The sequence below is a fragment of the Perognathus longimembris genome, chromosome 17 (assembly GCF_023159225.1).
Source record: "Perognathus longimembris pacificus isolate PPM17 chromosome 17, ASM2315922v1, whole genome shotgun sequence".
Taxonomy (NCBI): Eukaryota; Metazoa; Chordata; class Mammalia; order Rodentia; family Heteromyidae; genus Perognathus; species Perognathus longimembris.
The window spans coordinates 55,489,788-55,552,190 of NC_063177.1; the positions used below are offsets into that span (position 1 = coordinate 55,489,788).

Here is a 62,403-nt window from a genome sequence, read left to right on the forward strand (position 1 = left end):
CCCCCCGTGCGGGGGGGCCCCCCCCAGAGCTGAGAGAGGAAGGAAGCCGCCCGGCCAGGAAGATGCTGGGCCCCTGACAGGAAGCCGCCTGGCCCGGGAGGGGAGGCCGCGCTCTGCCCTTGCGCTTCCCGTTGTCAGGGCTGGCAGCAGGCTGGGGACTCGCGCCAGCACCTCTGCCCCAGGTGAACGGGGAGCAGCTGGGACCCCCCAGCCCAGGGCCTGGGGCAGGACAGGTGGGCGGGCTGCGGCCCCCCACGCCCACGCAGGCCTCGGGGCCAGCCGGGCTCCTTCCCCGGCTCTGCCACACCCACGGCCTCCTCCGGCCCCAGACCCCAGGAAGGCGCGCCGCCCGGCCTGGCCCTGCGCCTGCTCTGGGGACGGGCTGGAGGACACGGGGTCCCCCCTGCCCCGCGGACTGGGCGGCCTCAGGCCGGTCAGGGCTGCTCCGAGCCTCTGGAGGGTTGGTCAGCTCCACAGCACCTGTGAGCTTCTGAGACCCAGAGCTGCCTCCTCGCCCCCCCAAGCCCCGGGCCTCGGCCTCCCATTCCTCCGTGGCGGGATCGGGAGCACTGGGGGAGTGCAGCCAGGGATCCCCTGCTCGGGGGGGCGGGGACGCCCCTCGGGGGGGGCTGCAGCCCTGGCTCCGTCCTTTCCCCCCTCTACTTGGCAAGGTCCTGGTAGAGTGGGGGGACTCACTCCAGTGCCTGTAGCGCAGGCCCCCCAGAGGAGGGGGCGGGCAAGTCCCACAGTCCCCGAGGGGAGGTAGAGCCCGGGTCCCCTGCAGGGAGAGGCGGGGCTGGCCAGCTGCGCAGTGTCCACTGCTGTGGTCAGCGTCGGGGCCCAGAGCCCGCCGTCCTTCCATCCGGGCTTGGTCTGCTGTATCCTTGGGCGTGTGGTGGGGGGTTAGACGTCCTGGAAGGAAGGCGAGACCAGCCGAAGGGTGGGGTGCGATCCTCCCGCGCCCGCCCCCAGCGGTCATCAGCAGGCCCAGAATTCAGAATTCAGATGGGACTCGTGCGTGCGTGTGTGCGTGTGTGTGTGTGTGTGTGTGTGTGTGTGTGTCCTGGGGCTTGAACTCAGGACCGGGGTGCTGACCCTGAGCTTTTGTGCTCAAAGCTAGCTCTCTACCCGTTGAGCCACAGCGCCGCCTCGGCTTTTTGGTGGTTAATTGGGGCTCACAGTCTTGTGGACGTCCCTGCCCGACTGGCTTCGGATCTCAGCCTCCTAGGCAGCGGGGCTTACGGGGGTGGGCCGCCGGTGCCTGGCTGGCGGTGGCCCTTCTGAGGGGAGTAGAGCCGGCCGTCCTGGCCCCTAGCTCCGCCATCACGCCAAGCGAGCAGCGCATCCAGAGGAGGGCGGCTGCTGGTTCGGGGCCCCGGCCAGGCCCCCCGCCACGTGGGCACGCTCAGGAGCGAGCCGGGAAGAGACCCGGGAGGGAGGCCAGATGGTCGGGCATGTGTGGCCTTGGCAGGCAGAACCGGCCTGGGGCTACCCCAGCCCGGGGCTCGGGGGGCAGGCACGGGGGGCCCCCCCTCGCCCCGCCCAGACGCTGGCCCCGCGCCACGCCTCCTGCTTCCTGGAGGCCTGGGAGGCTTCCTGTAGGGTGCTGACGGTCTCACACGTCAAAGGAGGATGAAGGCCAAGCCCCTGTGGCAGGCCCTCCTGGGCCCCCGGGACCTGGGGGCCGGCTGGGGAGACGGACTGGAGACCCCCAGCCCGGTCTGCGCCAGGCCGGTGGGGCAGTGCACCGAGGCGGCGGGGGGAGGGAGGGGGGAGGGAGGCCCCAGGGAGCACGGCTGCATCTCCCCCCCCCTCCTGAGAGCTGTCACCCTGAGTCACACAGGGCTCTGCAGGGCTGAGGAGCACCAGGGAGCCCGGGTGCCTGCAGTTCTAGGGTCCCGGGTCAGTCGGGGGGCCCAGCTCTGGTCTCCCCAGCTGTCAGCTTCGGGCCAGCCCCGCCCACCCTGCCTCCTGCCCCTCTGGAGTTTGCTGGAATGAAGCCCTGTGAGGCGGCGGGTGAGACCTGGGCTGCCCTGGGGCCGGGATGCGCTCTCTTCCGCCCTTCCCCGGGCCCCGCCCTCGCCCCGCCGGCCGTGCCCGCCAGCCACGGCTCAGGGAGCCACGCGGCCCCAAGGACAGCCACGGGCCCCGCCGCACACCACGCTGCACAGCGGGGCCACCTCTCGCCACGTCTCAGCTCCTGAGGCCTCTCTGGACGTGGCCGTCACGTGGCCTCTCCGGGCCGTGGGTTCTGTAGCCCTGTGACAGGGAAAGGGGGGAGGACCAAGGGAGGCTGGGTGCGTCCTGGGGTCCATTCGGGGCGTTGCTGTGGAGAGCAGGGCGAGCCCCTCTTCAAGCCCTGAAGACCTGCACCTGCACTCAGTCACGAAGCTTCCGCTCTGCTGTTTGCAGTCAGAAATAGTTTTCCAAGTCCATACAAGCAAAATGAATGCTTGTCTGCTGGTTTTTCTACCTGAAGCCCTTTCTAGAAAGATCCTGACACATTCGGTGTATCCCTTGTTGCTTTCTCTCCCTTTATTTAAGATTACTGAGGGGATTACTGGGAATGTGGCCTAGTGGTAGAGCGCTCACCTCCTATACATGAGGCCCTGGGTTCGATTCCCCAGCACCACATATACAGAAAACGGCCAGAAGTGGCGCTGTGGCTCAAGGGGTAGAGTGCTGGCCTTGAGCAAAAAGAAGCCAGGGACAGTGCTCAGGCCCCGAGTTCAAGCCCAGGACTGGCAAGAAAATAAAAAAGAAAGATTACGGAAGCTCCCAAGAGTGTGCAGACACCACAACACTGCCCTCAATGCTCCCCCCCCAACGTCTCAGAGCAGCGAGTGCGACGCACGCCTGCAATCCCGGCGACTCAGAGGACACGGGGGCGGGGGGCGCTGGGAGCCACGCGTCAGAGCCAGCCCGGGCAGGAGAGGCTTCAAGACTCTGTCTCCCATTAACCAGCGAAACGCTAAACCAGAAGTGTGACTCAAGTGGTAGATCGCTAGCCACGAGCAAGCAAACGGAATGAGAGAGCAAAGCCCTGAGTTCAAGCCCCAGTACCAGCATAAAATAGGTAGATGGACGGAGGGAGGGATGGACAGACGGATGGACCGACGCACGGACAGATGGACGGATGAAGGACCTCATAGACCACTGAGCCCAGACAGGAAAAGTGCTGCTGGCACAGCGCTGTCAGGTTCCATACACCAGTGTGCAAACTCCTAGCCAGCTCTAAACCTTCCCCTCCCCCCCCGTCCCCCGTCCCCCGCGGCAGGGACGCCCCGTGGAAGTTCTCCCCTCGGTCAGCTTTCATCCAGAGCGGCCTCCCGGGCCCCTGTCCCTCGGCCCCTACCTGGTTTCCCTGGGAGCCCCCCCGGGGGGCGGGGGGCCCTGTGGCTCCCACAGACGGCCTCCTCTTCCAGGGGGCTCTTCCCCAGCCCCGCCCCCCCAGGCCTGAGCAGCTGGGGCTCCGTGCCCCCCGGCAGTTGTCCGCTCACAGATCTGCGGGTCCATCTGTAGACCTGGGGGTCCCCGAGGGCGCACCCTCGGGTTTCTGTTTCACCTCCGAGCAGGCCGGGGGCTGGCTCCGCGCAGAAGAGACCATGACAGCTGGAGAGGCAGGAGGAGGGAGCGAGCCGGGGGCGTGGGCTCCGGCTCAGGTCACAGGGGGGCCAGGAGGCCCAGGTGGGGTCAGGGGGCAGGTGAGACCGGCCCCCCCCCCCGTCCCTCTGTCGCCGGCAGAGCCGGGGGTCCTCTGGGTGGGCGGGTGGGTGGCTCGGGGCCCTGCCGCCTCCGGGGAGACTCGGCTCAGCGGTCCCCGGCGGGGCTCTGGGTCACACACACAGGGCGTGGACACCCCAAGGGCAGGCCTGAGGCTGGCGTGTGGAAGGGCCGTGGCCGGGCAGAAGGACAGGAGGAAGGCCGCGGCGGCGGTCACTGTGGGGCGGGGCCGCCCCCTCTCATCTCCTGCCTCGGGGCCTCTCGTTGGCCCCACCTGCCCAGAAGTCGCCCCAGGCCCGCCTTCCATTCAGGGCAGCCCGTCCAGCCCCTCCTCTGGAATCCATGAGGGTGCTGAGGAGCCCATTCCGTGTGGCCGGGGCAGAGGTGGGGGAGAGCGGGAGGGGGGCGTGTTCCCCAGCTGACACGCCAACCGAGGGAAGGGCAGTGGGGATCTGAGATCTGACAGCGGGGGCGCCCTGAGCCAGGCCCGGCCGGGCTCCGGAGCCGAGGGGTGAGGCAGGGGCCCCCAGAGGCAGCCCGCCCCCCTCCAGAGCCTGTCTTGCTTGGAAGCCAAGGCAGTGGTGGCCCAGGGCCCCAGGCTGGTCTAGGGCTGGAGGAGGGACCTGCTGGGAGGGACGATGACGTCAAGTCATCTGCAAATACTGTTTGCTCGAGGGTCAGACCGAGTGAGCTTCAGCCCTGCTGTGTGGCCCTGGCTGGGTGGCCGACCCTCTCTGTGTCTCCGGTCTTTATCTGCGATGCTATTTCCATGGCAACACAGCTACGGGGCGCCACAGGGCTACTGTTGTAAGTGCGGCACATGCAGGTACTGGACGGGGCGGCTTTCCGCTCCTTCCCACCCTGTGTCCCTGGGGCCGAGGGACAAAGAAGTTCGGGAAACCTCTGGAACAGCACACCTCTACCGTAGCTGAGGAAATACCCTGACCCAGCCCGAGGCCCTCCCTGCCCACAGGAAGCCACGCCCTCTCTGGCCTCTCTGGCCACTCCCCGTGACCCCTCACTCCGCCTCCTTGAGTGTGTCCCAGCTCCCCCGGCCAGTGTGGAGCTGCCGGGTCCCAGGGTCAGGAGGCTGCCCCAGAACACCATGTGCCAGTGCCCGAGCTCCAGCGAGGCAGCCCCCAACCCCCCTCCAGCCTGCTCGAATCCCTGGCTCCCAGGGAGATTCAGGGGGGACCAGCAAGGCCAGCTTTGTGAACCGTGGGCAGAGTGGCCTATAAGGAGGCCATCTTGGGGCCTAGAAGCCCTCATTATGGATATAATCATCCATTCATTCACCCATCCAACCTCCCCCCACCCACTCACTCACCTACCCATCCACAAACCCACCTACTGCCTACCCACCAACTCATGTGTCCATCCATCCAAACATCTACCCATCCATCCACCCCCAACCATCCATCCATCCAAACATCTACCCACCCATCCACCCACCAACTCATCTGTCCATCCATCCAAACATCTACCCACCCATCCACCCACCCATCCATCTAACTAAGCATGGAGCCACCCAGTCAGCCACCCATCTGTCCATCCTTCAGCCAGTACCTCATGGGAGTGCCCCACCCATGCCTGGCCCACAGCCCAGACCAGGTCCTCTCAGGCAGCTGTCAGATTGCCTGTGTGTGCCAGAACCATTTGAGGTCCTGGGTGGTCCCCCCCCCCCCGCCCCCGTCTCCTCGCTGGCCTCTCTTGCTAGGGCCCAGTCTTCTCAGTTTTCCGAGGGCCTCTGAGCCTGCTCTGGAGACGCAGACGGACGGCCACGAGCTGCCTGAGCAGCTGAGTGGGAGGGGGTGCTGTTCCTGGGTAGGGAGGGGGCACCTGCCCCTTCCCAGTTTGCATTGGCGCTGGGGAGAGCCCCACTGTGCACCAGGGTTCCGGGGCCAGAACTTGGGGGTGCCAGGGACGGGGAGCTGGTCTCCCGGGAGAGCAGACCGAGGGCAGTGCCCCTATGCCATGCACATGTTGCTCTGGCAGAACAGCAAGAGGAAGGCCGCTCCACCCCACCCCAGCCCACCGGCTGCCCTCCCACCCCCAGACTCCTCCCTGGGCCCAGTGCACCTGGGGGGTAGCTTTCAAGGGGGTTCGTTCACTCCCCTCCCACCTTGCAAGGGGCTTTCCTGGTCAGTGACACAATGCCAAGGTGCAGACAGGAGCCGGCTGCCCGGCATGGGGCGGGGGGCCCCGAGACCCTCCCAGGCAGCCCCACCCCAGGGCGGCTGCACCAGCACGAGAGGCTAAATTGCATGGGGGAACCCCTCGCCTCTGGAAGGTCTTGCTCATGCTAATGGATTTTCTGGGGTCCTCTGATAGACCCAGGCCCCCTCCTCCCAGCTGGCCTGATTAGCAATGAGTACAACACCAGGAAAATTATTAATTTCCATCCCTCAAGTTTACTTCTGGGAAAGTTTGCCAATTAACTCAGCCTCAAGCCGAGGCTCCCAGAATGCAGGGGAAGGGAGGCAGGGGCGCGGCCGGGCCGTGGGGGGCGGGGCGGCGGGCCGGAGTCGGTCCGGCAGGGCAGAGGCCCCCGGCCGGGCGGCCCGAAGGAGGAGTGGATCAGTGTCCGCAGCCCAGCCCGGCGAGGCCAGGCAGCCTCCGTGGGGGACCTCGGGGGCCATCACGTCCTGCAGGCCTGGCGGGCGGGGGGCAGTGGCTCTGAGGCGCAGCCCCGGGTCTGCCCCGAGGGCTCTGATCAGGGCAGGGGGGGGTCTTCAGTGTCCCCCTCCACAGCCCCCAGGGCTGGCCCTCACCCCCGCTCGCCCTCCATTGTTTGCAGGGCCGCATCCTGGCCTCATTCTGCAGTTCTTTTGTGCAAAGCAGGCCCCCAGCCCTCGGCCCCCTGCAAGATCAGGGCTTGGCTTAGCGGTCGCTGAGGTGGAACTCCTGCAATCACCATCCCGGCCGCGCCCCGAGGTCAGTGTGGCGGGGGAGGGGCCTGGCGGGGGTGGGGTAGGTCTGAAGCTGATTCTAGCTATGGGAGACTAAAGGGGCACCGTAGAAGCCTCCTGGGCCCTGCATGCGGCACCTTGGCCAGGCGGGGGCCCGGGAAGGGGCTGTGGAGGGTGACAATGTGAAAATCCAATCGCCAGGCTGCCCCAGGGGCTGCCTCCTCTGCCTAGGGGCCAGACCCAAGGGGGGAGGTGTCTCTTGATGACCAGGGACTGGGGGGTGGGGGTTCCAGTTGTTCCAGGTCCCGAGGGACCTGTCTCGCGGCTCGTGGGGTGGGGTGAGGCAATCCACCGCGCAGGCCCGGCTTCCCTGGGGGATCCCTGGGGGACCGGCCTGCCGGCGGCTCCAGTCGTCTGGCTTGGGAATGCTTCACAGGCTGCTCAGCCGGGCGCACGGAGGGCAGAGCCACCGAGGCCCTTCACCTTCTCAAAGGGCAGCGCCCCTCCTGGAGGGCCGAGGCCGGAGCCCCTCCTCACCCCCTCCCACCTCATCCTAAGAGCCCCACCGAGCCCCAGAGACACTCAAACAAAAACTTACAGCGGCCCGTGTTCCAAAAATCACAAACAGGATCACTTTATCCTTTTAAAAAATGATTTATTTCCTAACAACCGTGCAGTACCGTTCCTGCCTGGACCACCGTGGTCAGATGAGACGAAAGTTCAATTCCTGCTATCCAGGCAGGCCAGCAAACCAAACCAGGTCACACCCACAAAGTCGGTGGGTCCCCCGGCCGGGCGACAGCAGCCAGTGCAGAGCTGCCCCTCGCCCCAGCCACCGCCCCTGGGTGCCGACCGGCCGGGGAGCGCCGGGACACAAAGAGATCTGAGGAAGGCAGGGCACGTGGGGGCCGGGTGCCAGGCTCCGGAGGGCTGCGTGGGGCCCCCCCCTCTCCGCAGCCGCCACTGCACCGCCAGGGGGGGCGGGCTGGCCAGGCTCAGCCGGCCCTGGCTGGGCGCTGCCTCTTTTCTGGACTCCTGGCCCAGAAGTACTGCTCCCTCCCTCCACACGATGGAGGCCCACGGGAGCACCTCCCCAGAAACAGGCCTGCGGTTAGCTACTGGGGGGCCTGCAGCCGTCCTCCTCTTGAAAGGCAGGCGCAGCCCTCCGGGCGGGGTGGGCAGCACTGGTGAACTGCAGAGCCCGCAGTGACCTGCCCCTTCCCCCCCCCCCCCAGGGAGTCCAAACCAGGGCCACAGCAAGCCTGCTCCTCCCTCCCAGGCCTCTCAAGCAAGTCCTTCTCATCGGAGCCGGGCCTGGGTGGAGGGTTGGGCTGGGGTGGGGTGGGGGTCACAGGAGCAGGTGGGAGGCAGGGCACCGCGCCCCTCTGGCCCGCGCCCTGCTGCAGGACGCCGCTCACTTCTCCCCATCAGCCCAGATGAGCTGCTGGGTCAGGGCAAGGGAAGAGACTCCCAGAAACCCTCTGGGCTATTGTTACCCTTTCCGAAGCCAGGGAAGGTTTCCTGGGTGCTATAACAACCCCAAATTAATAATAATAACGATAATGCCCCTCTCCTCACCGAAGGAATTCTAGAAAGGAAAACACACAAAAAAACAAAACACCACACAGCTGCTGCTGTTATCACCCCAGGAACACACAAGGTCAGGCGCTGAGGTTTAATTTAAGGTGCACCCCTCAGCCCCCGGGCTGCGCATCCCCACCCAGGCTCCCTTCCAGGTCAACGGAGGCAGCCCCTGAAGCCAAGGAGGCGGGAGCCCCAGGCCTGCTCGCAGGGGTGGAGGTGGGGTGTCAGGGCCACCCCAAGTCTCTTCCAGGAAGGAGAGGACAGCATTCACGGCAGCCTCCGGGCACTCCCCGGGCGGGCTTCAATCTACCTCCAACAAAGCACCACAAACGGGAGCGCTGCCAGGGAGGCAGCGACGGCATTCATCAGACGCGTGCTCCTCAGAGTGGGCCCTGGGCATTGGCCTGCTGGTCCGTCGGGGCCATTGAGAGCCTTGTCCTTGCCAGGCAGAGGTTGGGCAGGGCGGTTGCGCCTCAAAGTTCCTTCAAACGACGCCCAATCCTCAAGGGCCACGTTCCCTGGTGGGGCGAAGCCAGCTGCACACGGGTGGGGGCTGGGGCCAGCCAAATCCTGGTGGTGGCCATGGGAGCAGAGCCAGAGGCTCCAAGAGCAGCAATTTGCCGTTGAGAGGGCAAGTGGTACTGATGCGTGTGGGGCCAGCCCGGGTCCCCGGGGTGGCAGGGGCCTCCAGGCCCCTTGGGTGATCCAAGACCTGAATTCTGGAGGGTGGCCTTCCAGACCATGCCCAGGAGCAGCCAGGGTCCCCAGCAGGGCTTGGGGGGGTGGGGACGGGGGCCGACCAGCTTGAACAAAATCCACCAACACCAACAGTTCTGGCCACTTCCCAAACCAGGGAACTGGAGGTGAGGAGAAAAGATAGGTGGGGGCGGATGGGGTCCAACCCGTTGCTTGTTTTTCTCTTACTTTAAAAATTATGTATTTTATGTCACAATCACTTTTTGTTAAGACCACAAACATCCAATTTGGCTTGGCGTAATAAAATCAGCCGGAGCTCCCTTAAACGGAGCCATTGCGGAGAATTAAGTTGTGAAATCTAATCTATTATATCCATAAAGGAGAATGCTTTCATTGTAAATTCAGGTTATAAAGAAACTATACCTGGGCGGCCAGCCTGCCTCTCGGATTCGCTACTTGAAGGCTTATCAAATGACTTCAAAATGTTGGGCTACCCTCTCCAGAGCTCATGGCACCAGAAATCCACCGTGGCAACATCTCCCTTAATGGTACGAAAGGTCACAAGCGGCGCCACGACCAGGGCTGTGGTTTTCAAAAATCGCATCTTCTTTGTGAGGCTCCCTCGCTGCTCTTCCCCCGGTGAATGTTTTGTTTTTAGGGCACCCAGGGCGCCGGGGTTCCTCCATCCGTCGGGGGTCGGGGGCGCTCCCCGCTCCGCGCGCGGGCCTCGGTGCCGACCCGGGTGGATCGCAGGTGACCCCGCAGACGGGCGCCGGACCGCCCCGCGGGGCCCAGCAGAGGCCCCGGGCAGACAAAGGCGTCCCGGGCCCCCGGGGGCTCGCCCGCCCGCCCCGTGGGAGTCCCCCCCCCCCCCGCCCCTCCTCGCCGTTTCTACGGGAGACCGAACCCTCACACTCGCGGTGCCGCGGGCGGGCCGGGACCCTTCGCCGCCGGTCCTCGGACGGGGCCAGCCGGAGGCGGGAGGAGCCTCGCCTCCCTGGGCCAGGGAGAGGGGCCCGCACCCCGCCGCGCCGTCCATTTCCATCTAATTATTTTTTTCCAGCCACCTTCAACTCAGGGTCCGGGGCAGAACAAAGGGAGTGGGGGTGGGGTGGGGCCGCGGCGAGGGGTCGCCCCCCCCCCCGGCCCCCCAGCGTCCCAGGTCGAGGGGGGAAGGGTGAGAGGACGGGCTGCGGGGCCTGGGTGGGCGCGGGGACTGCAGCCCGCACCCCGGAGCTACAGGAATGACCCCCGAGCGCCCGGAGAACAATAACACCCGCCACCAAACCCCGCTTCCCCCAAACCACCATGGAGGCGGCGGGCCCGGCTCAGCCTCGGGCCGCGGGGGGGGGGGGGGCACCCCCTGACCGGATAGGCCCGTCCCGCACCACCGTGCGCCGGGAGCGAACCTGGCACTTTCTATGGGGGGGGGGGAAGAAAGCCCGACGTGGAACCGGATTGTATCGGTCACTACCCATAAGTCAACCCAACACGGGGATGACGAGCGCGTGGGGAATTTGGGGTGACCATAAATCTGCGGCGCCCTGTCCGCGGGACTCGGGGGCCTTTACGGCTGGTTGAGTTTTATTTTCAGCGACGTGGAGTCCGGGGCTTTGGTGGACGCGGGTCTGCGCCCCAGCGCCTCGCCGGTGGCCCGTCTCCCCCGAGCCCAGGAAACACCGGCTGGGCTGAGGGGGGGGGGTGCGCTGGGCGAAAACTGGGCGGTGGGTGCCCAACCAGACTGGGGGGTGTCACTTTTCCACCCCAAATCCGGGGAGACATATCCCGTGTGCCGGGCCGGAATTCTAGTAAGTTCTACCCCACTTGGGGGCTTCCAGGCCCCCCAGCCCCATCGGCCTTAATTTATTGAGACAGAAGAGATACAAAGTCAGCCCGCTGCGCCCCTCCTCCCGCTTCGCGGCCCTCGGCAGAGCAAGGCTTGGCCCGGGGGGGGGGGGGGCTGCACCCCACGGGCCGGAGGCGAACCCTCACGTGGCGGGGCTCTTCCTCCCCTAAGCCAGCGCCAACTCGGGCGAGCCGGTGCAGCTGGGGCTCGGCCGCCTCCACCCGGCGGAGGGGACCGGAAGGCGCGCGGTCCCGGGGAGGCCCGGCGCCGCGTCCCCAGCCCCCCCCCCGCCCCCCGCTTTGTTCAAACCCCGGCTCCCGCCGAGGAACGGAGCGGGGCGGCTCCGTCCGCCCGCCCGGGTCCCCACCCCGCCACTCCCGGGAGCTCTTTTGTCTGAAGTGGGCGTGGGGGAGGGGAAGGAGCCCGCGGCAGGCCGGTCCCCGACTCCTCCAACCCGAAAGCAATAACAACAACGATAATAATAATAGCAGCAACAACACCCCACCGGCTGCGGGTCGCGCCAGCCGGGGCTCTCCGAGGGCCCCTGGCCGCGCGGCGGGAGCGCAGGGCGGAGGGACCTCCGCGTCCCCAGCTCGCTCGGCTCCCCGCAGCCTCCAGTCAGCATCGCCAGCAGCCGGGAACCGGGGTTTCCCGGACACCGGCCGGAGAGGGCGGCGAGGAGGCCGAGCTAGGCCGCCCGCGCCGGGGGCCGGGCCCGCGGAGGGCCGAGCGCTGTCACCGGGGGCCCCACTCCGAGCCGTCCGGATGGCAGCTCCGGGACCCGGTGCCCCTCGCCCCCGGAGAGACCGTGCGCCGCCCGCCCGCCCGCCCTCCGGGCTTCCATTCCTCCCTCCGGAAAGGGCGCTCGGGGCGCGAGAAACAAGGAAAACGCACGTACCTGGCGGCGCGCCGCGGGCGGCCTCGGGGCCCTCCGCCGGGCCGGGGCCCCCGGGGCCACTCCCCGCCCGGCCGGTCACCCCACGACCCGTCCCCCCTGCCCCGCAGCGCACTCCGCGGAGCCGACTCCCCGGGAGCCGCGAGAAGCCGGAGACCCAGCCGGGGTGCGGGCGCCGCCTCCATTCCCGGCGCCCGGTGCGCGCCGCTCCCCGCCCGTCCGCTGGCCGTTCCCGAGGCCCCGCGGGCCCGGAGCTCCGGGGCCTAGGCTCGGGGCGGCGGCTCCGGCCGCAGGTCTGGGCTCCGGCGCGGCCTGCGGCGTCCCGGCGCCGGCGTCCTCAGGTTCCCGGCGGCCGTGCGGAGACGGACGCGGAGCCCGCGGGCGGGACCGGAGCCCCGGGGCGGGCGGGGTGCCGGCGGAGGGGCGGGCAGGTTTCCCGCGCCCCGCGCCCCGCGGCCGCCGCCCTCCGGGTCGCCCGGCCCCGCCCCCACGGAGGCGGCCCGCCCCTAGGCCCCGCCCTCTCCGCCCTGCGTCCGCCCGCAGCCCCGCCCAGTCACCGCCCGGCGCCCCGGTCCCTTTGTCTGGGCCGCTGGCGCGGGCCAATGACATCGCGCGAAGGCGCGGGCGGGGCGCCGCCTGACCAATGGGCGGAGGGGGTGTGGCCCGAGGGCGGGGCGGCGGCCTGGCGGGTCGCGCGGACGCGCTCGGCGCGGCCCACCGCAGAGCCCGGCGTGGTTCTGCCGCCCGCGCGGGCTCCGCTGCCGGGCTCTCCCCGCGCTCGGGCAGGCGCCGCGGCGGGGAGGGAGGACTGCCGGGCCCGGGCGGGGGCGGGCGGCGGCTCAGGCGCGGCCAGCGTGGGTCCCGAGCCGCCCGGCGCGTCCCGGTCGCGCCCTGCGCCGAGGCCTGTGGCGAGGAGGCCGCCGAGGAGCGCGGGCCACGCGGCCTCCCGGGGGCGAACGAGGCCTCTGGGGTTGTGAGTCAGAAGCACCCGGAGTCCGGGGGCTGTGCGGGCCCCAGGCCCTGGCCCGGTGGGCTGGGCACCGCCCCAGGCAGGCTCGAGCCCGTTGAGCCGGGAGCCCCTGCCCTCGGTCTGCCCCGGGAGACGTCAGGACGCGGAGCCCGGCCCAGATACGCGGACTCGGTGACCCGCGAGCCAGCCCCGCCCTGTGGGGCGCGGGGGTAGAGAGCAGCCCCGAACCCCGAGCCGGTGTCTTCTCCGGCGGGCCGGCCCCCCTCCGGGGGAGGTGGAGGGGAGCTTTGATCCTGCGCCGCCGCCTCACTGCGCGTTCTCACACCGGGAGAATCCCCTGCCTGCCTCCCACCCCCTCCCGGTCCCAGGCCTGGGGAAGGTGTTTCCACACTCATTTGGTTCCCAAACCTTGGCTCCAAGTGAAATCACAAGCGAAAATAGCAGGAGAGACAGTCATCTGGGTGGCTCAGTTGGAAGCGGCTGCTGGTGGAGCCTGCCAAGGGCCCTCCCCCGGGGGAATGGCGGGCTGCGCGCGTCCCTGGGGAGGCGCCGGAGCAGCCGGTGCGCCTGGAGGAGAGACAACCTGATCGCAGGAGTCCCCGCGTCTGCCACGCTTGACCCCAGCACTCAGTCCACAGGGCCCTGTGCCATCATCGCCAAAGCTGCCATTCCAATCCCGGTAAGGAAAGTCGCAGCCTCAGCCTGGGGCTGAGGAACTCATGCACCTGGGGGTCCCCTTCCTCCCAGCCAGGGCCTGGACTGTGCTTCCCACCGCCCTTTGCAGGGAGTGTGACCAGGGGGCCCCCCTCCCAGGGGGAGCTGAGGGCCCCCACCGGGGTGACCCAGGACCCTCGTGAGAAAGGCAGGACCACGGCCAACCGGGGAAGTCAAGGCCACACAGGGACACGGTTCTCCAGAGAAAAGCCCAAGCCAGGTGCCAGTGGCTTCGCCTGTAATCCTAGCTACTCCGGAGGCTTTTCTGAGGACCACTGTTTGAAGCTAGCCCGGGCAGGGGAGTCTGTGCCTCTTTTTCCTAATTAACCACCAGAAAGCTAGAAGTGGAAGTGTGGCTCAAGTAGTTGATCACCAACCTTGAGCACAAAAGCAAAAGGACCGGGCCCAGTCCCTAAATTCAAGCCCTAGTACAGTCACAAGTGCGTGTGCATACACACGCACACACTAATTTGCCTTAGTTCTTACACTTTATGTTTACCTCCTTCCTTGGGGCTTGGCCAGGTGGCTTCCTCTGGTCAGAGGGTTTTTGTTGGTGCTGGTGGTGGTGGTTGTTGTGGGGCTTGAACTCACGGCCTGGGCGCTGTCCCTGGGCTCTTTGGCTCAAGGCTAGCACTCTACCACTTTGAGCCACAGCGCCACTTCCAGTTTTTGAGTGGTTAATTGGAGGTAAGAGCCTCACAGGACTTTTCTGCCCCGGCTGGCTTTAGTCTCCAGTCCTCAGATCCCAGCCTCCTGAGTAGCGAGGATTCCAGGTGTGAGGCCCCAGCACCGCGCTCAGTGAGAGAAGACTTGGAATGTGCCAGTAAGCGTTGCCTTGTCATCTTACGTGCCGGGAATCCACCGTGAGGAGACGGATGGAAGAATGAACCAGCCAGGGGTTCGTAGGGAGCACTCTCAGGAGTCGGAGTCCTGCCCGGCTCTGCTCCCAGCTGGCCCTGGTGAGTGTGAGACCCGGCCCCACCGGAAGCCACCCTGGGGTGGCTCTTCAAGCTGCGTCGTGGTGGTGACTGCTGATTAACGCAGAACTGGCACCAGGGGGACAGACACGAGCACACGTGGCACCGGTAACAGCAGTGGGGCTGTGGACGGCAGGGAAACCGAGGTAGCGAGCTGGAAACAAAGACATGCTCCCCTTGCGCTGCGGCAGGGAGAAAGGAGCCAGGCCGTGAGCTTCCCTGCCCCTTCCGGCTTTCCTGGGGTCTTGGGAGAAGATGAGGCAGAATTGTAACCAGATAGCCCGGAATGCGAGCTCAGAGGCGAGGAGAGCCACTGTTTACACCCCAAACAGGAGGGGAAGAGATGTTTCTGCTGCAGAGCCAGCTCCATCAAATAAGAGGGCTTAGGCCTGGGGGAACGCTCCCATTAAAGATCACATCACATGGTGCTACGTGGATGATCGCAGGGTCCTCGGGCTCCCTCCCCAGCAAGGCCGCTCTCGGGCTGGGTTCTTCTCCCTCAAGACAGAGGGACCTTTCCATACTGGAGGGCGCTCACGGGTACCTGAGAGTCAAAAGGCAGCTGGGAGATGTCTAGCTGTCTGTCTGCGGCTCCTCCTCCCGGTGTCTGGCCGTGCTGCCTTCTCAGGTTTCCTGGCAAGTGGGAATGGCCACGGACAGGACGTGGTGGAGGCCAGGTGCGCTCCCTCGGCCGCCCGCTCAGAGCCCCACACAGAAGCACACCGAGGGCTGCTCCCCCCCCCACGAGGGCTGCTCCCCCCCCACGAGGGCTGCTCCCCCCCCCCACCGGGCCTGCGCGCACCGCCCCCTCCCAGTCTGGCTCTGGCGTTGGGTGGGTCAGAGAGAAATGGGCTGCGGCCAGCGGGTGAGCAGCTGTGTTTGGGGTCCATTTGTTACAGCGGTTTAGCCTGGGACACCACATAAAGAAGCTAGAGTTTTCAAAACACACGGACTGTTTCAAAACAGCACTAATAATGTCTTCAGGCAGAAAAGAAAGATTTGGGGCTGGGATGAAGCTCAGTGGCAAGCGCTTGCCTAGCAAGTGCAATGTCCTGGGTTCGATCCTCAGTACCAAAAAAGAGAAGACAAAAAAATACAGTTTAAAAAAAAATCAAACCAGAAAACAAAGATTTTATTCTTAAAAGAAAAAAGACAAAACAAAAAAACAGCCAGGCACCAGTGGCTCACGCCTATAATCCTAACTACTTAGCAGGCTGATATCTGAGGATTATAGTTCAAAGGCAGCCCAGAGCTGGGTGCTGGTGGCTCATGCCTGTAATCCTAGCTACTCAGGAGGCTGAGACCTAAGGATCACAGTTCAAAGCCAGCCTGGGCAGGAAATTCCATGAGACTCTTCTTTCCAGTGAACCACCAGAAAACTGGAAGTAAAGCGGTGGCTCAAAGTGGTAGAGTGCTAGCCTTGAGCAAAAAAGAGCTCAGGGACAGTGCTCGGGGAAGTTCAAGCCCCATGACCACCAACAGCAACAAAGCCAGCCCAGGTAGGAAAGTCCATGAGATTCTTATCTCCAATTACCCACCCAAAAGCTGGAAATGGAGCCGTGGCTCAAGTGGTAGAGCTCCAGCCTCAAGGAAAAAAGCTCAAGGACAGCATCCAGGCCCTGAGTTCAAGCACCAGTACTGGTACAAAAAAAGAAAAAAAAACCTGACAAGATAGAGCAACACAACCTGTAATCCCAGTACTGTAGAGACTGAAGCAGGAGAGGTTGTTACGTTCAAGACCGACTACATAGCACGACCCTCTCTGAAAATCAAAATAAAATCTAGAGCTGAGGATGTAGCTCAGTGGTAGAACAGGTGCTGGGCAGGTATAACACATGGGTGACATCCTCATCCTCAGCACCAAAGGAAAGAAGAAGAAGAATCTGAAAGTAAGAAGAGACAAAATAATAAAAGGATCTGGGGAATTGAACGTTCAGGTACTTTGTGCTTTCTTCCTTACAATTTTATGTATTATTCAAAATTTTGCAAGACTACATTATTCATATATCCAGAAAAATAAAACAAAATCCTACTCATGTGAGAAAATAAAAATAAGCTCAAAATGATATATTCCAAAATTCAGCTAGGTATCTTGGGAAATTAAAAAAAAAAAAACTTGCAGTGTTGAAATTCTTTTTTTTTTTAAAGCTGTATGGGCCAGTAAGCTGGAAGGCCAAACCGAAACCCCCCTCCCCCCAAAACGGACAGAAACATGGAAACACGGGCCCAGCCCCTGTGTTCACCTCAGTGGGTTTCCAGAGAGAGAAAAGAGCAGGGGAGGGAATCCTTAAGGCAATCACAAAACTGCCCCTGGCCCGGGGAGTTGTGTCAGGAAAACATTTTAGAACAGAAGGGCGGGAGGTAAAGATTCCCGAGGGGAAACATCCCCTCCTCCAAGGAAGGAAAGAAAAGAGCCGGCCCCACCTGGGGGCCCCTGGGGTACCTCCTGTGGTCTCTCCCCAGAACGCCACTCCAGGCCCAGCAGCCATTCAGAGCTGTGCTCAATTGTGCCAAGTGCTCAGAGAGTTGATTTCCAACAAATACTATCTGAAATAACTACCAGCTACGGACGATGGCAAAACAGAACCCATAAATAATAAATAGATAAACACGGGAGGAAGGCCAGGGATCTGCCGGCTGCTGACATCTAATTTCGTCTGGAATCGGTGTTGAGGAAAAGGATCAAGATGACCCCAGCAGGGTCGGTGGCGGGGCAGGGAAGAGGGAGGGGGAACGGCAGGACGGCAGGAAGGGCCGTGTCCTCCCCGTGGGACTCCGTGGATGTGGATTCACTGGAGACAGCGGGAAGAGGGAAGCTCAGCCCTGTCGTCCTGGCCACTCTGAAGGCGGAGATCTGAGCATCCCAGGCAGGAAAGTCCGTGAGATGGCTCTCTCCAGTGAACTGGCAGAGAGCTGGCTCAAGTGGCGGAGTGCAGAGACAGGCAGGAGTGCAAGGCCCAGAGTTCAAGCCCCAGTTCCGGGACAGAGAGAATACATAAGAGACAGACGCCGGGAGCCAGGCATGGTGGCTCTTGCCTCTCTGTCCCTTGAGCCCACAAGTTCAAGGCTAGCCTGGCTAACATAGCAAGATCCCATTTCAAAAAGAGAAAGACTTGGATTTGATGAAAGTTCAAATCTGGGGCTGGGGTCATGGCTCAAGTGGTAGAGCGCCTGCCTAACAAGGGCACGGTCCTGGGTTCAAGCCCTAGTACCCCACCTCTTGCCTTAGATCCCCTTGGGTCTGGACAGGAAGCCCACGACTGCCATTGGCCCCTGGCCAGCCCAAGGGCAGAGCTGACTCTTGAGAACGGGAGGTAAGAGGGGAGAGGACCCCGGGCCCGGGCCACGCTGTGCCCAGCCCGAGGGAGGCACGCTGGGCTTCCATATCGCCCAGGGTGAGGCGGAAGCCGTTCTCCACGCACCCAGACGCCAGCACCGCGGTGGGAGGAGGGCGCGGTGGGCTCAGGCCCATGACCTGGGTCGTGACGTGGCTGTGGGTTCCCCAGCCGCCGCCCGCCCGGTGTGGAGCTGCTCCGAGGGGATCCACTGCACGTTGGGGGGCTGGGAACGTGGCTCCGTGGTTAGGACTTGCCTAGCACAAGTGGGGCTCTGGGTTCCACCCCCACTTACACACACCCCCCCACACACAAAGATACACTTTGAAATATGTGTATCCTGTGCCAATAAAAATATATAGCAGACACATTAAGAGAGCAGGTATAGTAATATTAATAAAAGATCAAAAGACATAGAGACAAATACCCCGGGAAAGGTCCCCAGACCTGTCTTTGGTTTATAAGCGTCGCAGGGCTACGCCGGTGGGGCCTGCGGAGCCTGTAACGGCACAGCTGCAGAGAGGAAACCTTAAGAGGCCGGGCTGCCGGGGCAGACGCCCGCGGCGCTAACCGCGGGGCCCCGAACCGGCGCAGAAGGGGCTGCAGGTCACGCGCCCCGTCCGCCTCCACCGCGGTGCCTCTGGTTGTTATGTCCTATTTCTGAAAGGAAGGGGACAGCGTGTGTGGGTGCGAACGGAGGCAGGTGGACATCCCCTTGACACCAAGCGGAGCAGCGGACGGCCAGCCTCCCCTGGGAGTCTGCTCGGCCCTGAACTACCGCGCCCCAACGAACGCATCTTCAACACACACAGAACAGCAGCAAAAACCCTGCAGGCCTGCTTCTATGAATCCATCAACACTGACTGAGACCTGAAACTCAGGAACTGAGCAACACAGAAAGACATTTGAAAAGCCCAGATGAGGGCTGGGAATGTGGCCTAGTGGTGGAGCGCTCGCCTCGTATACATGAAGCCCTGGGTTTGATTTCCCCTCACCACTTACACAGAAAAAGCCAGAAAAGTGGCGCTGTGGCTCAAGTGGTAGAGCGCCAGCCTTGAGCACAAAGAAGCTGGGGACAGTGCTCAGGCCCTGAGTGCAAGGCCCAGGACCGGCAACGAAACAAAACAAGAACAACAAAGAAGTTGGCTATAAAAATGGAAATGGTGGGCTACTTTCTGTTTGCTTGTTTGTTTCCAATTTGACCTCGTAGAGAGGGGTACGTGGCAGAGCACCCGCTTCCCAAGAGTGAGCCTGGAGTCCACCAGACCCGCGCCGTACCCCTGGACCGGGCCCCTCGCCTGAAATCTCAAGGCCTTCGTGAAGGAGGCCAAGCGCTCTACGTGGCATCATTGGAGCCCGAGATAGGAGCTGGAAATGCGGAGACTTCAGCACAGGTATCGGAAAACCGAAAAGATGAGCGGGAATAGCATGTCCTGGACGAGGAAGACGCAGGCCAGCGAGCCGCACCAGAACCCACGCGCGGTGAGAGCGTCCTCGGGAGGACCCCGCCCTTCCCTGCGCTTTTGAGCACTTTGCCTGAGGTGGCCATTATTCCCTGGAGACCTGGCGGGACCTGGCGGGACCTGGCGGGACCTGCCTTCCTTCCGGCCCTCCGGCTCTTTCTATGGGCAGATCTTGACCCTATCTCACTCATACGGTTATTTCTACTTCTTATAAAGTCAATTTTAGTGCTTCCCCCCCCCGAAAATATACTTCCTTTTCTTTTGTTGATACAACTTTGTACCTAAGGTTTTCACGATTTAGAAATAGCTCTGCCTTTGTGGTTTTGCTCAAGCACAGTTGTGCGTGCACACGTGTGTGTGTGTGTACACAGGCGTGTACAATCTCTTCTGGGTTTTTTTTTTCTTTTTCGCATCAGCTCAGGAGAAGATTTCACCCTGCCAATCATCGGTCACTCTTCTCATCTCTTTCTCAACTGGCTTGTTTTCTCCTCATCTTATAAGAATGCCCAAGTCTCTCTCATCCTAGGCGTACACATCACCACAAACAGCACCCGGGTCCTCAGGAATACCGCCCCTCACACCCAAGAGTCCTCGAGTCCGTGCCCCATCCCTCCTCCTCTCTTCTCAGAGAAACATCTGGAAAGAATCGTTTGCACCAGACTTCTGTTTCGCTTTGTTTTGTTCCCTCTCCGTTGCACACTAATACTCTTGTAAAGTACAATAAAAAGAGTAACTAGAAAAATGGAAGAAAACCCTCCAAGACATCCAAAACGCAAGCCCTGATTTTGTTTTTATGATTGGCCTCTGCAGGCCGAGCTCGCGCTGTCAGCTTGCTATAAAAGCGCGGAGCCCCCCCCCCCCCCCGCCCGGCGCCTGCCCTGCGTGGACGAGGCCAGCGCCTGGGTGGGCCCCGGGCAGGGGGCGGGAGGGCTGCCCCGGCTACCCAGGCCCTCGCTTTTTACTCCAGCGCTGGGGAGGAAGCCGGGACCTCGTACCAGACAGGAGACCGCGCGAATGGGCTTCACTCCCGGGCCCGGCCCGCCCCGAAGCCGGGGCTGCCCCACCTCCGCCCCCCACGTCCCCTCGGGGGCTTCTGTCCTAGCACCCGTCCCCTGGGTGACGCCTCCATCACGTCGACAACTTTTCTTTGCTGACGTGGCTCACGCCCGTTTCCCCCGGTTTAGTCCATTTTCTGCTGCCGTAAGAAGATTCCTGAGCCCAGATGGTAATTTATAAAGAGGAGACGTTTGGGTGGCACGTGTCTCGGTGGAGGCACACTGCTAGCTTCCAGCGGGGCCTCGTAGCTGCAGCGCCGTCCACACGGGCGTCGGGCGGCATGTGGGCACGTGTGCCCGCCTGGGTCCCTCTTGCCCTTCTTAGAAAGCCCTTGACGCCACCCTGGGGCCCCGCCTCTGCGGCCTCGCCCAGCCCGGATCACCTTCCACATACACTTTGTCTTCCTTCCTTGTCCTTCCATCCTTCCTTCCTTCCTTCCTTCTGTCCTTCCTTCCTTCCTTCCTTCCTTCCTTCCTTCCTTCCGTCCTTCCTTCCTTCCTTCCTTCCTTCCTTCCGTCCCTCCTTCCTTCCGTCCTTCTGTCCTTCCTTCCGTCCTTCCTTCCTACCTTCCGTCCGTCCTTCCTTCCTTCCTTCCTTCCTTCCTTCCTTCCTTCCTTCCTTCCTTTTTTCTGACACAGTGATTTGAACTCTGGGCCATTTCAGCAAGGCACACCTCCAGCGTGGCTTCTGTTGGTTATTTTGGAGATGAGGCCTCACAGGCGCTTGTGCCTCCGTTGGCTTCACAGGACAGCCCCCCAGCACTCCAGACTTGCGCCACCGGCCCCCAGCCCGTAGGAACCTGAAGGGTAGATAGTCTATGACGATACCCACTTCTGTACCTTTTTCTTTCTTCTTTTGATGGTTCTGGGCCTTGAACTCAGGGCCTCCAGCTCATTAGGCAGGCGTTTGGGTTTGGGATTTTTTTGTGCCAGTCTCAGACCTTGAACTCAGGGCCTTGTGTCTGAGCTTTTGTGCCCAAGGCTGGAGTTCACTTCAGCCAGAGCTCAACTTCCGGCTCCTTTTGGTAACTAGCTGGAGATTGGCGTCTCCCGGGCTGCTTGTGCTGGCTTCAACCAAGGATCCTCCGAGCTCAGCCTCCCGCGTAGCTGGGATTACAGGCGTGAGGCACCAGTGCCAGCTTCCAATGGCTCTTGAGGGATGCATTTTCTGGATCCCTCTCCGGTCAAAATCCTGGGGACATGGACGCCTGCCCACGTGTGGGATTGTTTCCAGAACAGCGTGTTTAACTTCTAACTCCCGGCCAGGAGACTGGGCGGCCACAGAGCAGGGCCGCCAAGCAGGGTGCGGGGTCCCGGGCGCCGGGCTTGGAGAAGCGGCCCGGTCACGTTTCTTTTGTGTTTGCAGCCTGTGCCTGGGCACCGCGAGGGGCGAGCGCGGGGGGCCTGGCCTCGTCACTGCCGGGTGCAGGGGCTGGGCGGAGGGCTCGGGACTGGCCGGGGGGGGGGGCTCTTCTGGGGCACAGGGCACTGGGCCCCCGAGAGGCACCTAGAAGGGCAGGAGGACATGGGGCAGGTGTGGTCCTAGGCCGTGGTCCGCTTGGCCGCAGGCCCCGGCCCTGGCCTCTCTTCCTGGGCTTCTTTGGCCTCATCCAAGTCCATTCCTGGCCTGTGGCTGTGGGAGCGCCCCCCCCCCCCCGCAGCAGTGGTTCTGCAGTGGAGCACTTCCTGGTGGAGGAGAAGAGGGGGTATCTTCTAGGGTGACCCAGAGTTCCTCGGGCCGACCAGAGCCCCCCAGGTCAGCCAGAGCTCCCCGGGCTGACCAAAGTCCCCTGGGCCGACCAGAGCCCCCCGGGCTGACCAGAGCCCCCCAGGTCAGCCAGAGCCCCCCGGGGCCTCCTTTCCTTACACACAGGTCAGCATGGGAATTGTTCATGCACGACCCTGGCCAGCAGTGTTTCTAATTTACAGGCTCCAGGGGAATCCCAGGAACCAGCGTTTTTTTTCGTTTTTGTTTTTTTAATCAAGTGTATGCAAATGTTTGTATTAAATATAGCGATGTGTATTTAGCAGTTATGTGACATCACACATATACGATATCTATATTATCTGAAGTCACACGTATGTGTGCACATGCATATATATGTGCACACACACACACCAGGATTTTCTGTGAGGCTTTGTATTTTGAAGTGACTGTAGGTTCACTAGCAGTTGTCAGACGTAACAGCAGGAGAGGCTCGCCCCTCAGAGCCGGCGCCCACAGTGGCGGGGCGTGGGGTGCAGCCAAGCTGGAGGCCTCCGTGCTGGGGACCCCTCCACGCCCTTCCCGGCCACACCCCTCCCCCGCCCCCGCCCCGGCCGCCGCCGCCTTCCCCACGTCTACAATCCTGTGTCTGGAGGATTCTCTCTCGATGGCCTCTGTGGGTCGGCTTTTCTCCGCCCCGGTCTGGGGCGTCACCCGGTCGCGTTCCTTCCTTTTCCGCTTTTCTTTCGGCCAGGTCTGGAAGGCGAGGCCCCGCGCGTCCGCCCGGCGGCTCCTCCGTCCGCGGTGGGCGCGGTGTCCCGGTGTGGAGTGGCCCTGGGCTCTTTTCCTTTCTGTCTCACTGGTACCCGGGTTGGAGCTCACGGAGCCCAGCTTGCCGGGCCGGCGCTGTGCTGTTCGCCCATGCCTGCAACCCTCTTAGGTTTCTGATTATTTTTCAGAAGAGCTCTTGCCTTTGGCCTGGGGCCAGACTGGACTGTGATCCTCCTTCTCCTTCTTCCCTCCGTGGCTGGGATGACAGGCGTCGGCCACGTGGCCCGCCTAGTGCTTGAGATGGGGCCTCTTAAGCAGCTGGCCTGGACTGTCCATCTCGGCCTCCCAGGCGCGAGCCACGGACGCCCAGCACCGCGGGTTCCTTGGGGTTCCCCGGGAGGGGCCGTCTGGGTGGCTCCTCGTAACCAGCTGTTGTGAATAAGGCTGCTGTGTGTGTGTGTGTAGGCAGGGCTTTGTAGGAGCAGGCATAAATGTTCGCGTGTCTGGGATACGCCCTCAGGAGTGCGGTGGTGGAGTGCGTGCGGCAGTGACGCCTGAACTCAGGACCTGGGCACTGCCTGACTGTCCTCTCGCGTTTTCACGTGAGCAGCTCTACCACTTGAGCCACGCTGGCTTTTTCGCTGGCCAGCTGTTGCTAGGAGTCGTAGAGACTTTCCCGCCAGAGCTGGCTTTGAAGCCCCGGCCTCGGATCCCAGCCTCCGAGGAGAGTTGGGTTCGCTTTTAAGGAAGCCACCAAGCTGTTTCCTGGAGAGGCGTCCTCTCTCATGCCTGCTGGCAGTGCGGGAGAAGTTCCCTTTCTCCGCGTCCTTGCCAGCATTTGATTTTGTGGCCATTCTGGTAGGTACGTTCCAATGACTGGCTCTGGTTTGAACAGGTGACCACGCTGGACGGCTTTTCATGTGGTTGTTTACCCACTGAGCAGCCTCCCTAACGGAACATTGTTCCTGTCTTTCTAACTAACTTCACCACTGAAGCGGGTCTTCACCATTGTGCTTTAAGGATTCTTTACATAGTTTAGATGCTAACCTTTGGTCAGATATCTCCCAGTCTGGCGCTTGGCTTTTAACACTCTTTGTGGGGTTTTATTTATTTTTTAACCTTTTAATAACTTCCAGGAAGGTTGTTAGACACAAGGAATTCAAGATCAGCTGCCTACTTAGTGATGTCTCACTCTTTACTTCCCGTTCACATTATTAAACGCAGGAAACAGCATTGGCTTCCATGATCTTTTTTATTTTCTTTGCCAGTCCTGGGGCTTGAACAGAGGGCATGAACTCTGTCCCCGAGCCTCTTTGTGCTCAAGGCTAGCACTCCACCACTTGAGCCACAGCGCCCCTTCCAGCCTTTTCTATTTACGTGACACTGAGGCATCGAACCCAGGGCTTCCTGCATGGTAGGCAGTCACTCTACCACTAAGCCGCATTCCCAGCCCTCCATCCTCTTATGTATGTATATAGTACACTGTTTTTCTTATATGTACTTTCTATGAAAATGGAAAGTCCTGAGCTTAGACTCTTTTTGCATGTAAAATTATTACTGCTAATAAAAGGTAAAATACACAAATGTAAGTGATTAGAGAGAAACTGTGATGACTTAAATACAATGCACCAACAATGTATTAGCAAATCCTGGGAGACTATGTGGTGTCACAATTGAAACAAAGACCTTTGAATCAAAAAAAAAAAAAAAAGATGCTAGGCTCACACCTGTCATCCTAGCTACTCAGAAGACTGAGAACCGAGGATCATGGTTCAAAGCCAGCCTGAGAAAGAAAGTCTGTGAGACTAGGGGGGAGGGGGTATGAGGGACAAGGTAACAAACAGTCCAAGAAATGTATCCAATGCCTAACGTATGAAACTGTAACCTCTCTGTACATCAGTTTTATAATAAAAACTAAAAAAAAAAAAAGAAAGTCTGTGAGACTTCTCTCTCAATAAACTACTCAAAAAAGCCAGAAGTGGCACTATGGCTTACATAGGAGAGTGCTAGCCTTAAGGCAAAGAAGCTCAGGGACAGCGCCCAGGCCCTGAGTTCAAGAAGGACTGGCAAGAAAAAAAAAAAAAAAAGAAAGAAAAAAGGAAGGAAGGAATGTAGGAAGGAAAGTTGTTAAACAGTATGAAGAGCCCCTGAACACTTGCCCCCAATCCAATTCCTCATGCTAACATCTTGTTTTCTTTTTTCGCCAGTCCTGGGGCTGGAACTCTGGGCCTGGGTGCTGTCCTTGAGCCTCCTGTGCTCTAGGCTAGCGCTCTACCGCCTGAGCCGCAGCGCCGCCGCCGCTTTCTCGGGGTAGCTCGTTGGAGATGAGCGTCTCGTAGCCTTTCCTGCCTGGGCTGGCGCCCGACGTCGACGCTCAGGCCTCGGCCTCCTGAGTGGCCGGGGCTGCAGGCGAGAACCCGGGCACCCAGTTCTCTTGTTCTGGTTTTTGGGCCCCTTGAGAGCGAGCTGGGGATAAGGTGCCCTTCGTCCGCTGAGTGTTTCCTTCGCGACCACCGCGTAACCGACAGACGCACGGCCGCTGAGGCGAGGCCGCTGCGGACCGCCCCGCAGCCGCCGCGCCACGCACAGGCTTGCCACGCCGGCACCCAGCCAGGCTCAGAGAGTGGCCGGCTTCCGCCTTTCTGTTGTTGTCTGTCAGCTCAGCATTAGTGTTTCCTGTGGCTCTGTCCTTCAGCTATTCCGTCCCATCCGTAGACCTGACAGCGAGTTTGGGGAGAAGCTAGAGCCAGCCATGGCTACGGGGAGCAGAAGCAGTGAGGCTGGCTCTGGGCCGGGCCTCCTTGCTGCTTCCCTGGGGAGGAAGGGGGTCCTGGCACGGCTGCCCCCCGCCTGAGGCTCCGAGGCCAGGAGCTAGAACGGAGTCGAGGTCAGAGAGCCGGAAGGCTCCGGAACAGGGCTGGCCTGGATTGTGAGCTTCCTGTTTATACCTCCCACCGACGCTAGGGTGACAGGTGCCTACCACCCACTCCAAGCTGTCGGTTGAGAGGAGACCTCCCAAACCTGCCCTGTACGCAGGAAGCCTGGGTGTCACCCATGCCCCCGTCCCCCTGCGCGATGATCACCCGATGCTTTGAGAACAAGCACGCGGAGGCTACGTCAATCCCCGGCTTCCTCCGAACTTTCGCGGGAAGCGCAGCATCCGCTCTCCCGGCCCCTCCATCAAATATTCATGTGCCCTGTGCCAAATGGAAGTTCTCTAATTCCATTACTCCCTCCCGCTTAAGAGTACTTGCCCCTCACGTATTCAATCACTTCTTTTATCATGAATCATTGATGTGGTAAACACGGGCGGCCGTGCATTACTCTCCAGCCTAGCAGAGCCCGCCCCCGCTCGGGGCGGAGGGAAGCCCTCGGAACCACGGCTTGCCTTTCCCCAGGATCCCATGTTCCGGGGGGGCCCGGCCGAGTTTCCGGCACAAGGACACAGTCCAGGCTCGTGGGGACGGCGGGCTCAGCCCCGAGCTTCCGGCGAGCCACGTTCGCGGGCCCAGGGTTTTCGCTCATTGCTGCGGGGCTCTGGGGACAAACACGGACCCCTCGTCTAGTTCTAGACCATCTGTCGTGAGACTCAGGGGCCAGGGCCCCAGCCCTGCCCGGCCCTGAGGGCCGAGTCCACACCCACCCCTCCCTACTGTACCCCCGGCTCCCCAGCCGAAGGTCACCCCACCTGCGATCCCCTCCACACCTCCCACCTCCCTACCGCACCGCGGACCTGCTGCAGCTGCGTCCCGGCCGTGTGGAAGCCAAGGGAGGAGAGGGGGACCATAAATAACCACACACGGAGGTTAACCAGCCAACATGGATGTCCTCTGGGCTCTAGAGAAAGATGGAGACTACGGCCCAGGCAGGATGGGCCTCTGGAGCCACCCAAGGAGAGAGCGTGAGTCCCTTCCGTGCCCAGGTCCTGGGCAGCCGGTGTCACCCGGTGTCCTTTGCGCGCGGGCCCATCCAGCGTCTCTGCTCTTCTTCCCGGGGCTTCTCGTCTCTGTGCCGGTTACTCTCAGCTTACGAGGATGCTCGTTATTGGTCCAAGCCGTGGTTCTGATGCCATTCAGCCACCAGCAGCCCCACACATGGGCTGAGCCCGCTCAACCTACGAGATGTCGTTCACACACGTGGAGGCTAGATACCGAGGATATACATATTCATGAGCACGAACATCTGCATATACACCTAGGTGCGCAACCTTTGTACCTACACACAGAGCATGATTCCAACTGTGGGACTGTGCAGGAGGGGAAGGGAGGGAGGGGGGAAAGGACGGCAAGTGAATGATTTCAAAATATAGTGCAACTATGTCTATAAAGACAGCATACGGGCCCGCAATCAAAGCTATTGATCAGTAATGGCTCGGGGGAAGAGAAAGCAGTAGAATGGGATATTCTGAGCAAAACATACGTGCACACTTGAAATACCGTGGTGAAACTCCTTGGTGCAATTAATACACGAGAGAGAGAGAGAGAGAGAGAGAGAGAGAGAGAGAGAGAGAGAGGGAGAATGACAGGCCAGACATTGGTGGCTCATGCCTAGAATCCTAGCTACACAGGAGCTGAGATCTGAGGATCGCAGTTCAAAGCCAGCCCAGGCGGGAAAGTCCATGAGACCCTTACCTGCAATGTACCACCAAAAAGCTGGCCGTGGCGCCGTGGCTCAGGGGGCAGTACTGGCCTGGAGCTCACACAGACACAGGGGCGGACAGAGAGAGAGGAGATCAAGTGAGGCCGAGCTGCTCACAGAGGTGCCGTGTCCCAGAGGTGGGGACACGGCTCGGCGCCCCCACGGCCCCCCCGGGAGCTCTGAGCCCTGCCCGGGTCTGCAGTGGGCGAGCGCGCGAGCCCGGGCTCCGGCCGGAGTCACAGGAAGAGCGGGAGGGGGGCGGCCTCGGCGGGCGCGGACGCTTCCCTCCGCAGAGGCGCAGGGCTGCGGCACCGGCCGCTCACGGGCGCGTGCGTCGGACGGATGTGTGGCGACGTGCCCGCGCTGGCTCCCGCGCTCACTTCCCGTTCCAGGTCACTCGCCAGCACAGCCGCAGGCGGGTTAATTGCACGTCCATCAGCGCGGCGCCCGCCACCTCCACGGCCCCCGCGGGCCGGGCGTCCTGCTCCACCGCTCGCCTGTGTGGACGGCGCGGGCGGCCACCTCTGCCCCCAGGAAGCCCAGAGGAGGCCCTGGGCCCGGCCGCCGCGGGCCCCGCCAGCAGCCAGCCCTGCCCCCTGGCCTCCGAGCTCCAGCCCCTCCCGTGAGCTGCCCCGGGGGGGGGGGGCAGGAGGAGGGCGGCCAGGGCTGGACAGAAAGTGCAGCGGGGGCAGCCTTCCCAGAGCACCGTCCAGCCGAGTTCCTCCCAGCCCAGCAATTCCCTTCCGTGACACAGGCGGGAAGGACCCCACGGGGCAGAAGCCACGCGGAAGGACCCCACGGGGGCAGAAGCCACGTGGGAAGGACCCACGGGGGCAGAAGCCATGCGGGAAGGACCCCACGGGGCAGAAGCCACGCGGGAAGGACCCCACGGGGGCAGAAGCCACGCGGAAGGGACCCCACGGGGCAGAAGCCACGTGGGAAGGACCCCACGGGGGCAGAAGCCATGCGGGAAGGACCCCACGGGGGCAGAAGCCACGCGGAAGGACCCCACGGGGGCAGAAGCCACGTGGGAAGGACCCACGGGGCAGAAGCCACGCGGAAGGACCCCACGGGGGCAGAAGCCACGTGGGAAGGACCCCACGGGGGCAGAAGCCACGTGGGAAGGACCCACGGGGGCAGAAGCCACGCGGAAGGACCCCACGGGGGCAGAAGCATCCGCCACACTGCGTCCAGGCAGAAGCTGCGGGGCTCCTGGAGCGCGAGCGGGGTGGATGAGGGAGAAAGGCCGGGGCCCTGGAGCCCCAGTCCTGGGCAAGCCCCGGGGGCCGGCGGCTCCGCCTGTCATCCCAGCCACTCAGGAGGCTGAGATCTGAGGATGGCAGTTCAAAGCCAGCTTGGGCAGGAAAGTCCATGAGACTCTTAACTTCAACTGAACCCCCAAAAACGTTGGAGGTGAAGCTGTGACTCAAGTGGCAGAGTGCTAGTCTTGAGCAAAAAAGCTCAAGGACAGGGCACCCAGGACCCTGAGTTCAAGCCCCAGGACCACCATGTGCACACGTGCGCGCTCTTCTCTCTCTGTCTCTCTCTGTCTCTCTCTCTCTCTCTCTCTCACACACACACACCACACACACACACACACACACGGAGCCGAGCCGACTGCAGAGCCAGGCCTGTGTTCCCTGTCCGGGGAGGACCGAGTCCGCATCGGGAGGACTGAGGCCTGGGTGTTTATTTGGGGGGCGGGCTGCACCGCACCCGCTTGCTGGATGGGTCTTTGACTTTAGAATCTTTGATGTCCGGGGCTCCATCCCCAGCACCGACTGCAAAACAAACAACACAAAACCAGAAGAAGGGTTTGGCCTCAGGCTGCGACAGTGACCACGCACCACGAGGTGACTCAGTAGCACACACGTCTCCCCTCGTGGCGTGGGGCTCCGAGGGGGGATCGGGGTGCCGTCTCCCCCTCACGGCGTGGGGCTCCGAGGGGGGGGTCAGGGTGCCGCCTCCCCTCGCGGCGTGGGGCTCCGAGGGGGGGGTCGGGGTGCCGCCTCCCCTCGTGGCGTGGGGCTCCGAGGGGAAGGTCGGGGTGCCGCAGGCCAAGCCCTCGGGGGCTCCGGAGCGCTGCCCTGCCCGCTCGGCCCCGCTTCCTCCAGCGGTCGCCTTCCTCGTCTCCTGCACCTCGGCCTTGGTGGCTTCCCTGGGTCACTCTGCCTTTCTCTTTTTGAGAGGACATCTGTCTTGAGGGCAGGGTCATCCCCGAAGCTCTGCCTTGGGTCCCCGACGTCCTGCTGGTGTCTGTCCCTCCAGACCCCTAGGGAAGTGGCTGCACACCTCAGCTTGGGGGGGGCCTGGACTCCCCTCCTGGAAGCCTCTGGCTTCTTCTCCCGCCCCTTGAGGACCTTCAGCGCTTGAGCAGCTGGGTGGGCGGGGTACGGGGGGGGGGTAGAGGCAGGACAGGGCTGGGCCGGCTGACCAGGGTCCCCTGAGCCGGCTCCTCCCCGCTCACTGTGGCCAGGGCAGCGGCAGCTTGGGGCGTGTGCTCCCCCCAAAGCTCAGCCGCAGTCCTGACTCCTGACCTGACCTAAGTGGGCGAGGGGAGCCCTGAGCTCCCAGGACTGGGGGGGGGGGCGGTCTGGGGGGTTGGGCGGGAGGAGGGCCAGGCCTTTCGCTCCCTCCTTCCTGTGCAAGTGGAAGAGGCCGTGGGCAGCTCTGTAGATGGCGGGGCCCCAGCCACCCCTGGAGGGTGAAGAGTGGACGTAGGCCTGGGGGTGGGGGGAGCCCCAAGGCTGGCCCTCAGCGGCAAGAGGAAGGGGAGGGGCCGGCACAAAAGGGCCTGCAGGTGGCCGGCAGCCGAGGGCCCAGATCTGACCTCTTCCTGTGGGCCAGGGCCTTCCTGTAGGAGCCTTCCTTCCCCCCCTCCCCCCACCCCCTCCCCAGCCCCCTCCGTCCTGTCCCCCCCTCACCCCTGTCCGGACCCATCTGCACCGCCGTTTCCTCCTTTTTTCTTCTATTGTTTTAGACGGCCTCCGTGGCCCGGGCTGGGCGCAAAGGGACTCTGCGTGTGCCCCCGCTTCCTGAGTGCTGGGGATTACAGCGTGAGCCACCCCGCCCGTCCACGCCCCCAGGCAGAGAGGGCCACCCTCACCCACCCCGGGACCAAACTGGCCAGCAGCCACCAGCCCCGCACACACCCCTCCCCCGCTGGTCTCCTGAGCCCGCCGCTCCCCCCCCCCCGCCCGTCCACTCCCCCAGGCAGAGAGGGCCACCCTCACCCACCCCAGGACCAAACTGGCCAGCAGCCGCCAGCCCCGCACACACCCCTCCCCCGCTGGTCTCCTGAGCCCGCCGCTCCCCCCCCCCCGAGGGCCGCCCCCCCGCGGGGGCCCGTGACACCCTGAGAGCCTCAGAACTCGCGCACACCCCAGTGCCCGTCCGTTCCTCCCCCCTGCCCCGAGCCGCGGCCCCCCAGCCCCCCAGCCCCCCAGCCCCCCTGCCCCCCTGCCCCCCTGCCCCCAGCCCCCCTGCCCCCCTGCCCCCCAGCCCCCCTGCCCCCCAGCCCCCCAGCCCCCCAGCCCCCCTGCCCCCCAGCCCCCCTGCCCCCCAGCCCCCCTGCCCCCCAGCCCCCCTGCCCCGCTGGCACACGGCTCGGCTCGGTCCCCGTCTCCTCGCCGTGTCGGCCACGTGGTCCTTCCCCTGCCCCAGGTCCTACGCGGGCGGCCCAAGCCTCAGGTCCAGGGGCTTCCTGGGGCTCCGAGGACCCCGACATCCCAGCCCCTGCCCCCCCCCCGTCCCTCCTCCCTTCCACCCTGCGCTGTCCGTCTTGGAAACCTCAGGGCCTTCGCTTCTGGTAGCCCTCCTGCTGGAAGGGTGGGTGCCGGCCCCCAAGGCCCCCCGGGGCAGGCTTTGCGGGGACGTGGGGGGCTTCTGCTCACCCCACCCCCGCGGCCCTGAGGCGGTGGTCTGGGAGACAGACCTCTGGGGCTGGGTGTGGCTCTGCCGGTGGGCGGAGCCTGTCAGGCGGGGGGGGGGGGACCCCCAGTTGCCCTAGCGTGTCTGGCCGGTCCCCTCCCCTGGGGCAGGCAGGGCAGCCCCGACGGGCGAGGCCGAGCTGCAGAAGTGGACGCAGCCAAGCCCGGGGCCTGAGGTGAGCGTGTGGCCAGCCCCGAGGCCGCAGCCCAGGCCCCTCTGCCTCGCCCGTGGGCGGGCTGGGAGCCGCCAGCACAGGCCCGGATGATTGGCACGAGATCAGTCAAATAGGCCCGTGGGTGGGAGGGCGGGTCCAGGAGGCCGGCCCTCCCCCACTGGCTGATTTACAACAAAGGCCAGTGCGGTGCCGCCGCCAGGCTGGCCCTTTTGTCCAGGTGCCACGTCGGCTGGACAGTGACAGGAAAACCATCTCTGAGCCCACGCTGCACCATGTACAGAAATTAATTAAAAGCAGGTCACAGGCCTACAGGTGAAAAACAAACCCTAAAGCTTCTAGACTAAAACCTAAGAGGATCCCTTCAAGACACAGAGGTCAGCAGAGCTTTCTGACGGAGGACACCAAGGCCACTAGCCAGGAAAGACGAGACTTCATTAAAATGAAGAGCTCGGAGAAGCCACAGGAGAGAGAAAGGTGAGCCACAAGCCCTCCTCTACCTCTGCGTATCGGGAGAGGCCGGTAGATGCGCAGTCAACATTGTGTGTGGAGAACATATTAAAACGTCTACAAATTAGTCAGAAAAGACAAAGCAATGGGTTTTTAAAAAGAGTTATACACAAGCCCCTCATGTGGCCCAAGAGTGTCAAATAGCCAAACGGCTCGATGAAAACATGGCCAGGGGACACTGCCAGCGCGCACGTGGGAAATAGCCAGTCTCGCTGGCCAGCAGGAAATGGGCTCCAAATCACCAACGATGCTGCTTCCATCCCCGAGACGGACGGACAGCTCCACGCGTCTGTGAGTTCCTGGGACAGCCGGGCGTCCCCTTGTTCCCAGCGGACACACAGGGCAGGGCAGCCACTTCTGAAAGCCATTTGATGGCCTGAACTCATTCCCATACCCACTCAATGACCCAGCCACTCAGCTCCTACCTACCTGGAATTAACACGCATCAACTAATTTCACGTGAACTTAACTGGGCCGGAGGTGCCCAGATATTTGGTTCCGTGCTACTAGGGAGCATGTCGTCCAGGGTCTGTCTGGTGAGGTTAGCCTCTGACTGGGTAACGCAGACTGACTCTTCCCAACGTGAATGGGCCTCCTAGAATCCGTTGAAGAAAGACCCAAATGGAACAAAAATTATAACCCTCCAAGAATCAGAGGGAGTGGGACTGGGAATGTGGCTTACTGGCCTAGTGCTCGCCTAGCATACATGAAGCCCTGGGTTCGATTCCTCAGCACCACATATATAGAAAATGGCCAGAAGTGACGCTGTGGCTCAAGTGGCAGAGTGCCAGCCTTGAGTAAAAGAAGCCAAGGACAGTGCTCAGGCCCTGAGTCCAAGCCCCAGGACTGGCAAGAAAAAAAAAAAAAGAATCAGAGGGACGTTCTCCTCCCTGCCTGTGCTTGGCCAAGGGCCGGCTTGGGACCTGCACGGGGCCTTCCTCCGCCTGCCCACTGCAGGCCTTGGACCCGTTAACTCCATCATCACTCAACAGATGCTCTCCGGTATATCTCTTCAGATAGACGTATGGGCATCTCCTATTGCTTTTAGCTCTGTCCTCTAAGACAGTACAGAAGAAGGATAAGGGCATTTGTAAGTCCTACAAGACATCTAAGTTAAAAACAGGACAAATCACAGTTCCCAAGGCCAGAAGCCTGGAGTCCGGTGTGGCCTCCCTGGTTCCTCCTGGCGGCTCTGTGGCCTCTCCCGTGGCCTCTACCGAGGCTGCTCCCCGGCCTCCGTGGCCTCCTTGCTGTTCCTCGTCTGGTAGCTGATCATTCTCAAGTCTGCTCCATTTTCGTGGGGCCTTTCTCTTTTCACCGCAAGTCACGTCCGCAGGGCCACCTCAGGCCAGCAGGAGCCCCCCGCCCGGCCTCTGGGTCCCCAGCCCATCCTGCCTCACCTTCTGAAGCCGAGCGCCGTGTCCCCTGGACTCCAGCCTAAGCTGCGGCTGGTGGCTCGGCCACGCTGACCACAGCAGCCGAGGGGGGCAGTTTCTCTTCATCCTGCCGAGTTTAGGCCAGGGAACAGAGAAACAGGAACAGCGAGGATTCTCAACTCTGGCTAGGGGCCTCGTCCATCAGAGGGAAGCCTAGAACTGGGTGGTCCCCATCCCGGCTCTCTAGAAACACACCAGGTGTGTGTGGGTGTGCGCACATTTTCCAGAAGAAAACAGATGCATGTCAAGGTCACCCGTTTCTCCAGGGAGGTGGCCACGGTGGAGACAAGGGCCACGGGGGGGGGGGGGGGACACGCAGGCTGGCGGGTCTGGCCAGCGTCCCCACTCTCGGAGTCTGAGCTTCTGTTCCCTTGTTTGTCTCCCGCGAGAACATGCTGACCTCGGCAGGAGTGGCGATGTCCGTCCGGCGAAGCCCACCAGTCCTCCAGCGAGGCAGTGATCGCAGCGAGCCAGAGCAGGCGCCCACGAGACACCAGCCTTAGCCGAGGGAGGGGCGAGGGCCCCCCAAACCTGGCTCTCTTCAGGCCCTTTCCAGACAGGAGGCATTTCTGCCTGAAGGCAGTTTGAAAGGCTCACATTCCAACCTGGTGACCTCCAGATCCCCCCAGGCACAGCCTGGGTTTCAATCCCCCCCCCGCCCCCCCCATCCTGGCTCCCGGGTCTTTCCAGGAAGACCATCTTGCACCTGTTCCCCAGGAAGTCAGAGCTGCCTCAAGAACCAGCGTGGGTCAGCGTCCTGGGCCACTTCATAGAAAAGGACCACAAACTAAGGTCTTTAAAAAAGGTGATTATCTTAGTTCTGGAGGGCAGGATTCCAAACGGAAGTGTCTGCCAGACCCCCTTCCCTCCGAAGGCGACATCACTCAAATCTTTGCCTGTCTTCTGCATCCCTTCTCCCCCCCCCGCCGCCCCCCCTGCTGCCCCCCCCCCCCCCCCGTGTGACTCAGGACTTCATGAGTCCCAGGCAGAGCCGAAGCAACCGAGCCCTGCTTCCAGCTCTTTTTCTTTAGTTTAATGTTTGTTTTTAGTTTTGGTGTTTTGTTTTTTAAACAGTCTCTCAGCCAAGTGCTGGTGGCTCACGCCTGTCATCCTAGCTATTCAGGAGGCTGAGATCTGAAGATGGAGGTTTAGTCAGCCTGGTAAAGAAGTCAGTGAGACTCTCCTCTCCAGTTAAGCCCCAAAGAACTGAAAGTGGCGCTGTGCTCAAGTGGTAGGGAGCCAGCCTTTCCTGGGGCTTGAACTCAGGGGCCTGAGCGCTGTCCCTGGCTTCTTTTTGCTCAAGGCTAGCACTCTGCCACTTGACCCACAGCGCCACTTCTGGCCGTTTTCTATATGTGTGGTGCTGGGGAATCGAACCCAGGGCTTCATGTATAGCGTCAAAGCTCTCTTGCACACACACACACACACACACACACACACACACACACACACCCGAGTGCATGTAGGACCCCGCCGCCCGCCTATCCCAAACCCACTGCTGCTGTTTATGTAAACATGGTCTGCCCTGCCGTCCTTCTTGCCACCAGGAGGCCTTCTGGGATTGACCCCCAGGCCAAGTTCCCCCCTCCAGTCCCCAGCCTCCCCCAGGCTAACTCAGCAACTGGACCCCCTGGTTGGCAGATGTGGGGGCCTCTGCCCCTGGATAGGCAGGAAGTGATGTGGGAATAGCTTCCCTTCCGCTGGGCCTGGGGGGCGGGGGTGGAGGCAGTCACTGGGGAGAAGGTCCTGTATGTCAGAACCCCCCCCCCCCAGTGATCCAGCCCTCCCCCCTCTCACCTCCCCCAACGGCTGCTGCCATTTTAAGAAGAGAAAACACTTAACACAATGGTTCTAGACCTCAGACCCCTCCACACCCCACTTCAGGAGGGAGCCTGCCTGGGGGGACTGGGTCCCACACCCTCTAAGGGTTAACTGAGGCCAAGAAGCCAAAAGCAGCTCTTGTTCTGAAGCTCAGTGATCCCAGCCGCCCCCCCCCCCCATCCCGTGGTCCCCACGGGGTGTGGGTGCAGACAAAGCCGTGTTCATAGCCGCCCTGGGCCCGATGACACCGGCACAAGGACCCCATTCTCTGCGGTCCCCAGCTGCGTCCCCTCCCCCAGCGGGCCTGACATCAGAGACTCCGGGTCAGACATCCTGGGAGCCCTCCCCCCCCCCCCCAGGCTCAGCTGCAGGGCTCCGGGAGCTTCACCAGGGGGCCCTGGTGGGCGGAGTCCGGGGTGGGCCGTCGGGGTGGCCGCCCTCGGTGGGGTGGGCGCACCGCCTACTCAGTGGGAAGCCGCCTGCACTTTAACAACTGATTTTTGAACCTAAAAGTGGAGGTTCACATCCAGCCTGTTAAATGTAATCTCCTGGTGGCGGGCCAGCCTGACCTTTCTGGATCTGGCTTCCAGATCCTCGCGTCTTAGCAGTTCCTCCCTACAGCAGGCGGGCCCGGAGTGAGCACCAGGCTGAGGGCGGGGAGGGCGCCTCCCCGGGTGGGGGGGGGCTGGGTGGGAGGCCGCCGCTTCGAGGTGAAGGTCTGCGGTCCTGTCGGGACGCGAAGGCCGCCCAAGGATCTGGGGGCCGGGGTCGGCGGGTGGGAGCCCCACGGGGGGGGGGGAGCCCCTTCCCCGGCCGCCCCCACCCCCACCCCCGGCCGCGCCCCCTTCCTCCTCCAGGAGCCCAGGCCGCGGCCTCCCCACCCTGCGCTCCAGGCCGGCGGGACCCAGGCCCGGGCGCGCCGGCGGGGGGGGGGGGGGCAGAGGTGGGGTGCGCCCGGCTCCCAGCCACCCCCCTCCCCGCGCGGCCTTCCCGGAGGCTCGGACAAAGGCAGGCCGGGCGGGCGGCGGCGCCTTTAAGGATGCGTGCGGGGCGCGCCCGGCGGCCCTGGGGCTCCCGGGACCCCCCCCCCCCCCCCCCCCCGCCCCGGGCCCCAGCCTCGCGGGTCCGTCCTCAAAGAGGAGCGGGTGCCCCCGGGCCGGAGGCCACGGGGACCGGAGGCAGGAAGCCCGGGGCGCGCGGCGAGCTCGGCCTCCCTCCCCGCAGAGCCACGGGGAGGAGGCGACGGGAGGGCCCGGGCCCCTCGCGCTCCCCCGCCGTGCGCCCCGGCGGCCCTCGCCCCCCCTCCGCCTCCCCCTCCCTGGTGGCTCCTCGCCCTCCCCCCTCCTCCGCCGTGCGCCCCGGCGGCCCTCGCCACCCCCCCCCCTCCCCCGTCCCCCCCCCCCCCCCCGCCTCCTCCACCCTGCGCCCTGCACCCCGGCGGCCGCTTCTCCAGACCCGGGTCCCGGGCGCCGCGCCCCGTTCCCGGCCGGCACTTGGGGGCTCCCACCACCCACTCCGGCTCTCCTGCTTGGGAAGGCCGGGGGGCTGCTAGGGGGCCGGGGAGACCCGCCCTGGAGGCCGGCAGGGAAAGCATGGAGCTGGGCGGCCCCCTGCCCAGTGTCTGTCTGCCCAAATGGAAGGTTCTGGAAAAGGCCCGAGCGGCAGACCCTTCCGGCCACCTTCCTGGTGTGTGGGGAATTTCCCGGGAGGATCCCTCTGCGGGAATTCTACCCTCTTGGTCCGAAAAAAACTGACCACTGACATGAACTGGGGTGAAAGAGGTATTTCTGTAGCTCAGGAAAACATGGATTAAATGACTTTTAACTTATGGATCGAGCACCCTGTTGACAAAAAGGCAGCGGCCAGGCTCCGGATCAGGTGGGCGCCCACAGTCGGATGGGCCCCCCAGCTGTGGGAACTCGAGGAAATCTACTTCTGAAGGTAGCCAGGCCCAAGCCTGGACCGACTCCCCAGACACAGCGGGAGGTAGCAGCTGCTTCTCAGGGGGGACCCGGGGCCCAGCGGGTGGGCAGCACTGTCCAGGCGGGCGCAGAGGTGCGGGGTGGAAGCCTGACCTGACCGGGGGCTGGTGACAGGAAGGAATGCAGATGGGAGGCCGTCCTGGTGATGGATGAGGGAGGGCGGGGCGGTGTTCCAGGGTGCTGCCTGCCCAGGCCGTCAGAAGTGGAGGATACGGGGTCAGGGGACCCCACAACCCTGTCCTGCCCAGTCTTCCTGATTAAGCAAGCTGGGCTTGGTCAGAGGCACTGAGATACCAGCATGCATAGTATGCATCTGTCTCCCAGGGCCTAGGAGGAGGTTGGAGTCTCCCCCCCGCCCTCCCCCCCCCCATTCTACCTGCTGGTCGTGGGATCAGGCCAAGGAAGTCTGGCCTTGGAGACCAGGGATGGACGTAGCTGATGGTGGTCAGTGTGAAAACCCAGACACAGCAGGGCGCCGGCACTTCCTTAGAGGCCAGGCCGGGAGCCTGCGGCGGCTTGGGGCGGTGGGGTCGTGCAGAGGAGGGCTTGAAGTCAGGCTCCAGGCACTAGCACAGACCCCCTAGCCGGCCCAGGGCCCTGCCCAGGTTCTGAGAGCCACCCAGCCCCCGCCCCTGCGGGAGACATCTGAGCTTTGCCTCCCGGGGGTGTGCTCCTGGAGTCAGGGGGGCCCTCCCTCAAAAAGCAAGGCAGTTTGGGTCAGCTTCCGGCCGTGCCTCCATCTGGGGGGGGTCGGGAGGGGGATGGCATGCCCTCTGATCCTTCCCAGACTCGGCAGGGGCGGATGGGGGGGGCACTGAAGCCAGGAAAGATCAAGCGGAGCCTTAGGCAAGGAGAGCAGAGGAGAGCAGAGCGAGCAGCGCGTGGAAGGGGAGCAGGTCGCGGGCTTGGGCTCCCCCAGCCCCGGGGTCCCGAGCGCCCGGCGCCTTCCCGGAGCCTCTTCCTTCCTCGTCACCCGCCACGGGCGCTGTCACTAATGAAAAGGCAGGGCGCAGCCTGGCCGAGGATGCCTCTGCCCTTCATGAAAATTGCTTTAATCGAACCCAGATGGGTCTCTTCCCTGATAACCTCATACGACGGGCACCCTGAATTATACTTTCCGTGTGAACACACCGGGTTATATTTAGCCACAAATTACGCCTCTGTTTAACAAGCACCTTCCCTGAGCGGGGAGGGGGCTGGGCAGCCTCCTGACCTGGTTGGACAGAAGTGAAAGCTTCCCCTCCCAGGAAGGGGGGCAGTGTTTCCCCAAGGCTCAGCGCCAGCCCCCGAGGTGTGCCTGGGATGCTGCTGTCTTTGGGCTGAGGGGGGAAGGGGTGCCTCCAGCCGGCCTCGGGACACCGCCCCGTCGCCCCTGGGCTCAGTGCGGATCGGGGAGCGGTGCTGCGGGGGGGGGGGGGGGGGGGGGGGGGGGGGGGGGGGGGGGGGCTCCGGCTTGGGCTGCTCCCAGCAATCCTCCTTCCCCGTCCCTGCTCTCTGCCCTTACCTGGGGCCCCTAGACTCTGGTTGGAGGGGCAGGGATGAGCTGGCGGAGTACCCCCTTCTCTGTCTCCGGGCCCAGCTAAATAACAAACATCTGTGGCTGAAAGCGTTCTTCTGGAGAGCGACGCCCCCCCCCCAGGAGGTCTGCCCTAAACCCCAACACAGAAAACCCGACTGAGAAAAGGCTCCCTGGGCCCACGCAGAGCCCACAGTACCGCCAGGGCCAGGAGGGCTCTCTTGGACACACTAGAACCTTCCCCTCACAGGCTCCAGGGACTTCAGTGACTCTGGCAAGGCCAAAGGTGGCAACGAAAAGGAGCGCCCCTCCTCCCGGGGTGGGGGAGGGCCTCCTTGCAAGGGGGGTGCTGTCTGAGGGCTCACACGCTGGAAACTGCTTCCAATTTTATTATATGTGTTTTAGCCTCTCTTATTTGACAGGAGGATGCAAATTCTTACTACTCCCCCACCCCCTAGCTGTGCTTTGCAGAAACGGATTCTGGGGTAAGTGGGGTGGGCTTAGACCCCCCAGAGTCCAGCCCTCCCGCCCCCACCCTGGGGTCTAACATGCCCACGGTCCCCAGGCAGGTTCTAAGGCCGCCCCTACTCCTCCTGCCCCTTTAGACCTCAGCCTCAGGCCTGGCCGCCGGACCTGTCCCTCGGTGCCTCTGGTGGGAAGAATTAAAGAGTCAAATTTTGTCATCGAGAAATTGTTTCTAATTGCCCTTTGACTAATGGCCCAGGGAACAATGGAAAGACACCAACATGCAATTGCCCAGTGGCACAGTGCTGCTGCTCTTTATTTGCAGTGGTGACTAATTCACAATTTTATGTAACTTGCCTGACACCCTCCCCCCCCCCCCCCCCCCGTGTATTAAAAAAAGCTTGTTTAGTTGGTGATTCCCAACCGTGGGGGTCACGGTCACTGGGGAGCTTGTGGGGGTGGAGACAGGACTTGGGCTGCTGCTTAGGCTTGGACATTGCAGGGCAGGAGAGGGGCGGGAGAGGGCCCCCGAGCAGGGGAGCAGCACCTCCGCGTGTGCGAAGCGTCTTGGCTGCGTGTTCTGCACACACGTGCAGCGAGTCGTGTGTGTGATGACGGGTGGAATGCATGCACGTCACGGAGCACACGCTGTAGCACCGGCCTGTGCACACGAGGAGGGCGTGTGAACTCACAAGCAAGCAAGTACCACGCGTGAGCGTTCTGCCGAGGTGCCAGGCACACCTGGCTCTGTGAGGTGTCCACCTGTCTCCTTCCCAGGCCAGGGAGCCCGAGGCTTTCTACGAGGCGGTGCGGGTGGTCTGTGGCCTGTGCTCTGGCCGCAAAGAGAGGGGGCTGACTGCTCAGTTTGCTCCTGACCGGGTTCCAGGTCTCCGGACACAAAGAGAGGCCGGGGATGCCACTTCTGAGGCCCGGCCCTGCTTAGAGCCCGCTGCTCTAAAGCCTGGGTGACTGCGGAGACCTGGGCGCGGGAGCCAGGACTGACCTGGGGTTTAGCCGTGTGCGCTCTCCTCCTCCTCCTCGGCCCTTCCCGGTCCTCCTCGGGCTCGGGAAGGCAGGGCGGCAGCTCCCACACCGCGTTCCTCTACAATTGAAAACATTTGTTAGCTCTGGACAGCAGGAAGAGTGAGAAGGAAACCGGGGAGGATTCCTCCAGGCCAGGAGCGAGCCCCAGCCAAACATGCCCGGGCCCGCCCGGGAGAGGAGCCCGCGAGGGGAACACGGGAGCTTATTTTGGTCCTGCAGAGCTACCGGGAGGCCAGGCGCCCGCACTGGGCAGCCGCCAGCCCTCACCGCATCCAGCGGGCCCGTCAGCAGCTATTTGCTGTAACAACTGTTTTGAAACAGTACTGGGGGGGGGGGGGGAGCCCACTGGATTTGTTTTTAGTGAATGCCGGGGGAGGAGGGCGGCGGCGGGGGTGGGAGCCGGGGCGGGGCGCGCGTGCCTCCCCGGCGGCCGGAGGGAGGCAGCGCCGGGGGCGAGGCCGGGACTGCGGGACCCCAGCGGGCTTCCGGAGGGCGGGGTCCCCGGGCCCGGCGCGCGGCCCGCCGGCGGGGGGACCGGCACGCGCCCGCGTCCCCGCGCGGATCGGTGGGGGGGGGGTTCGCGGGGCGGGGCGCCTCCGTCCAGCCCGGCCCGCGCCCCCGGAGGGCGGCTTCTCCGGAGCCGGGCGGCGCCCCCGGCGTGCGTGGGAAGCGGGCCGGGTCGGCGCGCGCGTCCCGGGCCCCGCACACCCGCACCCCGGCCGCGCGCCCGCCGGACCCGCCCCGCCGCCGAGCGGCGCGGGCCTCCCTCCGCTGCGGGCGCCGGCGGGGCCCCGGGCTTACCTGGAGCTCCTCCCGGCCGCGCCGCCCGAAGCGGGCGCCGGCCGGGGCTCCGTCCGCGGCGGGCGGGCTGGGCGGGCGGGCGGCTCCGGAGTCCCCGCCGGAGGCGCGCGGCCCCCACCCCCGGGTCACCGCGGCCCGCGGGGGGCGAGGCCGCCCCGGCCGGCGCCCGCTCCCACCCCGAGGAGGATGCCTTTGATCCGCAGACTCGCCGCCGCACCTCGGCGCTCGGGCGGCCGGGGTCGGCCCGCGGGGATCCTGGAAACGGTCCCCAGCTTATCTCCTTTCATCAAGCGGCCTTGGGCAGCCTTGAAACCGCGGAGCCAGTAATTGCTTTTTTCAGGAGCCCAGTGCGGACTGGACACCAGCCAATCAGCGCCTTGTTTACACTCGGTGATTGACAGCCCGCTGGCGGAGCGCCCGCCAATCCCGGCGGCCCCGCGGGAGAGGGAAGCGGGGGGCGGGGAAGGCCTGGAGACGCCGGGCTTCGGCGTTAACCCCTGCGTGGCCGCGCCGCACCCCGGCTCCCGGCGCGGGCTCCCCGCATCCCGCTGCGAGGCGTCTCTTCACCGCCGCCGGGACACCACCCCGACTTCCCGGGAACAGACACCGCCGGGTAGGAGCCCAGGAACCCGTGAAGGAGTGGTGTGCTTCCGATCCGGACGGCGAGCTGCCGGCGGCTGTTCCCCCACCGGGGCGAGGACTCAGCGGCCGGGCCGGGGGCCGCCGTGAGAAATAAACGCGGGGCCGTGGCCCCCGCGACCGTCGCTCCCGCCAGTCATCCCGGGAAGGCTGCTCTTGGCCGTCCAGCCCCGGTGTTCACTCGGCCTCTGGACCCGTCGAGATGGTCCCAGGGCGGGACTGGGGGTCGGGGGTGGGGGGGGCCCGGGGCTGCCAGGCCGTCCGTGGGCCACGCGGGGCGCGTCCGCGCGTCCCAGAGCACGGGTCCCAGAGCGCGCGGCGGCCGGGGAGGGGGGGGGCGGGGAAGCCCGGGCCGCCCCGAGGGGGTGGGGCCTCCCCGAGTCCGGGCCCCTCCGCCACCTGCCGGGCGACCCCCAGGTACGGGAAGGACCGACGTCGGTTCTTACCGAGTCGTTGGCGCCTCTTCCTCGGACGTCCGGTGAGCCCGAAGCGTTGGATCCGCAGAAGGGGCGAAATAAAGAATAAAAAGGCAGGGCTCTGGCGGGTCCGGACACGCGTCCCCCCCCCCCCCCGCCCTCCCCTTCCCTCCCGCCCCCGCGCCGCCACACTCCCCATTCAGCAGCAGCCATCTGCGCAGAGGAGCTGCGCAGTCGCCGGGCTTGAATTAGGCGCCACCGCGCTGGGTAGTAGCCCCGCGGCTCGCTGATTGGCAGCTCCCTGGCCCGGCGCCAGCCTATGGGGAGGCCTGTTTACGCCGAATGAGTGGCACGAGCTCCCCGGCCGCGGAGCGCCGCTCGGCCCAATGGGCGCGCGGGCTGCGCCGGGCTGCGCGGCACGAGCTTATTAGTATGCAGGGCCCGCGGCCGGCCGCGCCCGGGCTGCAGGTTTGAGGGCCGCTCTGGAGGGGCTCGCTAGAGTCGTTGTTGTGGAAGCCGTGCATTTACAGTGCAACAGTCAGCACATTGAAAATACCAATAGGAATACAAAACAAAGTCACATTACTGGTTTAATTGTATTGCATTCAGTTGTATCCAGGAAACAGCCTCCAGTAAGTAACTGAAATTGCTTTCTTTTTTTTTTTTGCTTTTATATTTTTATTATTATTATTATTATTAGGTTTTTTTGTTTTGGCTTTGGGGATTGACATTTTTAGCGAAGGGAGATTCAGAATTGTGCTAAGAAGTAATCTGTCTTCCATTTTTAAAGATCCGTTACCAGGTCGAGTCGAGAGGCTTTTTTTTTTTTTAAAGATGGACTATATATGAGTGCGATCTTTTTCTCTGGAAAAAAAAAATCTTATCGATCGGTTTAAAATTCCCCCCGTAATGCGTCCTTGCTTCGCTCGGAGCGCTGGTCTCGATCGACCACCCAGCCTTGAAAATAAATAACCGGGACGGGGCCCGCCCGCCCGGCTCCGGAGGAACCCGAGCGGACCCCGACTCGGGGCGCCCCCACCGGCCTCCCCTCCCCCAGCAGCCGTGGGCGCGCCCCGCCCGGCCCCGGCCGGCCTCGGTGGCCCGCGCCGCTGCCCGGAGGGGCTTCCCCGGCCGCCGCGCCGGGCGGGGAGGGGAGGGAGGGGAGGCGGCGGGCGATTCGGGCTTCGCCTCGCGGAGCGTCGGCTTTCTTCTTCTTCTGGGGGGCGAGGGTGGAGGAGGGGAGCCGCTCGGAGCTCGGCCGTCTCCACGCGTGGGTGGGTGGTGGGCCCCGCGCGGGCTCCGCGAGCAGCCGCGGCCCCGGGGGCAGGAGCGCGGCGCGGCCCGGGCTCCGGCTTCCGTCCTGGGGCGGCGCGGCCGTTTCGCAGGAGCGGGTTCGCCCGCGCCGCCCAGCGCGCCCGGCCCCAGCCCGCAGCCAGGCCGCGAGGCGCCCCGAGCCGGCCCGGGGAGGCGGACGCGCCCGAATTCCGGTCCCCCACGGGGGCTGGAGGGAGACCGGGCTTGGGGGCGCAAAAGTTGGAAACAAAGCCGACCTGAAGATGAGCCGGTGCTCCCGGAGCGCGAGCCGCGTGCCCGGGCCTCCGGCCTGGGGGAGCGGAGGCTCCCGGGGTCACGCCCGCCACCCCGGGCCGGTGTTCGGCGGCTCGGTTCCTTCCGTGGAGGCGCGGTCGGCGGTGCTCCCGCGGGCGCGGGGCCCTCTGCCCGCGGCGCTTTCTCCCCGGCCCGGCCCTGCCCGGGGCTGCGGCGCGGGCCTGGCGGCTCTCCCCGGCAGCCCGCCCTGGGCTGCAGCGGGTGCGCGGGGCGGGCGCCGAGCCTGCAGCCTCGGCCGGCGGCGGCGCCTCGGCTCCGGCCCCGGGACCCCCGGGCGCTTGGCCGCGGTCTCCGGGCTCCGGGCCCCGGGCGTGGGCAGCCCCGGAGGCGCGGCGCGCGGCGGCCGCTCCCGGGAGGAGAGAACACAAAGGAAGGGGCCTCCAGCCCGGGCCGGACGGCCGTGGCGCGAGCCGGCGGCCTCCCGCCCTCGGGTGGGGGGACGGGGCGGGCTGCTGGGGAAGGGCGCTGGGGCCGGCGCCGGCTCGCCGCGGGGGGCGCCGGCAGGACCGGCGCGTGGCCTCGGAGCCCGCGTCCCGAGAACTGCGAGCTGCCCGCGCTCTCCCGGTCACTTTGAAATGTGGGGGGGGCAAACAAAAGCCGAGGCCACACGGCCCCCCGAGGCCCTCCGGCGGGAGCCCCCGACCCCGCGCCGGCCCCCGGCGCCGCGGAAGCCGCCGGTTTCTGGCCCCCCCGCTCCCCTCCTTTCTTTCCCTTTGTCCCACCGGACGCCCTCCCGGGCCGGGCCGGCGCCTGCCCGGGCCGCGCCGCGCACGTCCCCGGCTGGGCCCGGCCCGCCCCTCCCCCTGACCCCCCGGCGTCCGCAGCTCCCGGCCCGGCGCGCCCCGGCCCCCGGTGCCCGGCTCCTCCGGCCCGCGCCGCCTCGGCGAGCCGGGCTGTTTGTTGCACCCGGGGAAGAGCGGAGCTCCCCGGAGGGAAGGGAGCCCCAGACGCCTTTGTATGCCGATTCGAGACAAAGAGCGGCCTTTGTGTCGTCCCGCTTATTTACAATGCAAAGGCCCTCCGAATAAAATATTAAAAAAAAAGCTTATCAGCTTAGCAAATATGTATTCGCTTAATACATTGTTTTTGGTTATAGATTAAATCAGACGCAAAATAGTCTGCAAATAAAAACATTGTAGAACCCAGAGCGTAAAATGCAACAATTTTAAATGCTATTCCAAAATAGAAAACACCCCAAGCGCTTTGTTGTTACCGTGGACGGCCCCCCCCTTTTTTTTGTAAAGAAAAAAAAGTGAGTCTTTCTAGAAAGTTCACAATAATGCGGGGTCCCATCCTTCTGCCTCCTTTCCGAGGTGATGGCCAACGTTCGCACAATGCATGTTTGGGAATCACGAGAAATACGTGAAGTGAAGCCGAGGGGGCGGGGGGGGGGAGCCTGGCGGCGGAGCCCGCGCCCCTCGCTGAGTTCGAAATGGCCCCGTCGTGGCTGGCGGTGGCCGCGCCAGTGGGTGGGGGTGGGGAGACGAGGGGCAGAAGGGTCGTTTTTTCGGCGGGCCCCGCAGGGAAGTGGGTGGCGGAGGCCAGGGTCTGTCGGGCCCCGGGCGCCGGGAAGGCCGCCCGGGGCCGCCTCCACCTTCCTGGGCCGCAGCAGGGCCGGTCGGCCTGGGCGCCGCGGGTCCTGGGTCCCCGGGCCGCGCGGCGCAGCCTCGGAGCAGCCTGGGCTGGGCAGCCCCGGGCAGGCGATGAATGGAGACGCGTCGCGGCCGATTTGGGAGGCCCAGGAAGAACAATTTCTGACTCTCAGCCCCCCGCCTCCCCCCCCCCAGCCCCCAATTCGCCGAAGATCCTGGGCGAATTTGATTGGGGGGCGGGGGTGATTGTTCCAGCCTCGCCTGGAAGCTCCCGGCTCTCGGGGACGGCAGGCCCGGCACTGCGGCGCGGCGGCCCAGGTGACGACGCCCCGCGCGCTCCGGGGCTCGGGGGACCCGGCGTGGGGCTTCGGCCTCGGTGCCGGGCGACCGAGCCCGTCCGGTTGGGGAGGGGGGGGGGCGACAGATTCCAAAGAATGGGCTGGAAGCCGCATGGGGGGATGGGAGAGGGGAGAAGAAGGTTATAAAAAAAAGAACTCCGGAGTTACAATCAATAAAATTACTCGCTTAATTAGCATGGTTACTCGGTTAAGCGGAGTGCCGCGAGGGCCGGGCCGGCGGGGCGGCGGGCGGGCGGTGGGGGGCGAGGGAAGGGCGCGCGGGGCCCGGGGCCTTTTCCTCGGAGACACCTTCGGGGCGGCGGGGGAGGGGAGGGGAGCGGGCGGGCGTGCGTGAGTGTGTGCGCGCGCGGGGGTGCGTGATGGCTTCGCGGGCTCGGGCTTTTATCACCCAGCGGACCCGGCAGCCTCTTCGCCGCGGCGCCCGCGCCGCAGGGACCCGCGGGGACGCCACGCCGCGCGGCCCCGGCTCCTCCAGGCCCCGCGCGGCCGCGCCGGTGCGTGCGTGCGTGCGTGTGTGCGCGGGGGCCCGGGCGCGGGGCGGCGCGGGCCGCGGGGGAGCCGGCCGGGCGCCGGCTCGGGCCGCGGTCGTGGGTCCGGCGGCGGGCGGGGCGGGCGGGCGGGCGGGGGGGGCGGGGAGAGCGCGCGGGGCGGGGACCCCCGGGCGAGCCGAGCCCCCGAGGTCACCGAGTCTCCTCCGCTTGCCCCCGCAGATCATGGACCTTCACGGCGGCCGCCGCTCGGTGCCCGGCCGCCCGCCCGAGAAGCCCGGTCCTCCGGCGTGCTGACGGGTCCCGCCGCCCCTGACGCCGGGGACCCCGGACGCCGCCGCCGCCGCCGCGCCGCCGCGCTCCCCGCCGTCCCCGGGCCCCGGCCGCGCGGCTCCCGGGAGGCGGCGGCGGGCCGGGGCCGGGGCCCGGCATGGATGGCCGAGACTTCGCGCCGCCGCCGCCGCATCTGCTGTCGGACCGGGGGAGCCTGGGGCACCGCAGCGCCGCGGCCGCCGCGCGCCTCGCCCCGGCCGGGCCCGCCGCGCAGCCCCCGGCGCCTTTCCAGCCGGGCAAGTACTTCCCGTCGCCGCTGCCCATGGCGTCTCACGCAGGTCAGTCCCGGCCGGGCGGGCGGGCGGGCGGGCGGGGACCCCGGCCCGCGGGGGGGGGGGGGGAGCCTTCGGCAACCTGCCCCGCGCCGGGCGCACGGCGCCGCGCCCGCCCCGCGCACCCCGAGGGCCCGCATCCGGCTTGCCGGGCGGCCCTTCCTGCGGGAGCAGAGCCGCCCGGGGGCCGGGGCCGGGGGAGGGGGCCGAGCCCTGCGCGGCGGGCGCCGGGGCGCGGGGCGGGCGCTCCAGGGAGCCGCCGGGCGAGCGGCGCCGACCCCGGGTCTCGATCAAGCCTGGAAGTGCCGGGCGAGGATGGGTTTGCAGGGGGTGCGTTTGCCTTCACCAGCGCCTCTGGGCTCCGGCGAAAGCCCCGCCGGAAGAAAAAAAAGGGGAACAATGGGAGGGCGGGCGTGCGGGCGGCGCGGGGCGCGCGGGATTTCGGTGCACGCGAGTCGTGCGCCTGGGCGCCCGGAGGAGGAGAGAGCCCGGGCCGGGCCGGCGGGCCGCGTGGCCGTCCCCACCCCCGGAGCCAGCCCGCCCTCCCCCTCCCGGAGCTGGCCGGGCCCGGGAGCCCCGGGGCACCGGGGAAGGGGCCCACCCCGCGCCCCACGGCCGCCCGGGCAGAGCCGGTGGGCCCGCGGGCCGGGTCGCGATGCTGTGTGCAGTTTGGGAGACATCAGAAATGTTCGGTGCCTTTTTGTTTTTTAATTTGACGGTAACAGTTATTATTGCTAGCTTGATGAACTGTGAATACTAATAAAATTATATCTGCTTTAATGGGATTACAATTAGTGCGTGGATTAAAACGGATGGCTAAGGCGGCACTGGAAGGGGAACGTAGGAAAGAATGGTGACCGAACGGAAAACGTACATTTCCTTAAAAAAAAAAAAGACAAAAACCAAACTCAGAATTGCTTAATTGCTAAGGAGCTTCCAGCATTTTCTTCAGGATTCTCCCCGTGTGCACCCCCCCCTTCCCTCCTCAGGTCAGCTCTGCCAGCCGCAGCTCGCTGCCTTCTCTTTCCTTTCTAGAAAAGCTTTGGGAGGTGGCCCAACCGGGTTCTTTCTTGCTCTTCCCATTTTTCTTCTCTCCCCCTTTCTTTTTTCTTCTCCCAGCTTTAGAGCTGGAGAGGGAGAGAAAAGTACTTGCCTGAACAAATGGTGATTTAAAAATACCTTTTCCTTATTGTCGCTGTGGTATTAAGTGTCTCTTCCCACCCCTGGCCGGGAGGCTGCCCACCCCCGTCCAGACCCCACTGGGAAGCTGGGGGGGGGGGGTTCTGGCTGCTGGGACAGTTCCCCAGCTTCCTGGCCAGCCCTGACCTTCTAGATGCAGGCTTTGGGCTGTGCTGGGGGTGGGGCGGCTGAGCCTGCTGTTGGGGGATGGGGAGGGAGCCTCCTCCTCCACCTCCCCCCCCATATGCTGAGCCCTCTGGCCCTGTGGGTCACAGCAACCCTGAGGGAAGGGGCCCTGATGGGGAGAGGTTTTCTCAGTGGGGCCCTGGCTGGCTGGGGCTCCCCTCCCCCCCCACCCGCCCCTAGTACTGGAAGAGCCACATTCCCCATCCGTCAGGTCGCTGTGGCCTGGGGACCCCATTCACTAGCCCACTGCCTGGCCCTCTCTGGGTCAGCCGCCATTTCTCTTTTCTGCCCTTACTTTGAGATGTAGGTAATCCCCAGTCAGGTGGGATGTGGTGGGCCCGGCCTGGACCTTTGTCTTTCCTGCTCTGTCTAACTTGGACCACGTGGTTCTTGGAGTGTGGGCCACGGAGGACCATGAGGAATTGCGCCAGGCCCTGGCGTATTCCTCTGTTGTGTTCCTTGACCCAGACCTCCTCTCCTCCCCGTGCCCCCGGGGGCCCCCTGAGGGCGAAGGCGTCCCTCGGGGTCCCCTCCGTGGGGGCTGGAGGGCACGTGTCCCCCATCCTGGAAGCCCAGTTTCCACCCCTGGGGGACTGGAGCTGCCTATTGTGCTTGGAGTTGTTGGATGAAGCCCTTTGCAGTCTCAAGGAGACACGATATTGTATTGGGCTGAAAAATTTGCTCCTTGCGTTTTTTTTTTAACCGAGTTACACCTGGCTGCCTTTACTTTTTGTCTGTCCTCTGTATAGATCTAGTTGAGAAAAAAAGGCGTGGAGCGAGTTAAATAACGTGTTTCAAGCCTTCTGTGCGGGTCTCCAAATGGCCAGCTTGGTGGACTTTCCTTCCATTTGCACGGACAGGCTTGACTGCAGGCTGCCGGCGGGGCGGACAGTCTGTCGGTGGCGGCTTCCCAGGCAGGTGGCAGAGCAGCCAGCCGTGGGGCTGCCGTCCTAGCTCTCCAAGTCCTTCCCACTCGCGCTGGGCCGCGCTCCCTGGCTGGCTTGGCAGCTGCCGCGCTGGGCTCGGGCTCCCCACCGAGTCTGCCCTTCTTCCTCCCCACCCGGCACTTGCCCAGGGTCAGCCGGGAGGACCGGGGTCTGCCGTTGTCTGCCGCTCTTCCAAAAGCGAAAGTGTCGTCGGCTTTATATGTGGTCTGGAGGTTTCCTTGCTTTCTTTTTTCCTGTAAGGTCTTATGGTAAAGTGCGTTCCTGTAACCTTGTCACCAAGAGGTGCAGTTAAAATGTTTGGAACCATTATTTTTAGTGCAGTGTTAGATTTTGTCTCTAATACAGATGGTCCGGAGGCAAAGCTGTGAAATCTGGGAGGGGGGAGGTTAAAAAAAAAAATCAACAAGAAACAGCCCAAGCTTTCTCCTCGGTGTTTCTGCCTGGGGTGCCTGGAGACAGGGCCGCCCCCAGAGGAGCCCCGGCGCCCCGGAGCTCGCTCACTCCGCCGGTAGCTGGGCCCCGAGAAGCCCGGGGGATGAGCCCCTTCCGGCCGGGTGGGCTCGGTCCTCCCGTCTCCAGTGACCCCTGGGGCGGGGTCTCCGCAGAGGGGCTGTCTCTGTGTTTCTCTGAGTAGTCCTTCTTTCTCTCTTCGGGGGGTGAATTGCCCTGGTCTGCAAGCCAGCGCAGCGCGTCCTCTGGAGACGCTGTGGGACCCTAGAACTGCCAGTGTCCTTCCTGCTCAAAAAAGTGCGTGGGGGTGGCGGATCTCACTAAGTAGAAAAAATAAATAAATATCCGCTCTGCCAAAAACTCCACCCAGCCCTGTAGAGATTAAAGAAAAAAAACCCCGCCAGGATCACTTCCTGTGTGAAAAGACCCTATGGAAGGCCCCCCTCAGTGTGTGTGTGTGTGTGTGTGTGTGTGTGTGTGTAAGGAAAAAATACATTTTCGTAAATACCTCATTAACTCCATGACAGGACCAGTGCCTCTGCAGCAGTTACCAACATTAAGTAGGTGTGAAAAGAGTTACTTTGGAAGCCAGTGCCCGTCCTGGTCTCCCAGTGACAGAGCTAGACATCAAAGCGGCCTCGGCCCGCCCAGCGGCGGGGATCCGGGGAATCTGGCGGCCGCGCCGGCCGCGCCCACCCCGCCAAGGCTGTTTTTGGAATGTGGGTTTTTTCTCAGTGGGGTGGTGCTGCCACCATGGTCTGATTATTCCTATAAGGAGATGCCGGGTTCTCCATAGGAATACCCAGGTCACGTGAGCATAAGGCAAATTAGTGATGGAGGCAGGGAGCGGCTTTGTGCAAATAGCACATCTCCCCTGAAAACACACGGCACCCCCAAACGCTCCACGGTTATTCTTAGAAATCTCCCTTGGCTCCCCGCGAGACAGGGTTCAACAGCCCGCACAGACAGGACAAAACGCATAGGAGGTTGTTAGAATAACATGGATGAGGCTAAAAATACCCCTCAGAAACACACATAAAAAAGCCAAATCCAACAACAGAACGAGCTAAAAATATTCCAGGCTTTGGCAAAGAGCAGAGTTAAATAAATTATACAAGAGCCATTCATGGGAGCAAGTTGACTTTCTCTCTTACGGGAACTTGGTTCAAGCTAATAAAAATAATAATTTACTAGCCACTGAGCTTTGCATGAGTTTAAATTTAATTGGTGGGGCTTCTGGCGTTTGTCACTTCTGGGCGATTAGTGGGCTTGCCCTGGCCTGGGGCAGGGTGAGGGGCTGCTGGGCGGGGGCGGGGCGGGGGATGGAGGGGGGGGGGGGCTGGGCCGGACCAGCCGGGGCACCCAAGGGGGCCAGCGGAGGAGGGGGGCCACTGGGTGTTTGTCCGTCCAGGAAGACAGAAAGGGAGCAGGCAAGTGCGGCTACTTTAATTTGATAAATGGTTGTACACCTTTAAGAGTGTGTTTTAACAATCAAGATACACTCCAGCAAGTTGATAGGATGTTCGCTGTCAACTTACATATGTCATCAGAGCGGGCTGAGCATAAATAATGTGGGGGCACTCAGACTGCGCTACACAGCCTTTCCCTGAGGCGCAGGCCTGCAGGTAGCACCGGCCACCGTCCCCCCAGCTCGAGAAGGGGGGCACTAAGTGGCTCTTTCAACTTGGGGGCTTGGGCCACGGTTCCTGCTCTCTGGGAGGTCCAGGTCTCCCCACCACAGTAAGAGCGTCTTGCTCTGAAAAACCACCCGTGGCCATGGGCCCAAGTCTAGGATTAGGTGACTGATGTGTAAATGCAGCCGTTTTCCATGCATCTGAAACATCCCCTCTGTTTGCGCTCTGCTTTTCCTCCATTGCTCCCTAATGAACCTCCCCCCACACCTTCCTGACTAGGCCTCTTACTTCCCCAAGGACTACATTTCCCAGAAGGCCTTGGGCTCGCTCCAGAGTCCCAGCGCCCCCCCCCCCCCCCACTGCCCCTGAGCTGGGACTTCCAGAGCATGGATAGAATTCAGCTGGCACCACCGGGGATCCGCGCTTTCTGGGGGAGTACCCCTCCCCCATCCTCTTCCAGGGCCTCTGAACCCTCACCTGCTTGACGCCCTCCAGACTGTCCCGGGGTGGGGTGGGGGGGGGGACACCTGCGCTGTCCCTGAGCTCAGCCTGTGGCCTGTGCTCTTCACAGAGCAGCTGGGACCCCGCCTGCGTGGCAGAGGGCCTAGGAGAATCCTTGGAGAAAGTCAGCCTTCGGGGTGCCCCTCCATCCCCTCAGCCTTGGGGTGCCCCTCTCCCCCCACATTCCTGATGCCCTCCGAGTCCAGAGGCCACCCACCTTCTTAGATGACTAGCGTCCTCATGGATGGCTTTGGCAAATTGTTCAAAGAAACCCAGGGACAGAGTGGCCTCAAGGTCCCCTTCTCCTGTCCGGAGGAGGTTCTAGAACCCTGGCTGGCTCCCTGGCAAGCTCCTGGGGGAGACCTCCCCAGGGTGCCTCTAGGAGAGGTCTGGAAGGTCTCTGCTGAGTGTGTGTGTGTGTGTGCGCGCGCGCGTCCGTCCGTCCGGTCCGTCCTCCACAGACACGCTGCGAACCTGCTTCGGGATACAAAGCGTTTCCAGTCTCATTGCCGTTAGGTGACTGGCGCTGCCCCCTTCCCCTCCAGGGCATGGCTCTCCTGGGGTTCCCTGGCCCCCATTAGCCTCCAGGACCCCACTGCTCTTCTCCGCAGACGCGGTGTAACAAGCAAAATACAGAATCGCAAGCCGCGTGCCGCGTGTAGGAGATCCCCGGCGGGCCTGGCGGGGCCTGGGGGCCGGGGCCCCGGGCGTGGGATGGTGCTGGCCGGGCCCCGCCGCCGCCCGCTGACGTTTTTATGGGATAATATACCGTTTAGCTCGCGCGGGCCTATTTGTCAGTGGGCTGCCCCTGTTTGTCGTAATCTATAATATCACCGCCGCCCGTGGCCCCTGAGCAGCCACCACCGCAGACCGGGGGACAGGTGGGTGCGGGGCTGGGGGGCGGGCGGGGAGGGGTGCAGTGGCCAAACTGGGAAGCAGTGGGCGGCGCTGGAGCTGCGGGCGCAGCTGTCCGCGGGATTAGGTTCCAGATTTGAGGGGCCAGGAAGTGCTGCCTACGTTCCGACCTGGGGGAGTGAACAGGTGGGCCGGGCTGCCGCCCCCCCTCCCCGCCCGCCCCGCCCCAACAAAGAGAGCAGTGTCCTCGCACAGGGAGGGTCCCCTGAGCCCCAGGACCGGGAGGACCGATGCGGCGCCCCACCCCCGGCAGGGGAACGGTCTAGAAATGAGGACCCGGTGAAGAAGGAAGGGGTGTACCTCTGGTAGACGCCTCGGAGCAGAAGACTGGGGTCCCCCAGGGGAAGGGCTCCGTGGGGGTTGCTTTCTGGGGGCACTGTGCCAAAAAAGATCCTTAGCCCTACTAAATAAGAAATGAACGGGCCTGCCGCCATCTTCACCGGCAGAGCGGGGCCCCCCGGGACCCCCACCCTCGTTCCGCGGCGCCAGGGCTCCCGTGGGTAGGTGGGGAGCAGAGCTGGGTGGGTGCAGATGGTGGAGGGGAGGGGGGCCGGGGAGCGGATAGGGGCGGGACCCCAGGCCTGGGGTGAGCTGGCCTCGTACATAGCCCCCCCTTGTCCAAGGCCATCCCGCCGATGGTGGGCATGGAGAAGAGGCTGTGTGGCAGCCCAGTGCCCGCGAGGGACGGGCAGAGCCTTCCTGGCCTCGCAGGTGACCGAGGCCTAGGTTAGAGGCCACCGGACAGGCCATGACACGCGGCCACCCTGTCCCCCGCCCCCTCCCCCCGCCCTTCACCTCCCATCCCGTCCCTTGGTCCTTCCGCTCCGGGCTGCTGCAGGGAATGGGGCTGCGGGTGTCCCGGCCCCCTGTGGGACCTTCCCCGAGGGCCGCCCGCCCCAGTGTGGCTCTGCTGGTGAGCCGGCGCCCCTGCGGCGGGCATGGGCCCCTCGGGGCCCCCCGAACTTGCCTGGCCGCGACCCTTCCCAAGCTTCTGCTTTGCGTGGAGACGTTCCTTTGTCCCGTTCAGTGCAGACACACGGAGGAGCCCGTCCCCGCCCTCGGGTGCCCGGCCATTCCCCAGACCCGGGCTCCTGACCCTCCACGGGCCCCGGGTGCCCGCCCTCGGGTGCCCGGCCACTCCCCAGACCCCGGCTCCTGACCCTCCACGGGCCCCGTGTCCCCGCCCTCGGGTGCCCGGCCACTCCCCAGACCCAGGCTCCTGACCCTCCACGGGCCCCGGGGTGCCCGCCCTCGGGTGCCCGGCCACTCCCCAGACCCCGGCTCCTGACCCTCCACGGGCCCCGTGTCCCCGCCCTCGGGTGCCCGGCCACTCCCCAGACCCAGGCTCCTGACCCTCCACGGGCCCCGGGTGCCCGGCCATTCCCCAGACCCGGGCTCCTGACCCTCCACGGGCCCCGTGTCCCCGCCCTCGGGTGCCCGGCCATTCCCCAGACCCCGGCTCCTGACCCTCCACGGGCCCCGTGTCCCCGCCCTCGGGTGCCCGGCCATTCCCCAGACCCCGGCTCCTGACCCTCCACGGGCCCCGTGTCCCCGCCCTCGGGTGCCCGGCCATTCCCCAGACCCCGGCTCCTGACCCTCCACGGGCCGGGCCGTGGGGCCGGAGGCCCTGCCCGAGCTCGGCTCTGCTGTCCTTCCCCGTGGCCCTTCGCCTGGACCCCTGCAGCGCTCCGCCCTGTGTGGCCGCCGCCGCCAGCACCCTCTTCGCCCCCCAGCCTCCCCCTTCCTCCCCAAGAAGTCCCTGAAGGCCCACGCGCTCCGCTGCCCAGGTAGACGGCCTGCACCCTGCAGCCCAGCTGCCCCGAACCCGCGCTCCCTGCTGCCCCGCCCCCCATGGCCGCCGCCCGCTCCCCTTCTCCTGCCCGCTTCTAGAGCGGGATTCTAGCTCCCCCCCCCCCCCCGGCCTGAATCCCGAGGACACCCTAGACGCTTGCGGACCCGAATGATTTTGGTTTGCCGGCCCCGGCCCTCCCCCACGGTCCACGCAGTCACCCCTCACCCCCCAAGTCTCCTCGGGCAGCGAGGCGGCACCCCCACTCTCCAGCTCCTTCTGTGGCCCCTAACCCCGTGACCGGAAGGCTCTGGCCAGCGCCCTTACCCACGCGGGGGGGGGGGGGCTGGGCCTCGCCCTCCCCAGACTGCTGAGGCGCAGCGCAGGTGTCCACCCCGCCACGCTGCTCAGTTCCCCCCACTGGACAGGAGGGGACCAGCCGGCGCCCGCCCGCGGCGCAGGCCCGCGATCCCCGCTACTCAGGAGGCCGAGCCAGCCGGGCCGGGAGGTGCCGGGGACTCTCTATCTCCAATTCATCGCGGAAAAAGCCGGAAGTGGCGCTGTGGCTCAAGCGGTAGAGGTGCCGGCCTAGAGCAAGAGGAGCTCAGGGACAGCGCCCAGGCTCAGAGTTCAAGCCCCAGGACCCACCCAAAGAAAAGAAAAAAAAAAGGGGGGGGGATAGGCGATTAAGTGAGGAAAAGAAGTTAGAACAGAAGTGTAGCGCCCCCGCCAGGGTCTGGACGTGCGGGGACTCGCCCCTGTGTGAGAGACTACCTACCCCTGCCTCCCCACCCGCCTCCACTCCGCCCGCCGTCACTCCGGGGTGCAGGACCAGCCTAATCCTGGCCTCTCCCACCCCTCCGCTCGGGCTCTGGGCTGGAGGTGGAGCTGGGGCCCCCGGGGGTGGGGTGGGGTGGGGGGGGGTGGGGGGGGGTTCCCGCCGGCCCCATGCTGGGAGGAGCCCCACCCGCCAGGCCACGGCGCCAAGGACCTGCCAGGTCTGCGCCCACGGGCCGCCACCCTGGCCAGCGGGCCACCTCACGGGCACTCTGCCCGAGAGCCGGTCCCCTTTGTGACACTTTTTTGCATCCCTTTGGGTATCCTATAAATAAACTTTTAATTTGCCTTAAATTAATATTAAAATTAAACCTAAATTAAATTATAATGCGTCATAGGCTAACCCTGAAAAGGCCCTTCGTGTGTGTGAATATAGATAAAGCCAGGGAAATTAGAAAAGTGTCCACACTGTCACCCTTGTCCTGCATAATTCATTGCAGATTTGGTGACAAATAATAAATTACACAATCACCAGGTCTGAACGAGCCCCCGAGGGGGGCCTTGGAGGGGGGCGCGCGCCTTCAAAGGCCAGCTGAGCGAGGGGAGGGCGGGACAGGCAGAGTGCTCCCCCCCTCCCGCAGGCCTGTGCCCAGTGCCTCCCCCCATCCCCCCACCCGCCTCCCCTCCCCTTCCTGGAGGGTCAGCGTCTGCTTGGGGCTCACCAGCCCCGCATTGTCTCTTTGTGTATCAGTTAGCTATTTGCCGGTACCAAATTAGCCTCAAACTTGGAAGCTTACGCAGCAGCTGTTGATTCTTGCGGTGTCTGTGGGCAGGGGCGCCGGGGCCTTGCCCGACGCCGCGGGAGACCTCGGCTCCCGCCTGGAGCCCGCCCCGGCAGCCCCAGCCCCAGCCCCCAGCACAACCTCAGCCTCTCAGGGACCTGACCCGGGCGACGGTCTGCGCCAGCAAGCAGCCTCCAGGAGGGGCAATAGGGAGGGGCGAATGCAGGGGTGGTGCCGCAGGGGCAGCCCACTCCTCCCGAGACCCCTGCAGCCAGGCCCACCCTGCTCTCTGGCTGGACAGGCTGCTCTTCGAGGGGCTCCATCCCTTCAGTCCCTGGACTCACTGGAGTCTCCTCCCTCTCTGCCAGGACCTCCCTCCTGACACCCCCCCACCCCCCCTTCCAGATCCCACTGCCCCTGCTGTGTGGCCACTGCGCTCTGGGCTGTCACCTCCAGCAGCTGCCCAGATACCTGCTGCCCCCGCCCGGCCCTGGCCAGGGCGCTGCTGCCCCCCCCCCAGCGCCACACTGCCCCGTGGGGAGCCAGTGCCCCACGGCTGCCTGTTGGTAGAGTGAGCTCCCCGCGGCTCTGCGTGGGCCCCGGGGGGGGGCGGTCCAGGTGCCCAGCTGGAGGTGGGAGGGGCCCTGCGTGCCCACCGAGTGAGCTGGGGCAGCGCCCCATTCTCCGTGGCCACCCGTGCTCCCGTGGCCACCCCGGCTCCCGTGGCGGGCCGTGGAGGCCGCACCCTCCGGTCTAGGCAGCGCCTGCTCTAGCTGACCCCATGCCAGCCTCCTGCCCGAGCGGGGTCCGCCCCCAGCCCCCCTGGGCTGGCCCAGGCCCCAGGACAGGCACGGGGCAGCCACGCCCCACCCTGCCCACCCTGCTGGAGCTGGGAGCTGGGCCTGCGTCGGGTCCCGGTGGGCTGAGAGCTACTGTGAATCCGGGGGTCTCTCCAGCCCTCTGAAGCTGTGGGGAGCAACGCCAAGGGCCTCGATCTGTCCCCCTCCTGCCCGGGACCAGCCCCCGCCTGTTGCCTCCCACGTGGAGACCAGTCCCTTGCCAACCCAGCCCTGGGATCGGGGCTCGTCCAGGCCAGCAGCAGCTCAGGCAGGTCACCTGCCGCCTGTGGTCACCTCGGGACCAACCAGAGCTTCTCCTGCAGCGGCCCCTGACCCGCGACGGCCAGAGGCCAGCCCTGCAGTGACCCCTGACCCGCGACGGCCAGCCCTGCAGTGACCCCTGACCCCTGACCCATGACGGCCAGCCCCTGCAGTGACCCCTGACCATGACGGCCAGCCCTGCAGTGACCCCTGACCCATGATGGCCAGCCCTGCAGTGACCCCCTGACCCATGATGGCCAGCCCTGCAGTGACCTCTGACCCGCGACGGCCAGCCCTGCAGTGACCCCTGACCCATAATGGCCAGCCCTGCAGTGACCCCTGACCCGCGACGGCCAGCCCTGCAGTGACCCCTGACCCCAACCCATGACGGCCAGCCCTGCAGTGACCCCCTAACCCGTGATGGCCAGCCCTGCAGTGACCTCTGACCCCGTGACGGCCAGTCCTGCAGTGACCCCTGATCCGCAATGGCCAGCCCTGCAGTGACCCCTGACCCATGATGGTCAGCCCTGCAGTGACCCCTGACCCGCGACGGCCAGCCCTGCAGTGACCCCTAACCCGTGATGGCCAGCCCTGCAGTGACCCCTAACCCGTGATGGCCAGCCCTGCAGTGACCTCTGACCCGTGACGGCCAGTCCTGCAGTGACCCCTGATCCGCAATGGCCAGCCCTGCAGTGACCCCTGACCCATGATGGTCAGCCCTGCAGTGACCCCTGACCCGCAACGGCCAGCCCTGCAGTGACCCCTGACCTGCAACGGCCAGCAGCCAGTCCTGCAACGGCCCCTGACCTGCAATGGCCAGGCCTGCAGTGACCTCTGACCCGTGACGGCCAGCCCTGCAGTGACCTCTGACCTGCAACGGCCAGCAGCCAGTCCTGCAACAGCCCCCTGACCTGCGATGGCCAGCCCTGCAGTGACCTCTGACCCGCGATGGCCAGCCCTGCAGTGACCTCTGACCCGCGATGGCCAGGCCTGCAGTGACCCTGACCCGCGACGGCCAGCCCTACAGTGACCTCTGACCCGCGACGGCCAGCCCTACAGCGGCGGCCTCGTGCTGGGCCTTCTCTCTGTCAGCCATTCGATGGAGTCTGGCCTCCTGGGCTGTCCGCCCAGCTGGCCTGCCCCAGCACCCTGGCTGCCCTTCTGCCCTCAGCCTAGGGGTCACCTGTGCGGCGGGGTGCCGTGCTTCTGCCCCAGAAACTCCCCCTCAGTCCGCTCACCGAGTTCCAGGACGCCCTGGGCTCCGGCCGGGGAAGCTGGCGTGGCTTTCTCCTCACACCGTCCTGGGGGTGGGAAGCCGCGGCTCCGTGCTGCGAGGGGGTGGGAAGCCACGGCTCCGTGCTTCGAGGGGGTGGGGAAGCCGCGGCTCCGTGCTTCGAGGGAGCGGGCGCTCTGCCTCTGCCTCTGCCTCAGAACCACCCGGAAGCCAGAGAGCAGGGCCCGGCCTGCCACTCGCCCTCGGACAGCCCGAGCCACCAGGCCTTAGAACCACCCGGAAGCCAGAGAGCGGGGCCCGGCCTGCCACTCGCCCTCGGACAGCCCGAGCCACCAGGCCTCAGAACCACCCGGAAGCCAGAGAGCGGGGCCCGGCCTGCCACTCGCCCTCGGACAGCGCAGATCCGAGCCACCAGGCCTTGGCCTCAGCCTGGCCGTGTGGTGCCTCCCCGGCCTCTGTGCCTCAGTGTCCCCACTTGGGAGCTGCTGCCGGGACAGTGGGAGAGGGCCCGGGCTTTCAGGCTGCCCGTCCTCAGGGGCTGAGTAGCCCCCCTCCCCCCCCGCCCCCTCCCCCCTCCCCCCAGCTCCCGGTCCCAGTGTTGCAGTCTTGCCCAGAAGTCACAGCGTTTTGAACGTCCCGTGTTCATTGGAGCCCTGTGTCTCCTGCCCCCTCTGCTCTCCAGGACGTGTTTTCTGCGCTCCCCCCCCCCCCCACCTGGGCCTCGGATCACCCCTCCCCCCATCCCCGGGCTTTGGACCTCACCCACCTCCAGGCACCTGAGACCCAGGACCTGGAGTCCGGCAGCTTTGGCCTCAGTTTCCCTCTGGTCGCCCTCCTCACCCAGCGCTCCCCACTCAAGAGGAGGCCACACCTTTGTGCTCTCCCTCCCCCACGGCGCCCAGCCGCCCCTGGAGGCCACTCCTGAAGCCAGGACCCCCCCCCCCCTTCACTCCTCTAGCCCTAGGGCGTGGCGGCTCCGGCCCCGGGCTGGGCACAAGGCCCTTGGTGCCCTTCTTCCCAGGGAGCAGAAGTGGGGCTCCGTCCTTGCTGCAGCCAGCTGGAGCCCCAGGGGCCAGGCTTCGGGGGGGGGCACCAGGCCCGGGCAGGGCTGGGGGTGTCAGGTCACGGGAACCCCAGGCTGGCCAGGGCACCCGGCCCTGTGCGATGGGGACGGACTGGGGGCCCCCATCCTCCGGGCAGACAGGGCCGTGAAATGAGGGGGGCGTCCACAAGGACTGGGCCCCGGGAGGGGACGGAGACCCCCCGGGAGCCTCCCGCCCCGCCTCCTGGGGCTCGCCAGGAAGGAAGCCCACCACGGGGTTCATCAGGGGAGAGCCCACTGCCAGCCCGCACAAGATGGGGGTGCGGGGAGGCAGGGGAAGGAAGGAGGGAAAAAGAGAAACGAAAGCGAGAAAGAAAGAGGAAAGTCAGGAGGCCGGGGCCTCGCGTCGAGCCGGGTTACAGAGGGAAGGGGCGGCGCGGCCGGGTGGACCGGGGCGGACCTCAGAGAGGGGAGGCAGCCCTCTCCAGGTGTGCCGGGGTACCTAGGTACTGGGGGTACTGGGTGCGGACTTAAACCGGTGGGGGCGTCTGCACGGAGCCCCCCGGGGGTGCACCTTACACCTCTGTGTGGCCGCCCTGCTCCTGCAGCTCCAGCTCGTGCAGCCCGGTGTCCGCTCCGAGGGGCGGGCGTGGGCTGGCGCGTGCGGCGGTGCCCGGCAGCCCGGTGTCCGCTCGGCGTGGGCTGGCGTGGGCTCGCGCGTGCGGCGGTGCCCGGCAGCCCGGTGTCCCCTCCGAGGGGCGGGCCGTGGTGCCCGGCAGGCCGGGGGTCCAGCGGGGGCGGGAAGCCCGCGTCCACACGTGCTCCCGCGGCGCGCCAGTCCTCCGCGGCCCCGTTCTGCCGAGGCCTCTACCGCGTGGCCCGCCGGGCCTCGGGGCGCTCTGTCCTGCCCCCAGCTGAGACCCCCTCCTCCTCCTCCCCTTCCTCCTCCTCCTCCTCCTCCTCCTCCCCGCCTCCTCTCTCTTCTGCTTATAGTTCAGTGCTGAGACCCGGCCCCCCTAACTTTGCCCGTCTCCGCCTCCCAGAGGGCCGGGGCCGGAGGCGTGTGCTGCCGTGCCCAGCTTAGGAGCCCGCCTCCGAGGGCGCTCTCCCGACTCCCAGGCTGGGGTGCCCGTGCGTATGTGCCTTTCTTTTCTCTTTTGGTCGCGGGGCTTGAACTCTGGGCCCGGCCTCCCGCCCCCGAGCGCCTCGGCTCCGGGCCGGCGCTCTTCCGCGCGAGGCACAGCGCCGCTTTCCGTGTTCTGAGTCTCAGGACGTCCCGGCCGGGCCGGCTCGGAGCTGTGGCCCTCGGAGCTCGGCCTCCTGAGTAGCTGGGGCGACGGGCGGGAGCCGCCGGCGCCCCGCTGTGTGTGTCCTCGGACACGTGGAGGTGCGCGTGGACCTGTGGGTCCGTGCACGGAAGCGCACGCATAGGCAGACGTTACGCGCTCCTGGCGGCGTGCGTGCGAGTGTGCGCGCTCCCCCGTGCGTCCCGTTACGCGTGTGCAGCCCGACGTGAGCGTTGGTGCGGGCAGGCGGGTGGGCCTGCGTGTGCGTGTGCGCGTGCGCGGCCCCCCTTCCCGGGCCCGGGGCCTCCCTCCTGGCGGCTTGCTTCGAGACAGCGAGCGGGGAAGCGAGTGTTTGCTTCGGCCCAGCTCCTCCAGGCTGGGGGGGCGGGGGGGGTCACCTTCCCACGCCCGGGCCCCCGCTGCCTGCCCCGCTGTGCCTCGGGGTGCCAGGGAGGGACGGGGCGGGCAGCCCCCCCCCCCCCCCCGCCGCGCCCCGCCCCCCGCCCCGGGACCCTGGAAACCCTGAGTCACTCCCGGAGGTGGGTGGGGGTCCAGGGCTGCCCCCCGTGGGGAGCCTTGGCCACTCCGCCCCGCGCACTAGCCAAAGGGCTAAATTTACCCTTTTAATAAGAACCAGACTTATATCCGATTTTCCTTTTCTTTTATTAGTTTTGGGCTGTTGGGTGGTTGGGCCCGTCCCTGTTGTCCTTGCCTCCCGGCCGTTTCCATGTTTGCAGGTCAAGTGGCTAGCAACCACACAGCTTTCCTATTATGGCTCGAGAGGGGCTTCCTTTGGGCCAGCAGGGACTTCCGGAAGGTTCTCCCGGGCTGGCCGAGGGGCTTCCCAGGCTGCCCCAGGGATGGGCCAGGCCTTCCGCCCACTGCTTCACATTCTTGGCCTCATCTTTAGGCTCTCCTCCCCACCCCCCGCCAGGACGAGTTCCAGACCCTTCCTGCCGCTGCCTCCCTCCTGCTCCGGCCTTCCCGCTCAGCCGAGGCCGCTCTGGGTGGTGGGGCCAGGCTGCCGGGCGCCCCTGGGGCTGGGGCCTCTGGGGCTCCCCCGACTCCGTGGGGCGGCTGGGCTCCGGTGCCGCAGGCCGTGGCGGTGATGCAGACTTGAAGCCAGATCCCGGGGTTCCCCTCTCCACAGTGGGCCTGGATGTGCCCCATCTTGAGTGGGGCGGGCGGGCCGGCCCCGTCGGGGAGCATGGCTGGCCAAGGCCTGCCTTTTGGGGGGACCCATGGGCCTGAGAACTGAGGCACGTGCACGCAGAGCCACACACAAGCATGTCGTACACCAGGTGTGTACACACACACACACACACACACACACACGTGTCCCCCGCCACCATAGCTAGCGGCGCACTCTTGGCGCTGTCCAGTGCCAGGGCTTCCAGTTGATTCCACAGACAGGGACTGCCGCCGGGCTGCGTTCAGTGCGACTCTTGCACGCCCAGGACTGCGCACGGGGCGGCATGGGGTGAGGCCCCCAGTCCCGGTGTCCGGAGGGGCCTGGGGTCTCAGCAGCCCTTGCCCCAGGACCCCCCTCCCCCCCACCCCACTCCCCGCCCCCACCCCCCCTGCAGCTGGAGGACCAGAGGCTGGAGGATCCTGGATCCGTCGGAAGCCTGGCTTCCTGGAATGAGAGGAATGCGGGGTGGGGCTCCCCCAGGACTCTGTCTGTGGAGGGGAGCTGGCTCCCCATCCAGGCCGCCCCTCACCCCAGGCTCAGCCGCTCCGCCCCGCTCCGTCCCCTGGGGAGACGGAGGCTGGGTCCAGGCATCTCCAGCGCCTGGGTGGCCCGGGAGGGGAGCCGGAAGCCGGTGCCGCGGGGAGTGGGCGTGAGCCGAGGTGGAAGCTGGCGCGGGCCGCGGGCGCCGCAGCCAGGCCCGGAGCCCAGGCGCGGGTGCCAGAGC

The 62,403-nt window shown here is 64.8% G+C and overlaps 1 protein-coding gene across 1 annotated transcript; it reads right to left on the bottom strand.

Annotated features, from left to right (window-relative positions):
* Positions 1–39,235: 39,235 nt before the first annotated feature.
* LOC125366320 (translation initiation factor IF-2-like) lies at positions 39,236–41,502 on the bottom strand. The gene is made up of 3 exons (XM_048366907.1): positions 41,475–41,502; positions 40,959–41,230; positions 39,236–40,215 (listed from the first exon to the last, which is right to left on the bottom strand). Exons 1-3 carry the CDS (start codon positions 41,500–41,502, stop codon positions 39,802–39,804), a joined length of 714 nt encoding a protein of 237 aa, XP_048222864.1. The 3' UTR covers positions 39,236–39,801.
* Positions 41,503–62,403: the final 20,901 nt, after the last annotated feature.

Bases quoted from the DNA above. Each gene is read 5' to 3' on its own strand.
- LOC125366320 (XM_048366907.1), bottom strand. From the start codon at position 41,502: ATGCGGGGAGCCCGCGCCGGGAGCCGGG. The intron at 41,231-41,474 runs GTGCGGCGCGGC...AAAGGAGATAAG, and splicing joins AGCCCGCGCCGGGAGCCGGG to CTGGGGACCGTTTCCAGGAT. The intron at 40,216-40,958 runs GTAAGCCCGGGG...TTTCAATTGTAG, and splicing joins GCGGCCGGGAGGAGCTCCAG to AGGAACGCGGTGTGGGAGCT.